The sequence below is a fragment of the Pagrus pagrus genome (genome assembly GCF_965226575.1).
Source record: "Pagrus pagrus genome assembly, chromosome: 18".
NCBI lineage: Eukaryota > Metazoa > Chordata > Actinopteri > Spariformes > Sparidae > Pagrus > Pagrus pagrus.
Genome location: NC_140202.1, coordinates 16,775,996 through 16,848,084, shown reverse-complemented (window position 1 = coordinate 16,848,084; position 72,089 = coordinate 16,775,996). Strand labels below are relative to the sequence as shown.

At 40.8% G+C, this 72,089-nt stretch overlaps 3 protein-coding genes across 6 annotated transcripts in view; all 3 read right to left on the bottom strand.

Moving 5' to 3' along the window:
• Nucleotides 1–26,207: 26,207 nt before the first annotated feature.
• ppp2r5ca (protein phosphatase 2, regulatory subunit B', gamma a) lies at nucleotides 26,208–43,949 on the bottom strand. Of its 3 annotated transcripts, none has more exons than XM_084380461.1 (14): nucleotides 43,750–43,949; nucleotides 36,903–37,102; nucleotides 34,492–34,602; nucleotides 34,169–34,261; nucleotides 33,930–34,060; nucleotides 33,259–33,318; nucleotides 33,010–33,118; nucleotides 32,652–32,705; nucleotides 32,279–32,449; nucleotides 32,056–32,183; nucleotides 31,198–31,299; nucleotides 30,936–31,008; nucleotides 29,592–29,708; nucleotides 26,208–28,650 (listed from the first exon to the last, which is right to left on the bottom strand). In XM_084380461.1, the coding sequence occupies exons 1-14, from the start codon at nucleotides 43,841–43,843 to the stop codon at nucleotides 28,516–28,518; spliced, it is 1,578 nt and encodes a 525-aa protein (XP_084236587.1). In that variant the 5' UTR covers nucleotides 43,844–43,949; the 3' UTR covers nucleotides 26,208–28,515. The 3 variants fall into 3 exon arrangements, with proteins under 3 accessions (XP_084236587.1, XP_084236588.1, XP_084236589.1); XM_084380463.1 differs by having other exon boundaries at nucleotides 28,511–28,650; nucleotides 29,592–29,673; XM_084380462.1 differs by lacking the exon at nucleotides 29,592–29,708.
• On the bottom strand, nucleotides 43,950–50,715 carry LOC311274054 (serine/threonine-protein phosphatase 2A 56 kDa regulatory subunit delta isoform-like; the record flags this gene model as incomplete). Its single annotated transcript, XM_084381471.1, has 4 exons — nucleotides 50,643–50,715; nucleotides 50,100–50,165; nucleotides 48,968–49,118; nucleotides 43,950–44,026 (listed from the first exon to the last, which is right to left on the bottom strand). Exons 1-4 carry the CDS (start codon nucleotides 50,667–50,669, stop codon nucleotides 43,950–43,952), a joined length of 321 nt encoding a protein of 106 aa, XP_084237597.1. The 5' UTR covers nucleotides 50,670–50,715.
• A 19,276-nt stretch (nucleotides 50,716–69,991) lies between these two features.
• Nucleotides 69,992–72,089, bottom strand: part of htr1d (5-hydroxytryptamine (serotonin) receptor 1D, G protein-coupled) — a 23,547-nt gene continuing 21,449 nt past the window's right edge. For both annotated transcript variants that reach the window (XM_084381136.1, XM_084381137.1), the window contains exon 2: nucleotides 69,992–72,089. This exon is cut by the window's right edge and continues 1,391 nt beyond it. In XM_084381136.1, the coding sequence (XP_084237262.1) occupies nucleotides 71,491–72,089 (599 nt within the window). In that variant the 3' untranslated portion in view covers nucleotides 69,992–71,490.

The following is a 72,089-nucleotide window of genomic DNA, read 5'->3' as shown; positions in this document are numbered from 1 at the left end:
TTTAATTGTCCATTTTGTTGAATTAATGCACAGTATACCTTAAAATATATTCTTTCATGCACTTACTTGTTACTTTGGCAGAACTGGATTCAACATGCATACCGGACTGTTATTGTGAATTTAGGACAGGGTCTATACGATCCTAACTTAGTGTATAACAGCTAAAATAGTATGTAATAGCTAAATTCTTATCATAAAGGTATGATTTTTTTTTCTAATTGCCGTTAGGAAACATGTTTTTATACGACCAGAGGTCCTAAATAGCGTCTTAAACTGAGTTAAGACAGGATTTCAGACTTGGGAAGTTTCCATAATGAGGCCCCCAGAGTCTAACCGGCCAACTATTTTAGTCAGCTATCATTTCAAATATTTCATACCCTGACTTTTGGTGATAATTGTAGCACCTCTTTGATCAGACTCTGCTTTATGGACAGATGGTGTATAAACACTCTCTTTTGCCATCACAGACAAAGAACATCTGGACCTCAATCAGTTTTGTTCCTCAAGATTTACACAGCGACGGCTACAAATCACTGATGAGAACCATCAACATCCTGCTCTGTAATGTGTGCCCGTCGCATTCAAGTGGGGTTGAACAGATTATTTTGATTTTGCTTGTGGCTTATGACGTCGTAGGCCAAATCACGTCTGCGGTTCGTCTTTAACGTCTTTCTCATTTTTGGACTCGATTCAAGAGTCTGTTTGAATCATGTAGCCACCGGGACTTGACAGGATATGATGCATTTACGGTGCGTCAGCTGCCACAGAAACTGCCACCCCTTTTTTTTTTTACACCCATGACATCAGTGCACAAATGACCAGATAGTTTTGCTTACTGTTTATACAATATTACCGTGCATCAGTGTGTGTGTGTGTGTGCATCTGTATGCATGTGTGTCTCTCGACTGACTGCGCTCCTCCGCTGTGAATTCCAAATGACATTCCTCTCACATATTTAGACCTGATATGAGTCCAACTTGACACAGTCGCATCTCAGATCTTACTTGTTGACATGCTGTGAGCAGGCGGGAGGCAATGGAGCAAAGCAAACCAACGCTGAGCAGAGAGAGACGGAGAGAGGGGGAGAGAGGCTACGCAGCGGCAGCGGACTCAGCTGTGTGTTTGCATCCACCCAAAGTTCAGACGAGGACAGACTCGTACACTCGCTGCCTTGAGATTAGCCACAGTTTTTTTGGAAGGCAGCAGACAGGAGAGAAGGAGTGAATTTTAACTGCGCAAAATGCATCTTTAACATGAATAAAATGTGCTATTTTTTATGGTTTGATCCACAAGAAGAAAAAAAAATGTGCTCCCAATCTTTTCTTCATGTATCATGTTTAAAAGATCTACAAGGAACAAGGTAGTTACCATAGGGGATGTTTAAGGCTCTCGAAGCATTAGGGAAGGATCACATATGGAGTTACACATCAGAGCAGAACAAAAGGCTAGAAAAGGACAAATTGTCCATCTGAGACGCAGAAGCTTCTCCGTGGTAATGCTGTTGGCACATAAATGGCCAAAAGGCTATAGGCCTGGGGGAAGGATGTACTGAACATAATGTGAAGCATGTAAGTAAGGATAATGAGAAGCAGAACGTATGTGGAGGGCTCCTACGTGCTCCGCATGTGTTAACTGGCTTATGTTAGACCGTTCTCTCCTCCTACAGATTAATGTCTCCGCTCGTACTTTATTAGAAGCGGTAAACATTTTAATCAACGTCCTCTCAAATGTTCAAGCATGATGGATACCGACAGAAAGAGATTACCTTTTTGAATTCCATCTCCTTTCTCTGTTATGTTACATTCACTGCGAGCTGTTCCCTGAGCTGTCAATAAACTATTCAGTGAGGCCCTTTTTCTATAGCCTACAGTATGGACCTCTCCAAGAATCTGGGGGGCTGCTAACCTAAAACAGCTTTCCCTTGCCAAAAAGAGATTTTGAATGTCAGCCCAACAGCTTGCCCTTGAAATAACCAGTAAAGACCCTCAGTGAAAGAGAGCCCACGGTTGATTTCCGCATTAGCCTTTTACCCAAAAATGTTCAGGTTTTCATTTGTGATGTGAGTTTAGAAAACAAAACACTGCCAAACGTTTGCTGCGGCAAATTACTTGTGTGAATGTGGTTTTAAACCTTTCTAGCAGGAGTTAGATGCTGTCAAATGGGAGGAAGAACAAATAAAGAAGTATGCAAATTAATTTGCAACAGCCAGCGCGAGCCAAGAATACACTGACCTACTTGATAGAAAAGTTTACAGAGACATTAGCAATCATTCGGTCCTGAAAAAGCTGAATGGGCATCTTCCTTTCATACTTAAAAGTTCACTGGTGGGACACAGGTTTCTTTCACCTACTTTGTGAATTACTTACAGTAAATTTCACATAAAGGGCAAAGTCATGACTAATCGTTTTTACTGTCTGGGCAAAATAGGAATTCTCAGAAGACAGAGAGGTTTTGTTTGAAAAGGAGCATGTTTTTGTGATTTGCTGTTCCATCAGTCATGTCTCAACTTACACCGTAGAAGAAGTGATGCATTTCCAGTAGAGGCTTGGGACTAGTCAAGCTACTTCTTACTGGAAGAATCAAAGAAGGGTGGACAACACTGTGACTCACTTAAGTTAGGCTGAAATAACAGTGGGTCCGCTATTATTCTGCCCGTTGTTCACAGCCAGGTCTGCTCTGTAACTGTGTTACAGTTCAACTTGAACTCTGAATTTACATATATTCTTCTAAATATCCATGTATGTGAACTGATTCAGCTCACGCTCTTGAAAGCTTTTGAAAATACAACCTTATTGGCTTCTTTTCTTGCCAAATACATTTTAGCTACACATTATCCGTGAAATTGACGTTCATTTTCTGCAAAGCAAATCACTCCTTTACATCAGTAATGTAACTGACAACTGAGGCCTGTTCATTTGATGTGGTTGCCATTCATTTGTTTCTAGGGTGCAGAATGGAGAGGGGGATGAAAATGGGGCAGAGGGGTGTTTTGTCATGCTTTTGTTCAAGTATTCCAGTGTTTTCTATCAATAATACATTGTTTCTCAACCTTGCAGTAGCCAGAAGACAGGTAGAAAAGCTCAAGAATGCAGTTCTGATGTGAAGCCAATCGGTAGTGTCTGTCTACTTTGAAAATGTCTGAAAAGCAGCTGCAGGTACTGAAAGTCTATCTTTGGGTTGGGATTAATGTTCTCAGATGGGTCATGTCTGGGTTGTGGTCGGGTTTAAGGTTACATAATCTGCAAAAAAAATGCACCAAATGAAAAAGTGACCACAGACCAAATATTTAGTTAATTTCAACTCCCAAAGTGATTTTTTTAAAGCATTCTGACTTAAATGGTGTTCACTGACTCCATTTAGTCAGTTTAGTTTGGTTAGGATCCTACCCACGCATTTCCCTCTTTTGTTGCCGCCACTTCCTTCCTCTCGTGCAGTTCTACATGTAAGTACAATTCAACTTACTGAAAACAATTAGAAATTGAAGCGGTGAGCTGCAGTGTGTACAATTAATTATTTACAAGGCTTTGTTAGTTGCCAGCTGTCCATGGTAGCCAGCTGACGTTAGTTACTAAAACTGTCTCCAGCTTGATCAATGGCGATTTAACAATTCACATGTAGACTCAAAGCGCTGAAAAACAAAGCGACAGTAACGTAACTGATAACTTCAGTTTTATCTAACTGTCTTTTCCAGTTGTAGTTGCAGATTTTGCCTGCTATCTGATGCAAAAGCTAGATACAAGGATGCAACAGAGACGTTGGTGCAGAATTATTCAGTAATCTCCTTGAACAAGGCAACGCGGTGACAGTTTCCTTAAATCATCATGAGATATAAAAGGTAGGCTCAATCAAGCACTATACGCCCTAGAGAAGACAAAAAACATTTCTGTTTCTTTAAAATGTTCTGATGATTCCTGTCTGACGCAAGCTTCAGCTCAAGTGTTTGTACAGTGATGAGGTCACTAGCAAGACACAAAGAACTGATGATAGATGTGACACAGTCTCTGCGTCTTCTCACTTGATTTATTACTTTATTAAACAGTTTCCTAATGTGCTTATGTTCTCAATTGCTAGTTTCAAGTCTTCTTCATTACAGCAGGACGTTCATTTTGTAAGTTATGGTCCTATTTTTAGTGATATAAGTGATAAAGCAGGGTGTGCTTTATGCTGGCTACTTTGTATTGACAAGTAGCTACCGCGTTGTGTATCAGTACTTTTCCCAGCTCCACCTTCTGTTTCATCAGCCATATTGCAGAACTCAAGTCCAAAAAGCAATGGGTAACAGCACGGTGGGTATATACTTGGTTGTGACATGAAGCTGCGTGATTGAGACTTGCATTTGAATTCGCTGAGATTTCTTATGAGCAGAATATGACAGTGCATTTCTTTATTTCATTACAGTAACACTTCTCTGACGCTGCAAGCAGCACAGGATGCATTTTTGGCATCTGAAAACAGTCCAAAGGAGGATTTGTCGACTGCTATCAAATGGCTCTACTGACTTTTTTCCAGGAGGCCAACAATTTCAAAGGAGTGTTAATGTTCAAAGGCAGCTTGATGGTGATGCTTGCTGACTTCCTGGTTTTCCAGAAGATAAAAGGAGATCTTTCAGCAGTGTCAGATGCTTGTTAAGGACTCAGACAAAAGATGTCCTATCGATCTACCCAAGGTTCCTGAATACAAAAGGATTGTTAGGTTTCAAATGCAACGCTTAGAATTGCTTGAACATTTATACTGTATAATTTTCTTTCTTAAAAAGGTGGATCAAGATGCCACACTTTTAAGTTGATGACGAGACATCATCTAGGCAGCTTTACAAAAGTCACACAGGAAGCGAAGCGACTCACTTCAACGCCAGCAGAAAGTCAGGAAGTGATGTCGACAAGGCAGCAAATTAACTGTCTTACTGCTATAACTGTAGTTACCAGTTGCTTCAAGATTTATTTATTCTGTGTATCTCGAAAGTCAATCTGAATTTCGTGATGAATATGAACAACAGGTGGTCATAACGCCTCCTTTTCCTCATTTAAACTTGAAAAGTATTCATCTCAAATAGTTTTCAATTAATTCATATGTATCTTGGTCCGTAGCTTACAACCATGAAACGACCTCCCGGATGTTGATGGCACATCTCCTTCCGACACCACTGGGGGGACCGAAGTCTCAAAAAAAATAGTGCAAGTGGTGCAGTTGATGCAGAACATGTAGTCTCTCATAAGGCAAATATATTATTAAGGTGGTTATAAGAAGTTATTACATGTCACCTTCTTAGCCACATGTATAATAAGGGTGGATGAAATTGAAACTAAGTCTTTGTAGGCATTCCCATCTTGCATTAGCCAGTCAGGAGATGATTGTATAATGTAGTTTTTCTCTGTGGCTGCACATTATTCTTTATCTTCGCTCTAGTCATGCTGCAGCTTGGAGGAGCATCTGTGCAACCAGCAGGGTTGGCAGCTGTAGCTCCTCGCTGTTGGGTGTCAAAAGAGAGAGTGTGACATCTTCTTCGTCACCATGGGTAAGATATCTCAGACCTGCGAGTGCGACTGCTTAAACAGCCAGTAGTGCTCTGACTCTAGCACAAGGTCATGGGAGTCGCTGTCTTCGTTGTTAAACAACAGCTGTCGTTTCTGTGGCCTTTGTTCGAGTGAGAAGATTGATTCTGAAACAGCACGCAACGAGGATGATCCTAAGGTGATACTCCGCAGAAAATATATGTTTGAAATGCATTTCCAGTACTGAAGTCACTTTATGACTTAAAAAAAACTACAGCTAAGTCACTAAAGTATTTCCATGTTTGTAATTACTATTTATTTGATATAATGCATGATCTTCTTGAGGGTATGGCAACAACACTGTCAGAACAAGACTTGCTTTCCAGGTTTTGATTAGGCATGTCAATGGTTAACCACCAAGAATATTTTTTACTGGTTACACATGTTGGTCTGTGGGTTAATATGCATACAGAAATACTGTGGGCTAACGGCTAGAGCAGTCAGAGGTAAAAAGTGAAGTTCATTAAAGGGATCTCAGCGTGGAGCATTTCCTCCTGTAAAGGCAACACAATCAAACGTAAGTTAAAATATGCAATGCTGCTCTTTAGTTTAGTAGTACTACAGAACTATGCTGTACCACATTAAGAACAAACGCCCTGCTGTCATGTCCCAGGATGGTTTGCAGCCAAAGTTAACGTCACTGATAGCCTGGGGGAGAAAGTGTGCATGCCGGTTGAAAGGTACTGTATGTGCTGCTAATCAGTGTGATAAGAGGAAGAGGGATTCTAAGAACTAGCTCTGTAACGTTACCTCAAGAATGCTAAATGCTTGGAGCTAAAAGCCAAGATAGTATGGGTGTCGGCTTATTGAAAGCAAACTTTACTGAAACTGAAATCAAGTCCCTTGACTATGGGTTTTGAGGGCAGAAAAATGCAATTAGTTTGTAAAATGTAAACTCTGACCTAAAATGAACACAAATATTAAACATTTTGCCTTCAGTAGAAGAATTTGACGACAGCCCTTCAGTATCAAACTCTGAACATATGTTTGAGGTCATCCCAGGATCCATGAGGTATGCAAATGTGAAAACAAGTGAGTGTTGTTCCAACACTGGCCTGCTGGTGTCTCACCTTTCCCAATTTTGCACATCAGCTGTATTTTGACTTACCTATGTATTTCTTTTTAAATATATATTAAATGAAAATCATACTGTGTGAAATTTGGTGGAGTCGTTTTTTTAACAGCACCTGTGGATTAGTCTAGTCAAATGACACTACAGTCGTCCCCATTTGCCACCGGTCAAACACCTGTCATCTGCAGCATCAAGCAATGATATACGTGTCTCACATGGACCTCAATACTAATTTTAACCATGCAAGTCCCCCTCGCTCTGAAATCTGTAATACATGAGATAGATTACAAAGAGACATGTTGTATATGAGTAAATTTAAATGTGTGTCGAAGGAAAAAAAAGGAAACTACTACATGTGTCATGAAGTAGTTTGGAGTTCAGGTATCAAATAAAAAATCATTTTACATTTATTTGCTCTCACTGTTGATTTGGTGGTGAGAGATAATTGAAACCTGTTTATCAAATGAGCTCCAGATCATTTCTGAGGCAGCGAATGAAAATTAAACACAAATTACACAAAACTAAACACTTCCAGGAGCTGCAGCAACTCTCCACTTTGTTTCTGTCCCAACTGAATGAGGTGAGACCAGGATGTTTATGGGATGACCTCATGAAATCATTAGAGAGAGAAACGCTGAGACAGGAAGACGGACAAAGAGTCAACTAAACACTGCTGTACACAAATTATTCTTTGGCATCTCTAATAAATAATTTGGCATTTCAGTGATTGGTTACAGGTAGTATGATGACCTGAAAACTTCCAAACATCTACCGTAAATGCTCCGGTCCATGTGCTCACTAGTGCCTGGGTTCAAAGCGAGGGCTTAATGTAATTCTCTAGCACAACAGGATTTGTATTAGTCCAAAAAGGGTCAGTGAGGTTAAGAGCCGTTAAGTAGTAGTGTTTAAATCCTTCCTAAGCTTAGCCATCACAATGCAGGGCCCGCAACACTCCCCTGGACTCATTTCACCTTTGGGTGTGGTTTAGACAAGTGGAAAGGCAAAGGGGAAGATGACAGCAAATGCACGTGCAAGCCAGGATTTCCATGAGGATATCCGGGTATGCTGAATTACACATGTCCCATACACAATCAGTGTGGTTGTTTTGGTGTTGCTGGCTTGGTTTTGACTTAATTGCTGAGCCAAGCTTGTTTACTACAAGGGTCATCCTGAGTTACACAGACTCCTGGGGCTTAACTGCTGTATCATTGGCTAATGTGACTTTTCTATCCACATCTCCCTCTGTCGCCATTCGTCTTGTGGCCATGTTTGCTTTAATAAGGGTGAAATTTTAATACACACATATCCTCTCATCAGAGAATAACAATGAGTGACAGCCGTGCACAAAATGGAAATAATCAGGGAACGTTTCTTAAGGCCAGTATTTGCTGTGCAGATCACAATAAGAACCTTGTGCCACATTGCACAGGTGATGTTTGTCGTAATTAAGGGCAGATTTACTTGACAGGCACGTTACGTCAGACGTTGGCATCAGCCGTGACAAGCACGATCAGTGAGGTAACTAGGGTGGTAACCTGGTTACTGATCAGCACCTTCAGGTCAGAGGGTGGAACATGACATGGTGCCCTTTTAATAAGGATAGACCGATATCGTTTTTTTCAGTGCTGATACTGATACAATTATAAGTATGGTTACACAATCAAATCAAACTACAAGTACAATATCCAAAATGCAGGAAGCTGCAATATTTTAATTAAGGTAAACTGTGTGACAAAACAATATTATAATAAAGTACTGTGGGGCTGCAGAGATGCCCTGGCCTACAAATCATGTTCTCCTTAAGTCAGAAAACATATTTTTTTTGGAACAGACCTACTAATGGTGAATCATACCACAATCGAAATATCTGTATTAATAATCGCAATGTAACTAAAATTTACTCAAGTACTGTCCTTTGGTACAATTTTAATACACTTGTTCTTGTACATTTACACCATCACAACTGCAGGAGATGAATTGACGTGAGTCATGAGGTAAAAATCTATTGAGCAGACTGTGTACAAAGATGGAAGTCTTAACTTGATTATATAGACTAATGTTCAGACAAGGAGGGAATATTCCTCTCTGCCTCTATGACATTCAGTCTCTTGACATTTTGATACTAGATGGATTGAGATCACGTAGTTTTGATGTACATATAGTCAGCTGTAATATTACCTCAGTGATTGCATTTATTAAATGTTAGATAATCGTTTGATAAAGCGTTCGCTAGACTGGGGAACACTTGTTCGTTCCAAAGAACTTTTCAGACTGCTGGTCTAAAATGAATCCCCTACGGTGGCGGTGCAGATTTACCTTAGATGAACCAAAGTATTTGGCTGCGGGTAGACGTGGGCGAGAGAGGAGAGAGAGAGGGAAGGGAGGGAGGGAGACAAAGAGAGAGAGACAGACAGGAACAGAGAGAGAGAGAGAGAGAGAGAGAGAGACCAGTGTGAGCAATCTGAGCAGGCTAAGCAGCAAGAGGTTGATTTATAATTAGAGTGAATGTCTGTTCAATACCCCTGCTGTTCGGGTGATGGCTCCATTGCATAGAGAGGCAGCTCTGCTGCTGTGAACTTAATTTGAATTCTGAAGCACCACACATCTTCGAGCATTTACGGACAACCTTGCACGTCTCAGATAACGAAGACTTTCATTTTAGGACGTGCTATACCATGTCGTGGTTGTGACAGGCAATTGAAGCCTCATGAAATACCAGTACTGGTGTGTCTGTAAGGATTTAAATAAGTTATCAAACATAGATGTAGAACCAGAGATTAAAGTGCAAAAAGTTCATATAGGTCCGGATTGCATAGGAAGTGATATCACATTTTCACTGTTTATCAAAAAAATCAAATCAAACCATCAAACAGCCTTGTTTCTGTGTTTTGGCACAGTGAAATTGGAATAATTCAGATCCAAAGTATACATGCATACATTGTAGTGCTGGAAAATTTCAGATTTTCATTAAAAGATAAAGATAATTAAGTCTTGTGTACTCGGTGTATTGATACTGCAGAAAATTAGAATAGAAACCATTGCAAATATTAAGATTAATTAATATATATAGATACTTTTGGATATTATTTTGACAGCACTAATACACTGACACACTGCAGTGATTGCTGCCAAGATGAGAATGTTATTTGGCAGCCCTACTAATTAGATGTCAAAACAAAGTTTGGTCAGATAATTGTGTTATCTGTCAGCAATGTTTAAACTGAAAACCTCCACCTACATTTACAATTAAATCTGTAAATATGACTGCAAAAAATTGACTGAACACCAATACCATCACGGAACAGTAAACAACGAGATATAAAAAACTAACTTCAGAACAAAATGCTTGACAATAATCACATCGGTAGGTATAATAGGCATATCTTAAGTTTACGGTGGCGAGAAGCCAGAGTACCGAGAGGAAGCTCACACAGAGGGAGACGAGCACTGAAAGGCATCCGGCAGCCAGTGGATTCAAACCCAGAGTCTTCCTGCTGTGACGGAGCTTAAGCATTGAAACGCCTCGAACAAATACCATGATGTTATCCAAGCAGAATATTACACAGCTTACATTACACATACCATCATAAATATCAAACAGAAGACACGTCAGATGTTTAGTATCAACAGGCCAACACACACACACACACAAACACATCTGGGATGTATGGTTGATGATGATGTCCACACCATCATCTGGTGTTGACATTAAATGAGCGCACCTGGAGACGCAGTGAGTATATAGGTATTTGCTCGCAGCATCATATTTAACAATTTCTAAGAACATGCTGAACTTTACGAGGCGTTTACTGCCAGTTGTGCTCATTATTTTGACATCAACATACAAAACACCAATGACTACACGTTCTGCAGCAGAGGGAATGCTGTGCTGAATTCCTCCCGTCTCTATACCACCCAAGCGGCTTGTTTGTCAGTTTCTTGCAATCTTCTCCGGGACAAATTCCAAATGAAGACCGCCACGCAAACTTGGTAGTCGTCGAATTACCTCCTCGATGTTCTTGCTGGCGTTGGGACAAGACTTCAACACGCAAGACGCTGGAGATATACGTTCTCTGTTATTATGGATGTGAGAGTTTACTGCCAAAGTTCAATTACAGTAAAGAATGTGTGCATCTGTGCTGTTTGAAAAGTCTTCAAAGAGGTATATAAACATTTAATAACTACACACAACCCTTAAAAAAAGACAGTTGGTGATGAATGAACTTTACATCCTTCCCATCATTAGCTGCCTCAAATCTAATTCAAATCTCCAGGATATTTGGCTCATAAAAGAAAATGGTACCCTTTTGCACCTAATAAAAACACACAAATTAACCCACATCCTCATATTTTGGGAGACACTGCAGGTTATGGAAGGGCATCGAAATAGTTCAACCACTCCGGCTTTCAGTCTAACCTTCACGCCCAAACTTAAATTGTAAGTATGTCACGCCATGTAGGATGTGGATGTATATAATTCTGCATACATGATCATTACTGTGGTGTCAGTATGAACATCGTGCCTTCTCATTAAGCGCAAGCCATTAACCTCCCAGATTCAAGCGATATTCATATAAAATCAGTATGCATCAGCCTTTCACATCTTCAGACGTCGGTCACATAGATGGCTTGTAAAGTTTGCAAGCTTCCATATGATTACAGGCCTGTTTTTGTTGAGTGGCCGTCAGTGCCTTGTGCTCTCCTCGACATTTTCTTTCATCCCAGATTGGAAAGTGATGGAGGCGACGTGCGAGATATGTGAGGGACTGAGTACAGAACATGTGCGGTAATTCAAATGAACCATATGGAGAGATCAGCAGGAGACATGAATGCTATAAAAGAGGAAATGTCAGAAAAAAAAAAAAACAGCTTGCATGTGGGAGGAGTGCATGCTAGATAATCACCAGTCAGTATGTCGAACATTTTCTCCATCGCTGCGACATTCGTCTGTGGAAAACGGCAACAGATAGGTTTATAATGTCTGTTTGACAAAATGGACTTTGAGTTGCTGTCGTCCGGTAATTACATGAATGCAGAAAGCTTCTACAGCAATATAATGATGTATTCCCATGACACGAATCAGAAGGGGTGGAAGGGGACACGACTTGAGCCGCTGACGCAAATAAATAATTTTCTCAGAAAAAAAAAAATCCACATTCTCTCTTTTAAAAAATTAAGTAATCATCTTGTGTGCCAGTTATCTCAAAACTACCATCCAACTTCTTCTCTCCAGATACCTCAAGTCATCCGCTCATACAGTACTTACTTCAAATCCAAAAAGAGTGCTTTCTCTTTCTAAATTTAAAATGTGTATACCTTACTGCATTAATGAAAGTGCTTTTATGTAAGGCATCATGAGGACAGGGATTGCAGCGGTACTTAAAAACTCAGCAAGTTGGCTGCCCACCCACTGAATATATAGTAGTTAGCACTTTATTAGTACCTTTATTACAAGCTGCAATAGCGTGGCTGGTATTGTTTTCACCTGTGAGCGTGTGTGTGTGTGTGTGTGTGTGTGTGTGTGTGTGTGTGTGTGTGTGTGTGTGTGTGTGTGTGTCATTATGGCAAAATATGGTCCTGGAGACACCTATTTATAACATCTTATACATCTTGTACATCTTCATCCTACTTGGCATCTCATGATGTGTCTGGGGGAGCAGCATGGATCTATTTTCTATGGATCTGACACTCTCTACCTCTCTTCTCTTTTACATAAAGCAGTTAACTTTATGGATATGACTTGGATCGTGATATCAAAGATAATGATAAACAAAATATGAGGCTGTGATATTGTTGCACCATGCACAGACGCACAGACTTTTACATAGCCTGCAGACAGAATGTGTTATATCCTCTCATTTTAATCAGTGCAGCTGTCGGCACCGGCTCTGTGCAGCCTCACGTCTCAGCTGTGTCTGTGTGACCGTTGACCTCAAGCATTTATTTACACTTCCAGGCCTTCTTTTTTGACAATGTGTGCATAAACGCAAGGTTGAAGGACACCATGTGTGGATTTAATAGGTAACATTTCTTCATTACAATGTCAAAAAACTACTTTACTCTTGTTGTATATTTTGGTGAGATGTGTACTTAAATCATCAAACCTTCAAAAAAGCTTATTTACCTGTTCCTTCTGTATAAAGACAGATCCAAGTAGATAACAATTTGTTCAGTCCAAATCTCTGCAGGACAGAGCTACTTTGACAACCAGCCTAGCCCTGCAGCAATAACTTATTCCAGCAGGCCTGGAGCCTTGGGTAGGTCTGAAAATCTCTTTTGAGCCATGCTCATGAAGGGTAACTACATCATCAAATTCTGCAAGAACAATGTGAAGTTCCTCTTTAATGGCGACTATCAAAATATACAGTCTTCTGGATACTGTGGTCTCCTTTTGAGGACGCGTGAACTCACGAACCTGAAGCTGATTAGCAGGATTGCCCCGATTGCTCTGTGCTATTGAGTTACACCCAACGCCACCCCTGAACAGCTACACACCCCATTTTTCTAATTTAACTTACAACTCACCCAGCGTGCACAAAATGACAGAAATTAAAAATTACATTTTGCTTGTAAACACCACACAAAGACATCTGGAAATGTGTTTCTAATTTAACCAATTTATTCTGCTCCAACTTGAGCACTCGATGTCCTGGTTGTTTCGAGTTCATGAACCCACCGAGCAGAATGCAAAACAAAAGCTCGTTGAGGATGTAGCTATGCTAAGCCTCGTTTATTTCACGTCTGAAGAGGTCATCACACAGTAATTTTCACGCAGCTTTGCTTTGGATAAGTTCATTAAACCGCTATAATAAAACTGAACAAATCCGTTACACAGATGATTAGAAACACATCTCGATGTCTTTAAACTTAACAATGTTTCTATTTTATACGACTTAATTATCTGCGGGGTCACACCTAGGGTCACCAACAACGGTAGCAGAACCTTGAATTTGGTTCCGGCACCCTACGGTACAGGTTGGTTGGTACTTAACTCTCTCTGCGATAGCAAAAATGTCATTTCAATCCATCAAACATGATCGGCATTGATTCAAAGGAGGAGCTCTCTGAAGGCCTTCGAGCAGCTGGAGGAAATGATTTTACTATGCACACTTTCTTAATGCGAAAAATGAAGAAACTGATTGAGTATCAGCACAGTACTGGACTTAATAAAAATAAAACTAATAGTCAAACATTAATAACAAACAACGTAGTATTTCCCCATAAATAGTATGCAATTCATGTAATACTGGTTTTCTTACTAAGATTTCAGACATACTCAAAAAATCTTAAGTTACTGTTTTAGCGATCTAAAGAGCAGGTTGGTAAGGTATTTCAGACACAGCCAGTGGTTGAGTATTTAAGATAACATCAACTAAGGCAGTGAAAGCATCCCAGCTATGTCCAACAGCAACTTGTCCAACAAGCTAATTAATTACATAAAGATGTCACTGAAGATGTTGACGTAGGAGGATTCAACTCTCCGTGAACGAGCGCTGCACTGGCTGAAGATGTGCTAATGTCAGCTGAGGCCGCTGCGGGGGACATGGCTCTCATGCTGTCAAACATGATACTCTCTTTGGCTTTTGGATATTGGCCTACAGCACTAAGGTCAAACGCTACATAACCAGGAAAGGCTTTCGATGTAATGCAGGGTTTGCCCAGTGGACACAGACACATCTCACCACGTGATCAGCTCAGGGAGATGACAGCTTGAACAACAGCCACACACATTGGGATAAAAGTAACGATAATGTAAATATAAACTATGTTGATGTTTCATATCCAGGCTCCGACTCCACCACTCCACAAGTACACGTCAGGCTCAACACAGCAAAGCGTGTAGAAGTGATGGTTGTAAGCTTTATGTTGGCAGTAATGCACGGAGTTCAACACTTTCTGATATGAACATGTTGAATGTAAATGTGTATAAAAAATGTAAACCTGATTGCTCGTCTTGTACAAAAATAGAAGACATGTGCCCAATACCAATTCAGGCCATAAGTAGGGGTACACTGATTATTGGTCTGGCCGATCATCAGGGCCGATATTCAGCCTTTTTTCCGATTATCGGTATTCCCGATAAAAACAAAAATACACTTAAAAATGCAGTATTTTGGCTATGATGCATTATCCTTTCTCTGTTAGTGGTCACCACTCTGTGTTCAGTGTCCACAACACTTTCCGCTGTCACGAGCAATAGCCGATCAGCACTGAATAATCTGAATTTGCAAAGTAATTAGTGGCTAAAGTTATGGAGTGGAGTGAGAGCATTAGCGGTGAAAGTAGCAGAAAGTGGAAACACTGAAGCAAAGCACCTCAACAGCCAAAGCTAAGCTTCTACAGAAGGGTAAATGATTCACAATTAACACCGAAGCAAACAATCAGCTGACAGATGTTAACAGCAGAGCACCTGAACACTGACCAGAGCCAAGCACATCAACTCGTAACACACATGAGCAGCAGATACTTTGTGCGAGTTAGCAAACAGTCTCCATGGTCTCAACTTTGAGGTTCACAGCTGATCTGAGGAAGTACTGATCAGCTGATGTGAGGTAGCAGCTGAGTCGCGAGTTGATCTCCCCGCCACGCAGTCACGTGGTTCACGGAGCGCCCAATAGCTTCAGACAGCGCTGTTAGCCCGAAAACATGGGGACAGATTTGAAATAGTATTTATTTGTAGAGTTTATGTTTAATGTTTGAATGTTTTTCACCGTCTGATGGGGATCAGTTCTGTACTTACAAGTCTGAGATACTTGCACTTTACTTCAGTATTTCCATTTTCTGCTCCTTTCCACTCCAGAAGTCCACTTCTTCTACTTTCTACCACACTGCTGCTACATTGTTGATAACTTACTTGCACACTCAGATTAAAACATAATCAAATAAATGATGTCATATTTTTTAATATCATGGACAAGATGATCATGAGGCCTGAGAGATGATTCACAAGAGAGCCAGCAGTATGTATAATATAGTAGATTGCTCCACCTTTGCCAGCTGCACCATTAATGTACACATTAAAACGTCAATGTTTATAGCTGAACAACATACATTATGGAATAAGTCTTGTACTGTTCGTATATTTTGATGCTCAGGACTAACAGTATCTGTACACTGTAGTATTGTTACTCTCGCTAAAAGAAAAGATCTGAGTACTTCTTCCACCACTGATTGACAGCATGCATACATTCATGGTTTTCTTGTGCTCTTGTGGACAGAACGATAGCAACCGCATAAAATAAAAATAAAAACATTTTATTATATAATGTATCCAGTGAGAGTGCAGATAAGTTCTTCCACGAATGGGCAGTCTTCTGAGAAACTCATTCGACATCCTACAGGGAGAGACATATGTCAGAGAGCAGGCCAGGAAAGACAGACAAGGATTGAAAATGGCCATTCAATGCTTCCACCATGCAATCTGGGGCCTGTTAAACAAATTCTGAGCTTAAATCTATTGACCGAAGATAAACTTTGCATGCCAACAGTACGCCGATAACTGCAATAATTGAAGGTTTATGCAGTCCAACTAACATCTGATTATAGTTAATCCAGCTGATGAAATCTTGTTGATGTTAACTAACTAGCTAATTGCGATTATTATCTAATTAGCTATTATCTTACGACCACTTAACTAAAGCTGGCTGTGTAAAATACCACTATTGCGCAGACTGATGACAGGTCATTTCATCATCTTACCAGCCAGCATGCTTGGGAGACAGTAGCCCCGTTCACACTGGCTTTTCAAGGCGCTGATATTCCTCCTCGCCATCTGTGAGAAAGTTACAGAGGCGGGATGGGGGGGACAGTTTTGTTCCGGAGGTGGTAACAGAGCCGCAACAGAGGCGAGACGACGTTTGTGTGTAAGGGTAAGCTGGCAGCGTGGGACAGGGGTGTGACGGTCTGATGGCGTTCACAGTCTGACAACTAAACAGATCCTTCGCTCATCAAATAAAAGAGAAATATCTGACGCTTCAACCCACAAAGCAACATTACAAGATCAAACAGCAGTAATGTGGGAGCAGGTACCACATTTGTATCTACTTTTGCGTATTAGAGGCAGTAGTATAGGTCAGTAGAAAATCTTGACTCAATGTACATTTTGTTTCCTTTCAACTCTGGCTGGACAGACAATTGTGTTTTTGTTAATACCAATATCAACATCAATATTTTTCTCAACTTAAAAATGTAAAATATGTAGACATTTTTTAAGGATCTCATGCATTTGTCAAAAGTTGTGACCAAAATGTGTGCTGAGTGGTACTTTACAGTGCTCTCTGGTGGATAAACTGTGTCACTGGGTCACTGTTTCTGAATGACCTCAATGACCTGTCCTGGAAATGTGTGTCCTGCATGTACGCTAAAGCCGATATATGTCTGGTCTTCCTCATCAGATGGAGATAGAGTAGTTGACATCATGTAAACTAAGGTAAAGCGTGCTGGTGGGAGGCATCCCTCCAGCTCCGTCCACTCAGTCCAGATCTATGACCTTTGACTCCTTCCCAGCCCATGCAGTCTCTTGGTCAGGGTCTTGACATATTACTGATGCACTTGTCCTCCGGCGTCATGTCTTCAGGGTATGCAAAGCAGAGATCCGAATGTGTTGTCTCTTTGTGACTTGAAGACTGACAGATGTAGCAGCGTCCACTCTGGTCTTCACTCAGTAGAGTAGAGTGAAAGGTAAAGTTTGAATTAATTCCTGGATCAATCCTTTTATCCGGATCCGCACCAAAAGTTAACAGGGTCTTTTCTGCTATGAGACCCATCATCCATCCAAGTTTCGTGGAAATCCGTTCAATAGTTTTTGTTTAACCCTGCCAACAAACCAACAACCAACAAACGGACACATAATTTCCTCGGTGGAGATAAAAACTGGACCCTCAACCTGTAATCAAAACCCACCAGTGTGTAGATAATTAAACTGATTGTGTGTTGTTTGTCCAACACAAACACCATCTGATCCAGTCTAATCAAGGGATTTCCACTCTCATTTAGGGATATGTTTGATTTCAGCTGATTTATACTGTTGGAAATATTGCCATTTTTCAAGATCATAACCCAGACAACAGACGTTTTGATGCCGTGCATCTCAATCAGCAAACATGCCTCTGAAATCAACTGTGTTATTAGTAGATATATGTGTTGAATGCTTGAGGATAAGATTTGCCTTTTGTTGCTGGCAAAGCGAAGGTGCATAAGAAATTATTTTAATCAGCTCTTCAGCTTAATTCTTTGATTAGATCGCTGTTTCATAGTAGATGTCCTGCGGATGTACTATGTTTTTGCCTTATTTGAGTTTTTGAAACTCATTCTTCTTTTTAAAAGGACACTGCTATGACAATAGTGTTGTCAAAAGTACTAGCTAGCTGTGCAGCTGACATTAAACATACATATACTGTAGTTTTAAGCTTCTTGCTGTGCATTTTGATTGAAAGACTGACCTAACTCTGCCAGTTATCACCTATACTGCCTGAAAATCACGAGGAAGCTCTTACCTTCTTTTACATCGCCATTAAAGCTTTGTATAGACGTGGGTCTCAGCGCAATCATGACTGGAGGTTCATATTAAATTGCACCAGAAAGAACCGCAACTTTAAATTAAATACAGTATGCTGATTTCTTTGCAGTAAAGAGGTTTTTGAGCAATGGAAACAGCGGTATAATAACATCATCTGAAGCAGGAGGAATTCCTCATATGAAGGACAATTTTACCCACAAGACAAGTAAAGATTAAAACCACCCACAAGCAAGAATACACTCAACCCAATCTTCCTGCAGGGAAAAACTGGCTGTGTTTATCAGTTATTTTCAAACCTCTACATACCAGATTGAAGATAATGAGATGAGGCACATCACTTGAAAACGAGGAATGAGCTCTTCTCATACTCAGGAAGTGAGAGAGAGATGCACAGGGCCAAGAGAGTCTCTGAAACAGCTGATTAGATTACCCTGCTGGGGCTGTGGTGAGGCTTTAGGCTGCGGCTGCCACCCTGCCGCTCACCTCAGCTGCCCTCTCCTCCATCTCACATCTTCCCTTCATCGCAGGCTCGTGGCCCAGTCCCTGCAGAGTAACACCTCCCCCTGTAGGATCAAGGCAGGACTTCAAGCTGGAAACCTCAAACGGCTGGCTGCACCTCATGAGGGCTCCTGAGGTGAGCGGAGCACCATGGCACATGTTATGACTGGATTATTTTTTTATTTTCTTTCATTTCACGAGGAAAGAAATCATCACGATCTCTGCTGACAGAGTCTGCATTTTTTATACTCTAATGTCAGCTCTGCCTCATCAAAGTTTATTTGCGGCATTAAATTTCCACCATGAATCCTATGGACGTCACTGATCCCTGATAAGTGTGAAAGACAGTTTGTAGCAACTTGGTACCTTCGGGGCCTTGATGCAGTTAAAAATACCCCATTTTTTATGAGAAGTCAGCAGAGGATATCACATTATGATGAATTAAAGTGTCCTGCACCACAATGCTCAGTGATCCCAAACAATGATCAGAAGGCAATGTGTGTCTGTAAGTTGCAGGAGGTAAACAAAGGTCAGGTGCACAAAAACTTGTCAGGTTTGATCTTGTCATGAGTCAAGATCTCATAAGTTCTTCCAGACTGACTCATGTCCTACTCAAATATGACACTCATGTGCAATAAATAACAGTGGAGCCGAGTCCAAAAGATTAACTTTATACTAGTGTTATTCATTACTTAACAAACGAAACATTGATCGTATTAATAAATCTCTATGACATCAGTTTTTATTTCGGTTCCACTTCGTGTGTTATTCAGCCTCGAGGAATATGAGGTGTGAGCTTATTAGCTCTCCCAATAAAAATAGTGAGGCAATAGCTGAGGCAGATTGCATTGTGACATGAGAAGCTGCAATTTGTTTGAACTTCAATTGTTCGAGATACCTGTCAACCGAAAAACCACCTTTTGTTAGAACACGTAATTGTCCTGAAGCATTTTTAACGGCGTCGCTTCCCATGTCATGCATTTTGTTGATGTTGTACAGACGTGTGAATAAAAGAGCACAAAGAATGACAATGAAGACGATAGCAATTTGTAGGCTAATCTTATAATGGGATTATAAGTATATGTAATAACAATTAGAGCCAGTGTTGGTGATCTATCATACCTTTTCCTTTCCTTTTGCTGTCACCCTTGAAAAGAAGGAATGCCAGAAAAATAATCCGTAACTGAAACTAATGGTAATATGCAGTTTGATGCATCGGGAAGTGCCTTCCCCTGTCAGGAGAGGATGAACCAACTAAAATGCTGCTTATGCATCACTCATTTAAACTTTTAATAGTGGCCAACTAATTAACAATTAGTACAATTAGTACACATTAAAGACACACACAATGTACAAAGAGCACCACCATAACTGCAAATCCTCGTCCCGTGTGCTTTCGGCCATACCCTCGTGTACCTTTCTTTTCTGCACCACCACACTTCTCTTTTGTCACACACCTGTGTTCTGCAGGCGTAGATCAATACTCCTCCTGTTATTAACACAATCCTCTATATTCCCTCTCTATAGATAGATAGATAGATAGATAGATAGATAGATGGATAGATGGATGGCGAGGCGATGTAACATTGCGTCTATGAGCTGGCAGTGGCTGTTACTGGCAGCCTGTGATGTTCCAGATGGTGGCAGGTTTCCCTTCCAGCAGTCTGTCAGTCTTGGCGCGGAGCCACCTGTGAGTCAGGTAGGGCAAGTGAGGACAGCTTGGCAACAATACAGCTCGATACACAAGCCCAGGAGATGCTGTGGGATTTGAGAGACCAGGCCGGTCTCTGACCTGGATCAGTTAGAATTAATTTGGGCATCGCCATTGCACAAACAAAAAATTCAGCTGATGTTATGTTACATTCCTTAAAGATGATATGAAAGTAGTATCAGCTTTTTTTTGTCTGTGTGATGTTTTGTTTCTTTTTTTGGCCTTGCACCTTTCTAGCCTATTCATATGTGGAAAATAGCAACATTTTAGCTCCCATTACCTCGAGCAGGTAGATGTCGTAATAGCAGTGGTGGAATGTAACAGTACATTTACTCAATTACTGTATTTAAGCACATTTCAGGTACTTGCACTCTACTCAAGTATTTCCATTTTATGCAGCCTTATTCTTATACTCAAATATTTGTTTTCTTTACTCCACAGATTACAGTTTTACTTGTCCTTTATGTCCAGTGAAAACCACGTAAAATTTTGATGAATTTGAATCTGAGTTGTTCTGATAAACTGAAGTAGAGACCGACCGACACTCAATTTTGAGGGCAGACGCCACTACTGATATTAATGTGATAATATCAGCTAACTGATATATCAATCATACTCTAAACTGAAGGATGAAGTGTTACTTTATTGGCTAAATAACTATTTAAAATCTCCTTGGGTTAGCTGGAAAATGCATCGTCACAAAGCTGAAAACAGGCTGTTTCGGCTTTTAAGACAGACGTGGTTCTCACAGAACAGGGACACTACAAACACATGATGATCTTATAGAAAATGATCCACTGCTGTCCATTAAACTACCCAGCGGTTTATAAAATAGAAAAAAAAAGTAATATTAACCCAAAAACATTAGATTTAATAGTAAAACACTGACAATTTTATGTGGAACGACTTATTTTACTTTCTGATTGTTTCTGAGTAAGAGTTAGATTACAAGGCTTTTTCTTGTAGTGTATTTTCACAGTGTGATATTAGTACTTTTGTGTCTTAAGTTCATGTCTTCATTGCTCCTCCAATGTTGGAGATGTTTATTCATCTGAAAAGTGAACACAAGAACCCCAACAGTCACACTGGCAGATATCCATGTACAGCGCATGTCTGATAACGGGCCCGCCCATGTTAGCAATACAACTGTCTCTTTAAACAATCTCAATAGTGATGCTTTAAAAAGTCCCAAACAGAGATAAGATAAGTTGAGCATAATGACCCTGGCTGCAGGGTCACTTTGGGTCATGGTTAATATGTGGAAAGATAGAGAGTGAGAAATTGCTTTGATTATCTTTCATTATCACCGAGGTCACGGCACATTAAAGCGTTCTGCTCAGGGCAGATTGGCAGCTGCACTAACACGTCTCATTCCCCACCAGGCTGCAGAAGACACCGTTGTAAAACACATCCGGCGTCCAACAGCTGTTATAACTTTGGAATGATGTTGGCATATATCACATCAAGTTAAATACACACGTCGAGGCTTCCTTCTTCTTACTGTATGGATTTGTAATATAAGTGCATAATACTTCAGTGACTTTTAACAGGTATTTCCATACATACCCACTGTACATAAATTCTTAGATCTCATGTAGTTTGCCTACTTTCAGCCTTATATTAGGAGTATCGTCTGGTTTTAGTGTTGTTTGACTGGTTTCTAAATTTGGATTGTTTTGTTTCAGCTGGGCTCCAGGGTGTGACTGTTTTGTGTACCCAAAAATCTGTCGAGTGCGACTCAATGTTTTCATTGGTCGCACCAGTGCTCATCATTTGAATATATTCATTTCTCAGGAATATTCATGTGATTACAGACTGACAATGCACAGTAGATCAGTTGTTCGCAGTGAGCACATGGAGTTCTCCTCAGGCCAGGCTTAGCTCAAAACAAGAACTTTCTAGTGTGGAGATACATGTGATCGTATTAACTCTTCAGACATCAGGACGCATTAATAATAAAATAGTTTGTTTTTCTCACAAGTAGCATGAACAGGCTTCAACTAAAATGTCTTTCTACAACCCTGGTGTTGTAAAATGACTATTAAATGCACTTTTATTTCAGAATGATGGTAAACATCAGTAACTGTTTGACTGCATGCATTTTCACTTCCACTGTAAGAAATGACCATAAAGTTGCCTTTACCAGAGTCAGCAGGAAAGTCAATACATATGGTTTTCATAGGTGAACTTTGAAATGCGGATTTGTTCAATGTGTTGTTTGACTGAACGATGCAGAACTTGGTTTAGTTATATAAAAAACAGGCATTGTTTTGGTAAATATGAATGCTGCACAAAGATTAAGTTGGCTATGACACGAAACATTTAGACTAGTAACCTGGAGAAAGTGGGAGAGAAGGAAAAAAAAGCTTTGCATCAAGGAAAAGTTGTAAAAGTTCTCTTCACTGAACACTTTCAATTTGTAATTATTGACAAAATGCTTGTTAATTTAATGGTGCTCTGTATTACCGGATGATGATGTTGCCTTGTAATCCCATGAGGGATGGGCCAGATATTTTGCATGACACAGAAATAAAAATCCTATTAGAAATGCGTTATATTAAACTGTTTCTGCTTAAATGATATATTACTGTAGCAGTGTTTACTGACATATTTTACGTCTTAGAACCAAACCTGAAAATCTCTCCCAGACCTTATTTCAGGCTTCTAACCAAGGACCCATTCAGCAACCCTCTGACTTAGAGACGAGGGAACTGGAAGCGCAAAAATGTGAAGAGAGTGGTTTTAAAGTTGTGTCTTCTTTACATATATGTATTAATTATACAAGGAAAAAGTTGATGCTGAGTGAAGCTAACATTTGCTGTTCTGACCAGCTAACAGGGCTATAAATGTTTAGTCTGGTTATTCATCCGTCTTCCTCACTTACCTTCCTTTAACTGAGTAAAAGAGAAGTGAGTTTACAACATTTGTACTTCAGGCTAACCGTGAATTCCAGTTTTGTTTTTTTTCATCAGCAGTGTCAACTCAGGACAAGGCAACAGATCTTTCAGAAATCTCGCAGGGCAAACAACAAGTGTCTGGTTTCCCTGAAATCATCCCCTTGTTTACAATTGGCCTTCCGCTCACCAATCCTTTGTGACTCATAGCTTCACCTTCACCTTGTGTAACATCAAGATTTAATTCTCTCTCTCTCTCCGCACCGGGAGATAAGCTACTACAGCCAACTGTTACAGGAATACAGGGCCAGCAAAATCAAAACAAAAACACTTTCATTACAGAAACAGAAAGTAATCCATAAAGCGCGTGTTGTTATAAAACACAGGTTGAGCCTTTTTTGTCTCCTCTTCTGAGAAAAACCTGATCCTTCATCTCTTCCTGTGAAGGAGCTTTGCACACCCACATGTGTTGTTCCTCAAATGTAATCTGCTCTGATTGTATCTGTAAGAATGATAGACCGTACAGATGTCTGTATTCATTACGTGGAACTTCGTTAATATGATTGATACGATTGAACAGCTCTGCACTTACTCTGTACGTCTGCAAATGTACAGTGTGTATGCAGGAGATGAATTTCACCTTTTCTTAAAGGTGCTATCTGCAGGAAAAGTTGATTTTTGAGTCTCACTCCCAACTTGTCATATACTGACGTTTAACAAATAACACCTTTAACTGTTGGGAAACAGCATTCTACTTTTTACAGCATGAAATTTTGCCATACATAATGTGTTGTCTTGTATGTGTATGTGATGTCCTTTCATGCACAGTATGTATTTTATATGAGCTGTGCACCAGCAAAAGACAATTTTCCATTTTAGCCTGCATTAATGGACAGGAAAGCTTTCGAAACTTGATCGATTGATGAGTCTTCTGATCGAGTGATACATTTTTTGAATATTAAAGGGTGGAAAATCCTCAAATTTCTTGTTTGGTTTGACCAACAGTCCGAAAACTCAAAGATATTCTGTTCACAATGACAAGTAAGGGCAGCAAATCATCTTATTTATGTAGCTGAAATCAGAAAATGTTCAACACCTTAGTTTAAAAAATGACACACAATCAAACCATCAATTATCAAGATTTTTTTGCCATTGAATTTCTGCTCTAATTCAACATAAAGTTTTAGTTTTCTTTAGTTCTGTTTCTGTCTCTATCACCTGTTACAAAACCGATCTGTTTCCCAATTCAAAATAAGCATTAATTTACAAAAACTAATGATGAGGTCAGACATTAAATACTGTGTATGGTCTGCGCTGTTTTAAATGGATTAATGTCAAAGTATGAGTATATGTTGTTCTGTTTTATTTATGATTTACACAGGAAACTTTTAAGGGACTGGGGTGAAAACAACTGATATAGATGGAGAAAGTTGTTTTGAGGAACACATGATAACAATGAACCTTATTGAACTGGGTATTGCTATCACAGAGGCATGTTGTTGGTTATGAAACTCTGATTACCAGTGAACACTGATGGCAAAAATCTGCCCTACACCGCAGATAATTCACAGCATACTGGACCTTTTCAAAATGATTTCACAGTAGGATTTGTCATATTGAGTTGTGCTGTATTCTAGAGAGACTGATACTCTCGTCGCCGTGTGTGTGAGGGGCGGATTATTGTATAAATGTCACCTTCGGCTGAGATGTGGATGAATTCCAGAGCAGATTCAAATGCAGTCATAGATCAGATAACTGAGACCTGCAGGATGCGGCGCTGCAGATGTTCTCTGCATTTTCACAACACCCTGCTGTAAGTCAATGTCCTTTTTCAGATATCTGGCTTCCCCTTGTGGTCAAAGCATTCCACTGCCACACTGGCTTCTGGCTAGAGGCATTACTGATGCATCAAACCAAATTAAAAAGATAATCCAAATGTTCCATGATTTTGATGATTCTGTACTTTTCATGCTCATATATCAAATAAAAATTCATTTGTGCAAAACTCTAAACACAAATCACATCATTCAGCACACTTTGTTCCAAGGAAACATTGACAAATCCGTCAGAGCATAAGAGAGGCCTCAGGTGGCCTGCAGTATTAACTTTATGTTTACAGGTTTTGAGTTCAGCCCAATTTGAGCTCGTTGGATAGATAAATGTGCATCGTATCTATTCTGATACAATTAGTGTCAATGCAATATTTAAATGAACAATTCAACAAACTGTGTGTTGAAACGTATCTTGAGGGTAGTGTTTTAAAGTCAAGTTGGAATTAATGCTCTGTCAGAGATATTCATATGATAGCTGTGTGTATCGTTTTAGTAGAAAAAAATCAGTTTTTGCCAAAAGAGAACATGGTCCTGAGTGCAGTGTGATGTGATTATTGTATCCAAACATTTCTATATATATATATATAGAAATATACACATATATTTGGCAATAAAACGGTGAATGAAGAGGTATTTTCATTCATCTTCTCTGGGTGTTTTTAAGCGAATGGGGCTCTTTGAGATCAATTTTTGAAGTGTCTGCAGTTTGCGCATGTTATTGTAAGTGTGTCATGCTGTGTGGGACTCGCACTCTCGTCTCGGTCTCGTTTATGACTCGGTCTGGTTTAGGTGTTCCTGACTACAAGACTGTGGTTGTTTTCAGTTTTGAGAAAAGTCAATATAGTTTCAGTAAACGTGTTTAAACAATTGGGAAAAACTGCCAGTAAAGTAAAGCCAAAATGGATGCATGGTTGAAAATATATATTCAAATAATCTCTTTATTCATTCTATATAGTTGTACACCACTAAAGACAGTGATAGGAGCACACAACGGGCATGAACATTTGTCAGTTATATAGAGGAGGGAGGAAACTTTGCAGATTTTAATCATAAAAATAAGAACATTTTCTAAATCCTCGTGTTGCTGAAAGTACATCCAGAACAGAAGAAATAAGACGGTATGTGCCAGATTGACTTCTTTCACTTGCTATTGATGTTTTATTCTGTACAGAGGGACAATTTGTACAAAATTAATCTAGATATAACACTACATGAAACAAGGTAACTCATATATACAATATTAAATGAATCATATAGTACAGGTCACATACAAAAGGACACTTTAAGTTATCATGTTTTGGAAATAATATGTTAAAATTAAAAGATCTGCAAAGATCCTGCAGAAACAGAACAAGCCACCAAATCATTTTTAAATCATCTCTTTTTATCACAGGTGACTTGTTTATCAGCACTAAAATAAACCTCAAACATCTCTTGACTCATAAACTCATAAAATCCATAAAACATCTCTCCCAGCAAGCGGGACTGTTTCATAAACGCAATGACCTCGACAACAGAAATCAATCAGTTTGGTGAATGGCATTCCTCCAGGGTAAAAGGTACATGTTTAACATGGTAGTTTTAATTTACATCTTTTTGCATTCAAGCAAATACAGTATTAATACAGTTAACAAGCCAAGTCACAATGTCAGTTTTATTTTCAGCATCTGGCATTTTTGTGGCCATCTGATACCAGTGTGTTTCAGCGTTGGGCATCCTGAACGGCCAGAACGAAATAATCCAAAAACCTGACATCCACGCTACCAACCTCCAGAGACAAGACAAAGAAATACAACACATCAAATATGAAGAACTCTAGCAGACCTCCTTAGTTTAAACAATGGTACTGACTGGAAGAGGTTTCCAACCTTTAAAACACAGTAAACAAAACCCACGAACCAAACACCTGAAGTTAGGGATGGCCACAACACAAACACACCTTTGAATTTTAAAAAAGGGAGTATTGGTAGCGCTCATCAAGTCATTTGCGTGTTAATCTTTTGACGTCAATATGTTAATAGCTACCGAGGTTACCTGCTCCTATGTTTGATAATAAATTAATTTCTATTTTTGTAAAATCTTTAAAGCATACAGTACCAACACCTCCATGCTCTTAAGCATGAAAGGTCCTAACGTAGTAACGGCTGCTAAAAATCGTCAGTGAGCGGAGTTTTTACGTCTGTGCCTCCTCTGCCACTCAGCAAAAATGTATATTTCTGATTATATTTTTTTTACAAAGATAATAATCCCTATTCATTTAACAGTCAAATAAATAGGGATTCTATAAAATAAATAGGGGTATATATATTTATATATAAAACCCACCAATCAACCTTTAACACCACGAAGCCGACCTCCTCTTTTTTATTCAGTATGCCGTCCTTATAAGCAACTGAGAGCCCCTCTTGCTACACCCAGGCCCCGGATATTACTACAGCAACCTAGGTAGCAAACAGCTTTCATTCATGTTCATCCTCAACTCAACAGCAGTAAGTACCATTGTTTGAACTGTCTAGGCATCACTATGGTCTGGTTTTCAAATATTGCCAATGAACATAAGGAAGCAAGCATATAAAAGAGCGGTGTATGGCACAAAAGAACAAAATGGAAAGTGTCAGATGTCCACAGGACAACTTCTCCTTTCCTCGCCATCTTTTCCTGGACATTGCAAGGCTAAGGACAGGCCTCAGTTTGGTCTGGTGTGCTAAACTAAAACAAAATAAAATCTTTCAAACACCAGTGAAAAAACAAAGGCAGGCGTCCCTGTTAAAGTCACAGATACAAACATGAAATAAACATAAAGAACACAACGGTGTTGGCACTGACAAGATGTCCGTTAAGATTGAGCAAAAAAAAAGACAATAAAAATAAAGCAGACACACAACAGATGAGGGGAAAGTCTTGTCTTTCATCTGACCAACGGGTTCTGCTTTTGTTCCCTTTGACAGAAAAGAAAACCAAGCAGAGACCAAGAGACGAGTGACAGTGAGTCAGTCAGTTCCTATGTTCAATCCATTGTGAACACGTTTGCAAGAAGGAATGAAGGAACCAGCGTTGTGGTGTCCGTACTCCGTGGTTCCACATTTACAGTGAGCGCACAGGGGTGTGGAGGGAGAAAGGAAGGTAAGAGGAACCGAAGGGGGGAACAAACCGAATGTGGCGAGGGGCCTAAAGACACACAAACACACTCCCGCTCCTCTCCAAATAAAGAATAAAACCTGAGAAAGCAGAAATCTGAGGGAGGCGGATACAGGGTTCTGCACTGGGGCAGCAGGAATGAAGGAGAACTGAGGATTCTGGGTAAACTCATAGTAGGAGGAGGGATGGAGAGCCCAACATGGGTCGCCGGTGTAACTCCGGCACCTGGGCAAAGAAGATGTCCATGGCTGTCGAGGGTAGAAGGGGCAGTTGAACCAAAGAGCCGGCAGGTGGCGGGACCTAGAGTCCATCGTGGGTGGTCAACATGTCTTCAGCTCTGCGGTGGGACTCCAAGGCTTTTGTGGTGTAGATATCCTGAGGCAACTCAGATTTGCGTCGCACCATAGGCCGCTCTTTCCGCTGGTCATGCTGCAACTGTGAGGAGACGAGACACGTTTAATTATGACATATCGTGTCGTCGTCTCCTGTCAACATGCCAAATGTTCTGTGTCAAACTGTTCCTGTTCTGATCATATCGTTGAGATAAAGCACAACAGCTCGAGCAACAACTCAGTTAGAGACATCAAAATTCAATTTATGGAAGAAAAACAAGACTGAGTGAAAACATGATGTGCTGAGCCAGTCAATACTGGACAAATACAAAACTATTACAACAAATTTAAATTAAATACGCATCAGCGGACATCCTGCACTAAACTTATGGAGCCCGAAAGTGTGTGATGGTAAATAACTAGGACATCATGAAATCATTTTAGGAATAAATTGCTTGAAATACCTATAAACCAAGAAGTTCAAATTCAGACTCAACTATAAAATAATAATTAAAAACACAGTTTTTTTTATTTCCAAATTGTATTTTTCCCAAATATACTAATTTGTGTGTTATGTTTCTTGACAATTTTTATTTTCTGAGACTTTTCTTGACAGTGATGCCGTCACCAGTTGCCATAAACTTCTAATAATGAGCTGAGTTTTAATCATTTATCATACTATTTGTGCTAAATGCATTATTTAATCATTACTATATAGACTGTATATATAATATTGGACACTTTGGGGCTCCATACTTGGACAACATGCATGGTTAGGCAGGCACACAAAAAAGGAAACTCTTGATTCCAGTGTTAAGTCCATGGTCAGATTTGTTCCTGTGTGTTTTTTTTCTGTTTTTATTCGTTCTTTCAAAACAAAACCAAGACTATAAATTACACACAAAGTATACAATGATAAGAACTGTAGTGCGAGCAGCCTCAATTAAAAGACTTTGCAAGCTTAGCTAAGACACAAATCTATGAATATATAGAGTGATCATTAAGAGGAAAGATGAATAGAGGCAGAGAGAAAGTCAGGTTTACCTGAGTCGCGCCCTCCTCAACTGTCTTTTTTAACCTCTGAACATCTTCTATCAAAGGGATATCCGTCTCCATTGCTACAGGACTATTGAGGTCAGAGGAATCAACATACATAGAGAACTATGTTGAAAACAAAGGGAAACAAAAAAAACAAAAAACACAAAAAAGGATGGAGAAAAGACTTTCAGTCGCATGCAAAGAAGAATGAATCAAGAGGCTCTGAACTGATTCAAAGAAGCGACTCCGATCTATTGCACTTATCAGTTTAATGTGCTTTAGTTGAGGTGCAGGAAACAAATGGATTTAATTACTGATTTGGTGCCGATTTTGAAAAAGCAGCTGTGTCACATGAGATCATCAGTCGCAGTTGACACTAGAATATACATTTTGTTGCACTGATCTTGTTGGGTGGAAATGTTTTAATTTTGTTGCACATTTACTTTGCCTTCTTGCTCAGTGTTCGAAGAAAAGATCGATACCACTCGTGTCTATACTGTAATTACTGCATGCAGCCGTTAGCTTGGCACAAAGACTGCAAACACAGGGAAACGGCTAGCGCGGTGCTTTCTAACAAAAAACAAAATACATCTACACGCACCTCTAAATCTCACTAATTGTAACATCACATCTTGTTTAATCCAAAAGTGTGAAAACAACAATTACTGATTAACAGAGGGTTTATGTGCCAGGTGCAGTGACTTCCTGGAGTCTCCACTGGTTGCTGGACAAACCTCGTGGTGACAGTAAGACTTGAGGAAGTTACTGCCCTGAGTTGGGATAGGATTTTGTGACCTTTGGAGCTTTCAGTTAACCAGCTGTTGGCTGTTGCTTCAAGTTTACCATAAAGACACGAGAGTGGTATCATTTTAAGCATCCGATTCTCTGCAAGAAAGTGAATAAATGTATTTTCTAAAATGTTGAACTAGTCCTTAAATGCCACATGTAATTAATATTGCACCACAGTGGAATACAGTTTTGGAGACGGGGCGGGATTGAAGTTCAAACTGTAATGCGGTTACTCTAATGCTTCTTCAGAGAGACTTTCAGAGATGTCTGATTCAACCATTCACCACAACTAAGCACATCATTGGAGCACTCATCAAGATCTTTCCATCTTTACCAGCATGTGAAAATTGAAAAAAAAAAAAAAAGACTACCAGTCAGACTACCAAATGAGACTCTTAAGCAAATGAAAACGGGATAAAATGGAAACTACAATTCAACAAAAAACTGGCTTACAGAAAACACAAGACACTTGTTCATATATATTAGTTCTACAAACACACACTCAACAGACATTAGTAGAAAAGGAAAATGAGGGGTGGTTAAATGATTGCATGCGCTCACCTGTGGATTCGACTTGGCGAGGTTCTCGATCTTGATCCAAGCCTCCTCGCGTTCTTTTGACTTTGCCTTCTCTCTGTTAGGCGAAAAAAAAACAAAAAAACAAACCTTGCGTCATCAAATCTGCTCTCTGCCTCCGATAAATGTGAAACCCAACACTACTTCGACAGCAGCGTTGAGGCTAATTGCAATTAAGTGTCACTCAGACATCTTTTTTTTTTTCCACAAAGATGAATTGAGTGGGAGAAGAGTCTGCGGTGCCTACTTGTTTTTCTCAGCCCTGAACTGCTGTGTGCAATCGTCAAAGAGCTTCTGATTCATCTCCATGAAAAGCTTCAGAGCGTTGTAGATGAGGCCGTGGATGGTCCTGCAAACACACGCACACACACACACACACACACACACACACACAGACAAGTCAGATCTTTACAAATGCGAGAACTATTATTGTAAAGGCCACTTTTTTCCTCCAGCAACAAACCTAAAGTAATTTAAAGTGAAACAATTAACTTTTCGGCACAAAAAAGAAAAAGTTATGAATTGATGTTTTTGACACCTTTATTTTTTTAATGTAAAGCAGCTTGAGTTCAAGGCTGAATCTTCAAATGCCTCGTCGTGACCAAAGCCTTCAATGATATAATGGGAGATAGTTGTCGATGACTTCTCTGTTCATCAGCTTTCTATTCGTCGTGTTAAGATGCTGAGATATTAAAGTGACTGAATGGTAAAGCACTCTTTTATTGTGCATTAAAAACAGCAAACTTAAAAAGGTAAATTGTTTAAGATTTGAACATTAATACAGCTGAAAAAACACTCAGCAATCAACCATCGTTCTCCAGAATCACTTTCTGCACCTTTAAGTCATGTGTAACAAGCTCATCTGCAGCAAAATGTACCATAAAAAGTCATTAAAGATCACGATAAACAACCTGCTAGAGATTCTGCAGGATAAATAAATCTGTTGAACTGATGTGCAGCACAGTACATTCTGTGACCACGCTCTAGTATCTGCACACACTTGAGAGATGTCACTGTAGTGTCACACTGCTGTTACATGCAGTGTGAAGTACAGAGCCTGTACGGACATTAGTACGACACGTGCGGAGACGGTTGAGCGGCTTACTTGTTCCAGTGGGTCTTAGAGTTGCGGTACAGAGCCGGGAACATGATCGGCAGGATCTTCGCTGCGTTGTCGCTGATCAGACTCATGATGTACTCGTTGTTCCAGTAGTACAGAGCTCTCTCTGCCACCTACAGAAAACAAAACACCTCGGTCAGGAATACACAGACACCCACCCCCGCTGCACCTGAAATACCTTGGTTATGAGGGTACGGTTGTCAGTTACCTGGAAGTGAGGGCTGGACACACACTTGGCCAGCTGTCTGAAGAGAGGCTCCTGCACTTTTACGAACTCGGAGGGCTCGATGACATCCAGGATCTCCTCCAGCTCATTGAGAAACATCACCTCCTTGGGACTGTGAGTCTTTGGCCAGTACTTTAGTAGAGCCATTACCACCTGATGTGATGATGGGGAAAGATAGCCAATCAGAGAGGATAAAGGGAGAGCAGCTTTCAGTGTCAAAAGAAGTGAATGAAATGGCCCAAATAAATATTTAGCAGTTTATAAAAAAAAAAAACACCAACTGCAAATTTTTAAAATCGACTTTCAACAAGCAAAGAGATGAAAATGATTAAAGATGAAATGTTATTTGACATACCGGCTCAGTTAGAGTGCTGTCCTTTTCTAAAAACTGCACCACGCAGTAGGCCAGCTGCAAACCACATAAACAAATCCAACCATTTAACTGTCAAAGCATTTGAATTTACGCACAAGTTAACTAAAAGGTAACGCAGCTGGGGACATGTGATGCCTGAGGGATTGAACTGGAACTTGTAACACCAGTTTTGTTTTTCACTGAACATGCAGAATGACCTGCTGCTCTCAGGGGGGGGAAAAAAAGAGGAGGAGGGAACTCAAAGCAGGTTTGGACAAGAATACTTAAACACATTTTAAAAAATTGACATATGTACATGACATATGTAAACCTATTTCGATTCAGCGCTTGTTAAACGTACCTGTGGATGGTAGACACTGAGTGATTTGACTTTGTGCAGAGGCAATAAAACCTTCAACAGGAAAATCTTGTGCTCTTCTTTTAGTGGTAAGGCAAATCCATTGATTATGCTGGGAAACAAACACAAATAAAGTACAAAAATCAGAACACCTGGTGTGATTGGATACCTATTGTGGAATGAAACAGCTAATGATTAGAAAGCTTTTACATTTAGGACAAACAAGCTTGTGACTTCAGCTACGGGCCTTACCTTCCAAGTATTTCCAGTAGTTCAGCTATACCATTATGGTGCTCTGTCTCATAGATAAACCTGAAGGGACAAACAAGGACTTCTTTCAGTGGCAATATTAAGACTCTGTATTAAAGGGAAACTGTGAATCTTTCCAAGCTGGGCCCTTTGTTTACATGTTTTTGTGTGTAATTCAGCTGGTAGCCTGGACACGGCTGCAACGTAACTCCTTTAGGGCAACTCTGGCCATCAAAGTTATGTCCATTGAAAGTGAATTTGTAGCCAGAAACACCAGTCTCCTTCAAGGAGAAGACATTGTTACAGGTTCTGTCTCTAAATTGTCAAGATCAGTTAAATAGCCAGTCTTGACTTTGGAAATAAAATCTTTCTGGCAGTTCCTCTGAGTATACTTCCAATTCCTCTAACTTTGTGACTCATGTCGCAAGGACAAAAAGGATCTCAATATTTAACAAACATTTAACAACCATAGGTATCGCTTCCACCTCGGCCTGTGTGTGGCAAAAACAAGCACCATTAGTGGACGGTCAGAGTTTCCCCAAAGGATTTTGCTGAAGCCATTGCAGCCCTGTCAGCTGAGGAGATTGACTGTTTTACACACCAAAACATGTAGATATAGGGCCAACATGGTAATGGTATACATGTTCAAAAATGCGTGCGAGAACTGCACTGACCTATAGAAAATGTTATTGATCTGTTTTCTGATGTATGCTCTCAGCCCCAGGAACTTTCCATAGATCCTGTGGAGGGTCGTTTTTAGGAAGTCCCTCTCTCTGGGATCCTCACTGTCAAATAGTTCTAGGAGCTACAATGCAAGAGACATGAAATGTTAGCGCAATGACATTGAAAGTGCAAATTGTGCCGTTTTATATCATACAGGCTTGAGAATTTGCCGAAATAGTTGTCTTCTTACCTGCATAACAAATTTCTGGTCGATGTATTTCTTCGCTATGTTAGGCTGAAAGTCGGGCGATTCTAAAAACCTAAGGAAAAATTCATAGACGAGCTGCAACAGAGACGAGAAAACACAAAAACAATTAAAACTGAGGGAATTTAAGAATAAACAAGGGGTAAAATGTGCTCAATGTTGAGGTAGTTCACAATAGATCCAAACATTCTGTTTATTTATCTTCAGCTCTGCTTTTTTTCTTTCTTCATGGGCATTAATATGCTGTTTGTCACTACAGAATTGCACTCTCAGTGTTCTGCGGATGATTAAATGGTTTAAATGTCAACCTGGAGGTGCGGCCATGCAGCCTCAAGTGTTGGCTCATCTTCCTCTGGATCGAACTCGGCTCCAGTGGGGTTGGACGATGGAGGCAATGTTCTGAACATGTTCACCGCAAACTGGAAGAAGAGAAGAATGAAAACGATACCGTGAATGTTTACTCCACTGGACAGTACGCCATTTAAGTTGACTTCCTTTTAGGTGTTTAAATAACCCGAAGTCATAGTTCACTTTGCGATCATACCTATGGCAATAACTGACCAGATTAGATTTTATTGAGCTTCAAAAAACACGGCTCGACCTCAACATCCTGTTAAAAGTTCCCCACTCTTGAGTAAATGTTTACAGTCATGACCTGTGGTTAGATCAACAGTGATACCACATCAATAGACTGCACTTTAAATCTTAAGACAACAGATTTTTACATTATTTTCATAAACTCTTTGGATTTCACTCTGCTCTGCTCGAACAACACTGTGCTTTTAAAAACAGTCCGTGCAATTAAAGTACCATCTCTGTTACCGAGGCCTCCTTTTGGGACACATGTCTCCACAAAGTCTGAAGCACATTAACTTTCCTCAAAGGTTGATTATAAAAGCTGCCATTATATGAAGAGCACAGCTCCTTTATTCAGTTCTCAGCCCTCGTGTTAAATGGTTCGGAAGTTTCTGTGGATTCTTGATCGAATCGGTGAAGGAAACAAGAGAAACTAAGCACAACTGTCTTGATACCGCAGTACATTTAACTACATTTTGGCAATGTTTGGGAATTTCTATTAAATGCCCGATCTTGGGTACTTTTTTTGGGTTAATGTTAACTTTGTCCTTGCAAACTGGCCTCCAAGGGTTTGGGCCTACAATAATCCAAGTGTGTTGTGTTTCTGGTCTCTCACAGTGTCAACTGACTCCCCTGTGGGCTGCTGTTCCCTGCCAGGCAGATCATGGGACAGTGCAGGTGGCCTACTAAAACACAGGGAGCCTTGTTTGAAAAGACAGGCTACAAGGTAGATAGACCGCCTGTGCTGTGCTGCACTTCAACCCAGAACAGGCTGTGAAGATGACTGTGCATTAACTCCACAATGGAGACTGTAAATGGAAATGTCATTACAGCAATTATAGCGATGCTGCTGTTGGCTTTGATGATGTGGGGAGAACAGTCTGATATTAGCGACGAGGGAAGATTATCTTACTAGCCTACAGTGTTTTCATCATGTTTATGGCTGTATTTCTGCACCGCTGCACAGTAAAGATTGGGATGAGATGGTAAGCGGAACATCTATGATCATGGTGATTTAGTTTGCTTGATTTCTCCACTGGTGAAGTCTAGTTGAAAATCAAAGATAATGTATGATATGATGAAATAAAAGATGCTTTTTGGGAGCTGCAACAATTAGACAATTAGTCCAGTGAAAGAAAATTAATCACCATGCAAGCTCTTGATAATCAATTTCTGGTTTCAGTAATCTTTCAGGCAAAAACATCAAACATTTACAGCTTCTTAAATCTGAGGATTTGTTGTTCTTGTTCTTTGTCATTTATGACAGTAAATGAAGAGTCTTTGGGTTTTCGACTGTTTGTTGGACAAGAGAAGCAATCTGAAGACCTCACTTTGAGCTCTGGGAAACTGATGAACACATTTTTATAGATGATTAATGGATTAATGGTGAAAATGATCATTAGCTGCAGCCTTTTAACTTTAATGTACAGAGTATTGCTTATAATTCAGTCTATAAACAAGACAAATTGTATTAACATCACTTGTTAAAGATGCCTTTGATTTTAGCGTTCATAATTTGCTTTCCAGCATGTCATTATGGATAGCACTGCTGTTCTTGCCAAGACCCGTCCTATTCTGCCTTCTGATTGGCTTACCTTGATATTGTTACACTAACTGATCTCACTCCTCATGCTTGAATCCAACCAACGAAGGCTACCAATCAGAGGCAGAGGACGGCAATCCATAGTGGATCCATAATAACACCTAAACGACATAAAGCTGAGGCTGATGGGAATGTTATAGTTTTGCAGATGCGGTCACAAACCAAAGTATTGATCTAGTGATGGAGAAGTCTTATAGATTATTACAGTTTTTGCCACAGTCCTATGACTCCCCCCTCTCCTCTTTAGCTTGAACCCACTTTACTCTTGAAAAATAACTTGAAAGGCACCAGCAAGCAAATACTTTGAAAAAAGTTCACTAGGTAGATTCTCTGAACACCTCAAGAAAAACAGATTTTCTGCCCTGAGCGTCATCAAAACCTGATAACAATCATCAGTTGGGACACAACCCCACTGCTCGATTATATAATCTGTTCTCAGCTCCTCCCTGCTCTGTCCCACAGCCACAACCTGCCCCTATTCTCAGTTTCACCCTCATCTTCAGCTCTAACCACAAACTTAAACCCTCCAGCTCCACTGACCATGTGCACCACCTCCGGGTAGATGGGCTCTGTGATGACATTCCTGTTGTGGGTGATGTACTCCACCATTTCGCTCAGCGCCGCCCGCTTCACTTCCTTCCATTTCAGGTCGCTCAGTGGGTCGGACAGGAAGTCGAAAAGAACGCAGCACTGCCGTAGCTTCTGGATGAAGAGCTTCTCCTGCTCTGCGGGGGCCACATCTGAGGAGACAAAAAGGGAGGAAAAGTGAGGTGGGTGAAGGGAAGAAAAAGAGTCCAGGGAAGAGCGAAAAGGGAGTTGAATGCGCAACGAGGCTACGCAGCGGTGATGAAACAAGGTGGCTGAGTATATAGGAGAATGGAGCATTGTTCAAAGAGTGAGGGGTCACGAGAGAAAGGAGGGGGCGGCGTAATTGACAGTTAAAACAGCACTGAGGCAGCGAGAGAGTGATGAAGACTGGCAAATGAGTCATGAAGGCAAAAAGTGCATTGAGAGAAAGGCTGAGATGGTTAGAGCCCAGGGGGAGGATAACAGAGCAGAGAGACGGAGAAAAGACAGGATGGAGAGGGAGAGGAGGACGAAGGATTTGGGAAGTAGGTGAACGGTCACAGTCCGGCCATTTGACACACAAGCTGAGGGATAAAAAAATAAAAAAAGTCATAAACATTTCTATTTCAGTCTGTCATTATATTTTTTCCACGGTGGTTTGAGGACTTCCTGATTTCCACCAGAGCACTCAGGAGCACGGCCTGTGTACCAACAATCTCGGCCAGCTCCAGTCAACACTTCACACTTGACAACACAAAGAGGAAACCTCCATTTCAGTAACTCTAAATTCCTACCTGCTCGTGTGGCGCAGTAATAACACACACACTGACACCATAATTATGTAGTTATGTGTCACATCTGTGATGTAGCTTGTTTCTCTTGTACAATGTTTGGTTTTATCTTTTGATAGTCCGTTTGGAGGGAAAACCTACACGTGTTTCTCAGCCACCCAAATAACCGCTCTTACTGTGCCTGTATTTTAATTAATAATTAAATCAGGATGTGGCTGATTTTATTCGAGTTGATGGCACAAACCGTTTAAAAGGGAGGGTTGAACATTTTGGGAAATAAAAATAAAAGCATAAAGACTGGAAAAAGAGGAAACAGCTAGCATGGCCTGGTCCAAAGGTTACAATGAGCCTACTGACACCTCTACAAAGCAAACTGACATCAAAGGACTAGCGGCGACAAAGCAACACAACACAGATATACATTGTATAACCATTGTTCTGGTAAAGCAGCATTTGGGGTTTTTTGTGCCTTTATTCTGAAAGGACAGCTCAAGATTGTGACAGGAAAGGGGGGAGAGAGAGAGGAGAAAACATGCAGCAAAGGGCCAAGGCTTGGAATCGAACCCGGGCCACTGCTGAGGACTTATCCTCTTGCACATGGGGCACACGCTCCACCAGGTGACCTACCAGGGCGCCCCGAAGCAGGGGTTTTTTTTTTAGATGGAGTGATAAATAGGGAGAAATTGCACTAAATAGTTGATATCACGGAGACCACAACAACAGGCTCAAAGAGCTTTCTTTTTTTTCTCTTCTCGTGCACTTATTTGCTTAGCTGAAGAGTCAATCAGAGCGATTTGTCCCACAGACGACCTCTGCCACCAATTCAACATGCAAAAAGCCACCAACGAGGGCCGACAAGTGGCAGTAGTGTGGGGCACACTGCAAAACCTATAGGGCCACATGCACTCACCGGCAGCCCCGACACTGACCAAGGTCCAACCCTCTGCTGGTGCGTTCTCGCCTCACAGGACTGAGCCAATCCAGCTGGTTTCATTACCTCCAGCCTGGATATGCTACGCTAAGCTAAGCGGCTACTTTATGGGAGTGACTATACAAGACATAATGACCTCAACTGATTTACACCTGTAAAAACTAAATCAAGATCGTGGCGTTCTATAGTAAAATGCAAATAAGGCACTAAGATTCAGTTTAAATTACGTTTCACAATAGCATATGCTTCCCTTTTCAGATAAGATAGCGCCCAATAAAACAACAGACATGTTTTTAAAGGACTGTTATCTCAAGTTTCTTCCCTGACGGACCCGATTTAATTTTGATTCTGCACGAGACCCGCTGCAGCTGTAATAAAATAGGCAAATTCGGAACGTCAGCGTGCTCCTTCGCTACACTCAGGTGCGGGTTAATTTAACTGACAGAAGCAGCTGCATGCGACACAGATAAGAGGTCTGTCAGATCAAGATGCTCCCGTTCGGTTGGTGGTGATTTACCATGCAATGGAAAAAAAAAAAAAAAAACTCACTGACATAGATGTGGACTCATACTTAGGCTTTCATTAGTGTTTCTGCTGGTAACTAATGTTCTGCATCTGATAGAAGATGAGGTTAGGAAGATGTTCAAGCAGTCGCTGCCTACACTCATGCACACAGCACATGCCACCTACAGCAGCTTAACCTTAACATTATGCTGTTTTTCTGCACCCAAACAGGTATTCTCCGAGGATATCCACGGTAATGATGCGAGAATAGGGCGTGAAGTAGAGCAGTCGGCAAATTCAATTCAATCCTTAGCTTACCTGAAAAATACATAGAGGATTTATTGTCTCAACAAGTTACATCGAAGTGCAAAACTGCATTTCCTATACCCTGTAATTACTGATCAGTGAGGGTGTGGCGTTGACAATGGGCTGATTCGGTGGCTGTCTGTACATGATGAGGAGGTTAGATTAGATTAGATCAGGTATATACATGGCACATACGTCAAGGGTGGGGTGGGGGGGGTGGATGAATCCCATTCCTCTTTCATGACTGTACTGTAACCTGTAGGCAGAGCGCTCCCAATTACTGAGATAAGCAAATCAGGCTGCGAGACAAATCATGATTTATGAATTTGGCACAGGGTTCAAATAAGGAAAATTGATGAGTAATAACCAGCTGATGAAAGCAAACGAGAGCACTGCAAACATGCTGTGCGAGCGCAGAAATGTACATATAAAACCATATAACTCTGAGATGGATTAATTTGGTCTCTCTGTTCTGCTGCCACCTTCCATCTTGTTTTAATTAGGCTGAGAGTAATAACCAATCAAAAAAAAGACCGGAATAACATTTTTACTCCAATTCAGTCGTGCAGGTGCGAAACACTGCAGGAAAAACTTGACACAGACACTTTCAGGGAAATAATAAGGCAGCTAAACCTATTTGATCTACCCTCATTTCAATGAAGCTACACGGAGGGTCCACAGCACAGAATAGAGAAGGGCACACACACACATTCAGACACACATCAGTGCGAGACATTCTTGCAAATAGGCAGAATCTAGGTAAGAAGAGAGATATCCTATTCAGACATAATGGAGACTTGGCGCGCGCGCACACACACACACACACACACTTCTGCAGTGTCAGTTTCAAGTCGGCCAATTTATCTTGATGACAGCGAGAGGTTGGGAATTCCAGAGGAGAGAGGGTAAGTGTGCGAGCTGCCATTATCGGCCATTTCCATAAAGATTTGACGGCCAAAAGCGTTGTCACTGTCACAACAAGAATAACACTGAGAGCCAGTGCTCCTGATTAAAAACACATAAGACAGAGAGAGGCTGATCCAAGACATTTATCATTATTATGAGGTAGTCAAGATCCACTAAGAAATGTCTCCACAGTGTGGTTTCAGAATGAGGCCTGTTAGGTCAATTGAGGTGCACCAGACTACTGGTGTGACAGGAGGAGGATTAGATTACCACTTGTATATTAATGTTTAGTTCTATTTTCAACACTAAACTCTACTAGTGAACAATCTCCATCCCTTGGCATAATGCACGGGTTTCCCAAACAGAAGCACCAGCACCACACAGGTCTAATGAATGACAAATCGATGTGGAGGGCCTCAAAGAGTAACTATATTACTTTTCCCAAATCTAATGGTTGTAGATGGCCCCAAGTGGACTTGGTCCACAGGAATGACTCCTAAAACACTCTTTTTTTGCACTCCCGGTTCCTTCGTCTCGAAGTCAGAGTTTTATTGAGAGGATTTTCGCTTAAAAGCCTGCAATAATGTCTGTGGTTAACACAAGCTTACATAATTTCATTCTACAACATGATGCATGTCAGGTAATGCCCCCATGCTTTTTTAAAAAAAAGTGTTTTTCATGTTTCTTTTGGGTAAATGAGACTTAAGAGGCTCTTGGGGACATTAAACATCGTCGAGTCGAACACCGAGAGCAAATCTACTCACTTGTCCGTCCGTGCAGAAGTTTTGTGGGGGTGATGTTAAAGTCATGTGACTGTGTGTTCGTTTATGGCTAACCTTGGCTTTTTACTTTTGGTGATTGTGTTTATGCTTCAAAAACCATAAAAGTAGTGGTGTCAATCTTATTATCTGCAATAATCCAAGATCCAATTGAAAAATCCCAAGAGCGATGCCAACTTCGGGGTGAGCCTCCAAAAATCCTTCACCCCTGCACCACTCTATGGCCCAAAACCCTGTGACATTCAATATTTTTAATTTTAAAACGTTACATTTTCTTCAGAGAGGGCCACCAAACCCCCTTGCAAAGTACGTCCTCCACAGACCTCTGGAAAACACTAATAAGGTTTGTGTTCCAACAGATTTTGTAACGTGTGCTGGTTGCACTGGGACTTGAAGCCGGACTGGAATGTGTTGCCATGCCTCGCACCTCTGGCCGTGTCGGACGTGTGTTGCTCCCATTACATAAGTCCGTCTGCATGTGTTATAAAGTTTCTGTACACTCCTAAAATACCCCAGCAGGGTTGTTGTGTAACAGATAAAGGCCCAGTGTTGTGATCCCAAAATTGATGTTAACCACAATGTGACCTCTATTAATGTAACTAACAGAAGCCTTAGGAGGGGAACAAGCGCACACACACGACTATCGTGTCTTGTGGAGAACAGAGGATGATTTATCTTAATGCTCCCCCGATCAAAACAAAAGTAATAAATAACTGGAGTCACATTGGAACCACAGTCGCCACTTTTTCACTGTAAATGGGTCAAATGAACAGCTGCTGGTCTGGAGTTGGGACTGGTTTGGCAATATCCTTTGTCGGCATGATCAATGTAAACATTGACTGATCACTATTTTTAGCGTTGCGGAGGGACAGCGTCTTGCAGTTTGGAAGGCGTATAAGCAGCCTGGTTGGATCCATTCATTCATTCATTAAAGGCGCCTTAGGAAAGCAACACCTGAGAATGCATCCAGCATTTACAGTAAAGTTTATGGATGACTGCAAAGGTGTTGTTTGGTAAATAGTTAAAGATTGGCATCATTGCCACATTTGCAACTGCACTGCAACTTGGGAGGCAGCCTTGTGACTAATAATGCAGCCTTTGTTATTAAGATGATGTCTTGCATCTCAAAGAAACAGAGGAAAAGAGATCCAGAGAGCTGGTTCACACTCTTTGGTGAGTCATTAAGAGCGCAAAAATGTCTGATAACATGAACACGACTATAAATACAGTCTGGCATGAATGCACCCAAAACATAGAGAGGAAATGTTGGGATGTGGAGCCTGATGCTGTTTAGTGTGAAGGCCGAAGCATTCCCACCAACACTGAGGGGCCACTTCATCATTTGTGTGCGTGAGAAGCTCAGAAACACAGTCCAAGTCTGAGGTGAAACACCACAGTCCTCTACATATACACATTCTGGGTTTGGTAGTAGTTTCAGTTTCGTCATGTACAAAATCTGAAAAGGGAAGTGAAATCCACTCGTGAGTGGTCAACCAAACATTAAATTGCGACATTTTCAGATGGTGGGTACAAACTGCAATCAACTGAATCTAGACACGGTGTGACATGGATATGGACATTTGGTCCGAACGGGGTCAGAATGATAGAGACAAACAAAGAGGGGGACGAGAAAGAGGCAGAGAGAGTCTGATTGTTCCCCAACACTGAGTTGTCATTCAAGGCAGTCGCCTCTGTGGCTCAATAGAGTGTAATCAATAATTGCCCGAGGCTTCATCTAACGCTGGGCTGCACCCGAGTACAGTGGTAACAGGCTGGGCCTTTCAAACATGACTGAGTACATTGTACACACATTAAGAGGCCGAGCCCGACGCTGTAACCATAAAACATGACTGCTGCGCTCTGGCAAAAAAATGGCCGGGTCGCATTGTTGACAAAGATACACAATTAACAGCCACATTCACATTCGGTTTCTTCGCCTGAACATGTCGCTGACAGGAGGGTAACGGGGGGAAAAGGGTGGGTGGGGGGTGGATGGAGAAGGGGGCTGCTGCTGCTGCCTGCCTGCTGCAGAGCAGTGTCTGTCTACAGCCTACACACTATGACCAATTTGTGCCCAGATGAACTGGAGTGTGACAAAAATGCTGGGCTGGGTAGAGCAGCTAGGGAAGGAGGCGAAGCAGGGAAGACGAGATTTGCCTCCTCTGAAGCGTTTTCATCAAAGGCTGCGATGAATTATTGCGCACACGAAAACACAGAAACACACAATTGCAATCAAACACATGAAAAAACTAAGGAGAAGACCCTTCCCTAGGCTATGACCTCACTTCCTTTGACATCACTAGCTTGGCGGGGGGATGGGCAGAGAGAGCAGCTAGCTAGTAAAACCAGATTTTTATGTAGCACCCGTGCCTCACAGAAATGCACACAAGCAACACAAATAACAGTCCCTCAGTTCCCTTTTCAAACACAATAGGGCTGCTCTCCAAACCACACACACAATTATCTGATCTCAGACGGCTGAATGCTGACTAACCAGGCAGTAACCAGTGGAGGGGAACAGGAGCACAGCAACACACAGCTCTCTCTCTCTCTCTCCTTAATTCCCTAGGACAATACAGGAAGAATAATTCGTCCTTACGTACCTCTGAAGTGCATAAGAGCCACCGGCTGAAAAGGCCCATTGGAATTAGGTGCATCCACAACCATCCTGTCTCCAGATTTATTGCATGTCAACATCTAAACCTCAACCAGGAAGGCGATCCACTCAGGGCGAGAGGCCAGCCTCCATTTTAGCACAAAAGCAGATCAGAAAATGAAGCTCTCTGCTGCTGGAGGGAACTGGCTAGTTAGTGAGGTAAGCAGTGAAGGAGCCAGCTGATTGGCCGAGCGCAGGCTGCTCTGGAGCAATGAGGGCAAAGGCTGCCGGGAGAGAGGGAGGGTGGTTGGCTGAGAGGAGGCACTGGGGGCGGGACATGCATTGGAATTTTTTCGCTCCGGCTCCTCCTCCTCCCCACTCACTGGTGTCTGCAAGGCAGGCCCTGCTACAGATCTTAGATCAGATTGACTTAAGTCTTTTCCACAGTTTAACCATTAGCAGGGTTTTCAGCGTAATCTGACTGAGGATAAGCAGCTGGAAATAACTTACTCTGAGGCCCTGGCTGAATCTTCAAAGTGTCTCATTGTTTCCTCCTGTCATCTCTGCTTGCTTCTTTATCAAAGGGAGGTGGCAGAGGGTCAGAGGGGCCCTCAAATCTTTGGATTCAATAAGGAACAGAAGGAGACAAGAAGAAACCACATGAGGGGCTGAGGACAGGACTACTGGGGACTCAAACTGCAGAGCTCTCCAGTGAGAGAACACAAAAGAAATCCAGTAGCATGCTGCTGTGCGATTATTCGCTACACAAGATAAAAGGCAATCCAAACATATGGTGAAGTGCCGTCCTGAGTATACAATAGAAATATTAACTCGAATAAATGATTAGATCCACTCCTGTTTGAGTCTAAGAAGAGGTAAAATAGATGGATGAACACGTTGTGCTCTCCAATAACAACAAAATGAAGCTACAATCTTGAGTGGATTTTGTGAGAGGGTTTTATGACTCACACATTATTCGCAGCAATGGCAGAATTTGCTGCATTATGTTATTCTGAGTGTCTTACATGCGCTTAACAAAATTAGCTGTAAACAGGAAATGAAAGCGAGAGGACAGAAAAATTAAGTGCACAGACTTGCAGGAAACCGCTGCAGCTCCTTGCAGCCTTCTTCTGAAAGTTCATCCAGTGACTTAGTCATCAATATCAGATAAGATGAACATCACATTATCACACTTTGAATGATATATTTATGCTGACCCTTTAGTGAATAAGTATTTCAAGAGGCTGTGCACCAAAATAAGTTCGACTCCAAGGCGAGAGAAAACAATAATCTGCATTTCATCCTCACGAACGATGTGCCGTTCCCTCGTTTCATGTGATTTGTCAGAAGGCACATGAGGCAAAACCACATTCACACCACAGGGCCGACTGGAGTTTTCATAACAGCGGAGTTCAGTCACTTCACAGCCAGTTAATAACAAAAGGACTGTGCTGTTTTCCAACAAAGATCAATACCAGACGATTATCTAACAGCGAATTAATTAAAAGTCCACCACAGAGGAGGGCGGGAGTTACAGTAAGTCATGTTACAATTGTCCTACCACTGACTAAACTGCAAGTACTTTGCTGTCATATGCACAACAACGGGATATAAAATTCTTAAAGGATAAGTTCACCCAAAAAAATGAAAATGTAGTTATATTTACTCCTCTCCATGTCGATGGGGTGTCGGGTGATGTTTGGCGGTCAATGAAACATTTCTGGAGCTTCCAAAATCCTGGTAATATTTTGAGGTCTGAACACCTCGTTTAAATGCATATCCCATTATAAAGCTACATGGCAAAAAAATGTAAAGATACATCAGCAAGGAGGAGAGGAGAGGAGAGGAAGGCCAAGTGTATCACTAAGCACTTCTCTCTGTTGGTATTCTGTCACCGAGGGGCCAAAGCCTCTCCAAGAGGTGCCATTACATTCCACAGCCATGACAACGGGCAGCGGTATTTTCTGAAACCTGCCACTTACTTCCTACTGCTTGGACAGGCCTGGAGGGAGTGGGTTCAGAAGTACCCCAGGACTCCCTCTGGATTAGTATCAAACGAACATGATTCCGGTTCGTGATGTTCTATTTAAATATCTCTTTTTGTCTATAAAACCAAACAATTAAAAAGCACATCGCTAAGCAAAATTGTCATGCTGGGTGACGTGTCTCTCACACACTGGAGTTTATTTTGACTCAAGCCCACACACACCAACTCACCAAATGTGTATTAATCTGCTGTTGAAAATAGTCCCTGACAAATGCAATATTTACTTCCTGAGTACATTTTGCTAAAAGCTAAAGCTGATCAGCTCTTTTTAAAAATCATGTGTGCAACCTGTTTCTGGAGATTCATGTCCTCACAAGGAATATAAAGTGTTGCAGCTGAGCGCTACAGATAGGGCAGCAAAAGTTAAAAAAAAAATTGAGGCTTGAACTGACAAATTTTGTCTTTTCATTTGTTCACAATGACGAAAAACACAAAAAACTGCAGCCAAATTATAATTTCAAAACAGAGTGCCATATGGTTAACTCAAATAATAAAAGACCAGACATTGTATCAAACTAAAGTTTCCTATAAAAGCTGACTTTAACAACAAAACGATAGATTCCCGTTTCCACCCAGAAGATGGCAGCACAGGTGGGACCGCTTGTGCCAGAGTAACACAAGCCCATCACTAAATGTTTCACTAACGCTTGGAACAACATACTGTTTACCTCTCTTCATCAAACATGTATCGTTGCCCTACTGACAACATTTTGGCTACACCGGCAAGTAAGACTCCGTCGACTGCAGTCGCTCGGTAAAAAAGACCAAATAGTGAGATAAAATGTCCCAGAATTGATCTATAATCAACATATTTGATGCTGTCACACAGATGTTTACAGACCTATGTTTCCCCTCTCTCTCTCTCTCTCTCTCTCTCTCTCTCACACACACACACACACACACACACACACACACACATGCACAGACAGAGAGAACAGAGCCTGTGGCACTGAAAGGCCATCTCGTGATGTCTGTGTAAAAATGGATCGTACTTGTAGCCACAAAAAAAAACAAAAAAACAATCCATTTATAAATATTGCCCGGACCTCTCTGTGATTCTGTCTGTGCTCGCATCCTGGTCTCCAAACACTCGTAAGAGAGATGGCATAGTTTATATGTTTTTGTATTTTTATTCTGTAGTCTATATGTTGAGGAACTAAGGTAGTTGCATTAAATTGTAATTATTAAAGAGTTTTCTCTTCTCTCCCAAACTCTACAAATGAAAACCTACCCACACAGCTCCCTAAAGCCCAACAAGACTATTTTTCACAATACAACCATTTTTATTATAACATGCTGGTGCTCTGAACAGATTCCCTGGATAATTTGAACTTACCAGGGTCACAACGTCATGACTCCTAGTGGTGTAAACTTCTGTAAACTTAATTTACACAGACTGCAAGAATTATGTGAGCTATAGTTATATCCGTCTGTAAACATTTTGACTGCAGAACTGTTCTGCTTTCTTGCAGTAGAGCCAGGTTGTGGCTGTCTTTCACTGGAATGATGGCCCATGTGGACACGGACAAGTTGCAGTCAGTGTGTTTTAAAGAGGCATTAGGCTCAGACTCTGTGCACTTTTTTATACATTGCTTCATCTCAGTTCATGTGAAACTCTGTGAAACTGACACCACAATCTTTTCAGTGGTATTTCATATTCTTCAGTTAAACAGATATTGTGATGTATAGTTAGATAATTGTCTTGCAATTGGTCGATTATTGCAGAATGGCTGTATCTTGATAAGGGATCGGACAATTAAGGATGTTAAACACTTGAATTTCCGGGTGAATTTTCATTATCAGGATAGTCGTGCATCAAGATAATCGTGAACATCACCACTGCAGCTGAAAGCATGGCTCGCACATAGTATCCCGCACAAAAGTTAAATTGGATGTGTGTAAATACTACGGTATCCCAAACTAAAAAACATCAGGGAGATGAGGTTACCACCATTTATTCATCATTTACTTGTGCAGGAAGACATTATTATTTATGGTGGATTATAAGTTATGTGTGTCCAATATGTGATGCAATGAAAATATTTGTTCCTAAACAAAATGTCAGGTCAGAGTGATTGTGCAGTTTTAGTTTTTAAATTTCTCATAATATTTTGAAGATTATCAGGATGATATTGTGAATAGCAATTATGTCGAAGTCCCTAGTCTGATACTATCGTTGTTGTGGGCAATGTACCATGAATTATCTTGCCCAGCAGTACAATGACACTAAAGTTTCTTGTCATTCTGAAATAATACCCTTTCTTTCTTCTCAAAACTAAGCAATGAAGCGTGAATCGGCTAGGCTAATTTATTACTTTTTGATTGATCGTGACGCACTGTGGCCGTGTCTCCCTCAAACTCACAAATCCCTCCGGCGTGTACACCTCTATTGTTCCTGCGCAGTGTCACCCTGCTCATCCAGGTATGAGCACAAAGCATAGCTGGGTATAGCTTACAGGAAACCACTTAGGCCAGATCCTGCCTGTAATGCTGTGTGTAAACAAAGAAGCCATGAAAGATTGATGTAAATGTTCAAACCTCAACCTCACTGTCTGGTCTCCGAATCTGCATCAGTGTGAATCGTAGTTACAGAGACGATCGACGCCGGCTAGCTCGCTGTAGCTACGACGGTTGGTTTGCTGATTTGTGAGAATAACTTTGAAAGTCCAAATCCGCAGTAGTTCACACTGCTTAGCCGTGCTCATGCTAAAGTGCAGCATAGATTAAAGTATTTATAGGACTCTTAAGATGCCAGATGATCCAACATATGTCAGAGTTTACAGCTTCTTGTCCATTCAGTGTGAGTCAGAGTTGCCTTACATGAGCGAGCCCTCCAGGGGTAATATCTGTTTCTTCCAGGTACGCCTGGAGATGCAGCTGATTGCACATCATTTGCATTACAGATAAAGCTGATGGGCAGTCTGCTTCGCTATAAATTATGTAGCGAGCAAAGACCTCAAGGTTAAAAAGGCGGTTATGAGGATCCACCGAGGCTATGAATTGTTAATACGATTCCCTTCATCCATACAGGCCAAACATGCAGTCTTAGATTGAGGTCATTGAGGGTTTTTTCCAGAAGAAGTGTAAAAGCTTATGTGAGTTATTACACAGGAGGGAAACGTAGAGGAGCTGTCTTTTAAAGAGTGAGCGCTTCTTATGGAGATACAGGGAGGCGTACCTGCCAGTGCGAGGAGCTTCTGCAGCTCTCTGTTAGCGCTGAGGGGGAAAGAGGAAGTGCTGAACCTCTTCTCTCTCTTCACGGCCGAGTGTGACCCCGGCTGCTTCACCCTCATCAGCTGAGTTGCGGGAGGCACTTTCTTATTGGAGCCCTGCAGAAACAAGAGTCGCAAAGGAAGGGCTCCCGTTACTGCAGCAGGGCAGGGCGAGGTAGTTCCTGCCCCTGAAGGAAATAACACAGGAATCGCTTTACTCAAGTGTCAACGTGGAGACCACAGGAGGAGAGGAGAGGAGAGGGGAGGAGAGGAAGAAGAGGAAGAAGAGGAAGAAGAGGAGGAGAAGGGGTGAGGGTGCTGTGGTGTTGTGGTTAAGGGTCAAGTTCCTTTCCGAATCAGATCAGGTGATTCTCAGCGAAGCAACCTGATCACAGTGGCCGGTGTACTGCACTGCATCTGTTGACAGAGTTTGGGATGGACCTCAGCGGACAGAATAATTGAGCTCAGATGGGGCTGATAAAGCTGTCAATGGGAACAAACAGCAGGTCCAGCGATCAATCAATCAGGTCTCTTCCAATCTCGATGTGCTAACTATGCTCAACATCACTGATGTACGTCAGAAATGATTCGGACAAAAATAGCCGCCACAATGCCTTGTATCATCGTCCAAACAAGTCATGATAGGGAAGGATGGGGATTGAATGGTGTTATTTTAAGGAAGAATACAGTCATAAGATCACGCTGCGATGTCACGTGACCAACTTTGCCTTCATTTGACGAGGACAAAAGGTCGTTAATGTGGAAATAAACGGATGAGTATTGAATTTTTAGGGGACGAAGGGAGCGTGAGGTTAAAAGCTATTGTTAAACTTTCGCTTGTGTAATATCAGCATGTGATTTGGTGAATGTGTGTGTAATGTCACAGTGAAGCATTGTAGTAGTGTATAAACATGTAAATAAACAATAAAAACAACCTTTTTCAGATCTCTATGATTATGATAATAACTGCAGTGTCCTCGCTCTGTGCAGCTTAGAATATATACTTTTTCTACACACTAGTGATGCATTTCTTATATTTACTGTATGTTTTATGAAGTATTCAATGCAAAACACAGTGTAAAGTCCAAAAATACTTACATCTTTGTCGTCTGCAGGCCCATTTTTACCTCCAGACTTTTTAGATTTTCCAGATTTGGAGGATTCCTACAGAACGAGGAAACACAACATGAAATAAATGACTACAAAAACAAGCCATAGGTTTTATTAACGAGGCTGATTGCCATGCTCACACTCACATGATCAACTGCTTCTACATTCTCCACGTTATGAAATGTAATCACATGTCACTGTCAGAGTGTGTACAAAAGTTTTTCTCAGGACAGGAGACTGAATGTGATCTGAGAAGTTTACTGTACAGAAACCTTTTTTAAAAAAAAGCTTATAAAGCTAGTTTTGAAGTGTGAATGGCTTTTTTGATAAGAATATATGATAGACATATACAAGGAATCTACCTCCAGGCCTGTGCAGTCACACGTAGATTTTTGACTTTGTTTGTCCTGTCTATGCTGCTTATATTCATTATGTGTGATGACTGAATAAAAATACAACTACTACTACTCATATTACTTAATTATATCACACTAACATTCACTAGAAATGCTTTAAAAAAATCCACTTTACCTTGTCTTTCTTGCTCTTGTGAGGCATGCTGAGAAGGAGTCCCCAGTGTCTGCGGTCACACACTGACAGCAGCAGCCTGGTTAACACGTCTGCAGCTACACACTGATGTGGCTCTCACGGCTGACCATACACACACCATGTGACTCCAGTCCTGGCCGCAGCAAGGTGCCATCCTGTTTCCGCGGTGGCTGCGCACCGCAACTCACGCTCTGGTAAAAAAGAAAAAAGAAAAAAAAAAAAAAAAGATAGAGATCATTACTGAAGAAAATGCAGATTATGGTCTCGGTCAGCAGCCAACTTACTGCTGCCGTGGCTGCACTTTGTGGTACCCGCTGTATCCTCCAGCCTGAGGGAGGGATGTGTGTGTCCTCTGCCGGTTGTGATGTTTTGTGAGTGCCACAGGGGGGCAGTGTTGTATCTCAGGAGGAGGAGGAGGAGGAGGCCGGGCCCCTTATACAATGGCACTTGGGGTCATGGAGTGCTATGTTAAAGAAAAAAACCCTAACACATAGAAACAATCTCTCACCTTTTTTGTCTCATTCTTTGAGTCTACTCTCTTAACCTTAAAGATATTGTTTGTTACTATAATAATCCAGATGATAGCACTCTTGAATATGTGATCTGCTTCATCACACTCAATGCAAAATGTTTTATCCACAGACAGAAATTCTCTAGGTCTTTTTCTTTACTCACTACTTAAATCGAGTTTATAAATAACAAAAAAAATTAATAAATTATTTGTAATTTTGAAACCTTATACCCTGAAATATAATGATGTTTATATTGATCTATATCTGTCTGCCTACTTACTTTATATTTCTCTATTTTATTTTCATCTTATATTATGTTTTGTATCCTCCTTGTTTGGCATCCTTGTGTCGCTTTATTTTAATTACTTGTTTTGTATGTGCTACTGATTGGTTTACCTGAATTCTACAAAACTATTCCCTTTTTTTAAATAAAGAGTGATGTGTTAATGACTCATACATTTCTGGAATTCACTATTCATTTAAGTATTGCAATAACACATACTGTGTGCGTTGCGTTGCGTTTATGGCAAATGTTTGGTGTTTTTTTTTTAAAGGTCACCCACAGTTCAACACCACAGCCGCTTAAACACTTCGTAACAACATGTAGAGCGGGCCCAAGAACAACAAGGGCCTCTGCTGTAGTGGACTGCCATGATGCTTTCAAAATAAAAGCATCTGGTCAAAGCTGCTTCTCAGTAAAGGCAGGTGGGATGGGGAGCTCTTTACCACTCAGCATCAGTGAGTGCAGTACTAAGTGCGTCTGAAAACACGGCTAAAGGACAATCAGGTCTGTAGACATTCACTTTAAAGACAGCAAATAGAGCCAGGGGTAGTACTGGATGTCTGTGGGGAATATTTAATTTATTGCACTAATGATCTAGCAGTTTTATTGCTGTTGTAATTCCAGTTTACATTGAGTTATACACTGACCTTATATTTAGTCTATTTGCTTTCGTTTCACTTGTCCCACTTCCTCACTGCCTAAAACATGGATGTAATGCTTTTACCATATTACTGTAGTTAATGCCACACCTTATTTCAACTTCTTATGTTGCATCATCACTATATTTGAATCATTCCCTTAAATAAATAAATGTGTAGATAGGCTGCAGTATGTATTTATTGCTCGTATCTTTTATTTTTACAACTTTTTAAATGGACAGTTATCATACCGCTTACATTTGCATATCTACTGTATTGACTTATGCCATAATAGTGTTATTAAAACAATATATTTCAACTTAATATCAAGTTTCATGCCTGTAACACATTGTAACCGATAGCAGTAATTATAATAATTATTATTACAACAATAATAATAAAAGTGTAATACTGTAAACTGTGTTACCATGAAGATAGACATAACTTACTTAGACCTTCACTGGACATGAAGATGGATAGTGTCTTTATGATGTCACATACATTTCATGTATAACCTTCCTTTGGATTGTGGATCATAGTGGTGTCAAGGCTAACAACCCAATAACAACACTGAACACAGGTAGCTAAAAAAGCTTAAATAGGGCAAAATGTAATTGAGGTGTAGCTTTCAGGAAACAAATGAGTATTGCCTGTCTACCCTGGTGCAATTTTAAGTCTTTGTAAAAAATGTTATAGTTTCATGCTACATGACTTTGGCAAACTATTTGCTCTTGAAAGCAGATCCTCAAAGCATCTCAAAGTACACCATTTGCATTAGCATTTCAAAAATGAAACATTTGAGTTTAATCTCATTTTGTCTTCCTTAGCTGGTCTGTCTACAGTCATTACTTAATACAGCAGTGGGATTTAGGTGTTTTCGTTCTCCTCATCAACTGTATATTTGTTATGTTGTTGTAATGCATAACTCAGTCCATATGGTGGCAGTGTCGTATGCTTTTGAACCACATGTAAGTAACGTTTGTTCCTGGTGGTTTTCATTTACCCACAGGCAGGTGTTCACGAGGAAATCGATAAATATTACATTTGGGGCCGAGAAGTTTCTAGAAAAATCCGGTCACATGAGATCAGCCTGCAATGGTGATGTAACTCTGTCAACACAAAATGTTCTTTTCAGTATAACTGGGCAAAACTTACACTATAGGATCCTTGAGTGCTCGGTTGCATTAAACCCACCTAAATGAGATTATTCTTCTTGAACGTCTTCAGTTTTGCCTGTAGGTTGAAAAATTATGATTATGAATCTGATTAGAGAAGAACTTACAGATTAATATGAGCAATAACTGCATGTTCGGGCTACAGACAGCAGGGTTGCTTTCTATTCTTGCTGTCAATGCGGTGCTGGTGTGTTCTGATCAGGTTGTGAGAGTTCAGTGCTTGGGATCATTGTGTTTCCATCTCTCCCCTAGTCCATGTTCAGAGCTTCATCGTGAACATGCTTTTATTACTGGGTGATACGGCTCTCTTCATTTCCTGTCTCAGCAGCAGCAGCAGCAGCGAATGCAACAACATTTTTTGGGGGGGGGCGTGCATGTGTGTGTACATGGTTGGGTGGATGGGTGACGATGATGGGTGTGTGAGACAGCACAATATGTACTCTCTTCACAAAGAAATGCAATAAATGAGGATTTCAAAGGCAGCTGCTTTAATGAAGAATATCAGTGATGTGAGGGAAGGTTTTGTATTTCTACCATCCTTCAATAAATGAATCAAATATTCCTTTCACATAAATCAACCCAATGCTCTTTTCTCATTCATTGATGTCAGCCTGAGAGCAATTTTCTCTCTCAAATATTTCTTTATTCCTATCCTGACTTTTCATTATCCCCAGTTCTTTAGCTTTCTTTGAGAATTACCTGGTTTTATTTGTTGAACCTTTGCAACAACGATTGAACCCGGTGCAGCGCGGCGCAGTCGGTGAAGTGTGAGTTGCCATAACAGCAGCTATTTTTGTGAGAAAGCTGTCCAGCCAATGGGGCTAATGAGCGGGGCTGCTCAACAAGAGCTTGTTTACTTTTCCAGGGGAGAGAAAGAGAGAGGGGCATCAGGGAAGAGAGATGGACAGCTTGTTGTGATGGAAGAAGATTGCTTCAGAGAACAAAAGGGGGTAGTAGGGGAAAGATGGCTTGGCTTGAATGTAATCACTGTGTTGGAGAGCAGGTGCACGATCCCCAATGATAACACATAAATGTGTATCGATTGTGACACAACTTGTCACGCACAAGCTCACACTTGCATGCCTGTCAGTCTGCCTGCTTTCATTGTGAAATGGGAGCCGTGTGGCCCATTGATTTATGAGGATAATTCATGTTTTTCAGGGGAATTGATTTGTTAAACTTTGGTGATCATCTGATCTCATCAAGTGCATCCAACAGGCTGAAATTTCCACTTGTCCGACAAGTGAGTTGATGACAGCATACGTGTAAAACTAATGTAGAATTAAAGGATAAGTTCACTCAAAAATGAAAATACAGTCATTATCAACTCGTCAGGGAAGTTTCATAGTCCACAAAACATTTCTGGAGCTTCACAGCGAAACAGAGTTGCAGCATTCTCCTAATAAACTGAAGTAGATGGAAAAAAAATACATGCAAAAAAACCTGACTGACTTGAAAAGTAGCTACAGTGAAGATTTAGACTTAAAAAAGGTGGTAAAAAAAATACTTTTTCAAGTCTAAATCTTCACTGTAACTACTAAGCTAAAAGTGCAGCTCTCATTTTAGATGTTAAAATTTCCTTTTTTCTGAGCACTTTGAGGAAAGAGACAATGCCATTCCTGTTACCAGCGTGCTACTGATAGTTAACGTGCACAATAGCACCTATCGGATGTTGACATGCTTATGTTTGGCTGGATGGAGTGCTCTCACTCTGTGTACAGAGATAGCATCCTGGTGACCTCACCTTGCCCCGGCAGATGGCTTGTTTGATGGGCTCGGAAGAACATCATGTACCGCCTGCTTCAGGAACATCCTCCGCTGGGATTCAACTTTCCAGTTTCTCCAAGGTGACCTTAAAGTCTTTTAGCCTGCAGATACTTTCTACAGTCACCTTGTTGTTTCATGCCAAAGCTACTCCATCTCACCTCGTGTTCTGCAGCCTACAGCTTGTGCTGCACCAGCTTCAACCTCTTTTCCTTTCCCCGGGGTGTTGGAGTGCTCCCCAGATAGCTCTTCCCTGGGCTCTACCCTTTGCAATTGTGTTGCAGCCTGATTTCTGCTTTAAAGAGAGATTGTTTTTGACACCTTTTATCATTCAACCTGAAAAGATTTAGGTTGATTGTACATCCAAGCACATTTAGCTTTCAGAGAAAAAAACGTTTTCACTCTTAAATAATCTTACGATCCAACCAGCAAACGGACGTGGTTGAAAACATAAACTCAAGTCAGAGAAGTTTTGACCTATACCATAAAGAGAACTGGAGCAGCCAGACAATTTTCCAGCGCTGTGGAGATATACGAGCCTAATATAACTTACATTTATAAGGTCAGAAAATGACTGATTGGGCTTTGAAGCAATGGTGATATTGTTTGCTGTGTGGCAACAAAGTTAATATTGAGAATTAAACCAATATCATACTGAAGTTGCATTTTAAGTTTTTCATGCTTTGTCTCACAATGTGTTATTCTTAGTTTCTTATCTTTCTTTTTGTATTGCACTACAGAGGTTAACAGACAATATGAAGCTAAAGATCCTGGGAGTGGAAGTTTGTTTTTTATCTCCCTTCCGTTACGTGTCATTATGGGTGATGCCCGACAAGTCCCTTCTAATCCAGAACTATATTAAGAACAATTATGCCAACCATTCAGCTCTGAAACAGACGTAATGGCTATTGATTGGCTGACTTTTTACACTTTGTTTTAAAGGACTCATAGCACCATGCTCACCTCTTTCTCGCTGTTGCAATTAAAGGCCCTTTCAGAATCAGATCGTGCGCTCCCTTTGGCGCCGGTATCTGACCTCCTCATTTATTTCGGCACCAGAGTAACGTTGGAGACTCACAGTGTGGGCTGTTAGGTCTCAAATGTACTTTGAAGGTCCGGTTATGCTTGCAAAGTCTGTAGCACCAGAAATGGTACAAAACTTTGTTGATTTTACTTTTTGTATAAACCTCCAGATGTAAGTAGGGACTATAAAACACATTCAGCTTTCATTTTAAGTTCTCTCATCACCCTGAGAGCACAAACAGCCTCTCTCACAGAGCCTTTGTCTGGATTGTGGTAAGTCAGAAGGGGTTTTCACACTGCATGACATTAAAGGCCTGCATATTTGTTTAAGGTGCTTACTATTTCAAATCGAGGCCCATTCGCAGTCTGTGTTAAATGAAATATTGCAGTTTGGCTGAATCATCATTGCCCAGCTCAGTATTTGTGAGTGAACCTGAGATTTCAGCTTCTCTCCTGAGCACTGAGCTGGTGACTGAGGTGATAATTTGATTTAACCACTGATATTTGTTGCCTTTTGCCTGTAAGGGCCGTAGAGAAAAGCGTGTTGGAGATTTCAGGAATGAAGAAAAGCCTTCAAGAGCTCTGTTATCTGGTGTGAAACATTAACACATAGCTCAGAAAACAAACCTCAGCCTTTATTTTGATCTCAACCACACATGAAAATTGAAATTAAGTATGTTCAATTGATGAGTAGCAGTTTTATATTAAAGGTGCAATATGTAAGAATTGGTCACCTGTCGAATTCATACTCTAAACACATAGGGGGCGGCATATCACAATGCTGCCGATAGCTAGTTGGCTCAGTTAGCCGTGTAGTTAGCAATCCGGACTGGGAGCTTGAAGCACTGTTGAGGATTTAATTAAACTTTGGCTATCATTGGGTATATTATATTATGATAATATATTATGATGGACAGCCCTACACTATGAACTGAACTAAGAACTGTCTGCAAGAAAGCCAATAAACATTCTTCTCAAAACCTTTTTTTAACCTTGAATCCAAAAGCTTTATATCAACATGAAGTGAATATCAAAACAACTTTAATTTTGTGAAAAAAAATGCATGTCAACTTGAGCCAAGACTCGTTTTACTTTTTAGATTTTTTAGCATATTATTCAAATGTTAACCTCAGGTTATCTGGACGTGGATATTATACAAACAAGAGGGAAAAAAGTATTTTGCTTTCATAATAGCATCTGCACACACCCACACATGCCTGCACGGACAGACACAGAGCAGCACATGCACCCACAGACATCCTCTTAAACATAACATAATCCTTTTGTCAAGCCCCGATCACTGTGCAGTGCACAATGCACAGGGTCAGAGTGAACTTGCTGCTCTGTAAAGCTGTACACTTCTGGTATTTTACCCTTTAATCTCATATCTACATGTACCTTAACCCTAGATTTGTTTCCACTACAACATCACTCTTAAATGGAGGCTCAGTTTTTACTAGATGGTAATAGCTTCAACCACTTCTCAGTACGTGCCTGTTTGTTTTTTTTTCAACAGAGAAACAAGCTTTGTGTGTTAGGGTTGAATGTTGGGATTGTGCATCGATTTCTTCAGTGCTTGGTAAATGTGCCAGGTACCTCAATGAATAATACGAGGAAATTGAGTGGTTCTAGTGGTGCCATCCAAAACTTTTGCCAATGGAAGCGCAAAAATAATTGTGTGACAAGCTGAACTAGACTGCTTGGTAGAAATATGTCTTAAGTCACCTCTTACAGTACCTGGTGTCATCTGTGACTGGCTCCGCTGGGAGGCATTGACAGTCTGCTGCTACAGCTGTCATGTCACTGCAACGTTTGTTCTAACACCATTTTGCCAGTCTTGAGTTACTGAGATGAGGTTCCTCTCATTCAACAGTTTTGCTTCCTGTAACGCTTTTGCCCCCTGCTGCTGCAGCAGCAAAAGCAGATATGTGAAATCTGCAGAACACCGTGGGGGACATGTCAACATTGTACCTGAATGCCCTCTGTGCAGGTGTCAGACATTTTCTTTTCTTTCTTTTTTTTCACAAAAAAAGAAGAAAGGGCAATGAAAAGGCCAGTCAGCTGCAGCTGTGAGTACATTGAAAGCAGTAGTAAAGGGAGGGAGAGCAAGAGAGGAAAGACTGAGAGAGGGACTGGCTCAGAATTAGTATTAACTATTAGTTCATGTCCTCAAAAGTATCCTCTAGTTGACCATAATCTCACAATTGAGTGAGGGACTAGTGGCCTTCACACACCATATTTCATGTGAAGTCCTCATATGAACACTCTGTCCCTCTGTCAGATAGTGATCACTCTGACCTCTCTCTTCTGCACCTACCTCAGACGTCTTTTCTCTCTCTCTCTGTCCTACTCACATTTCTTCATCCCATCTCCTCCTCGCTCTACCCTCTGCATTCTCTCTCTGAGCCTCAGCTCAGTTCCTCTCTGCTGTTGAGCTCCTCAGGTCAGAAAATCAGCCAGCTGCCTGGGCTAATCTTGGGAATACAGGCGGCTGGAGATGGAGACAGAGGTTGACAGAAAGGCCAGCTTTTCCACATTGATAAAAGGCTGTGCTCGTGTCTCAAATCAGATACCATCCAACTTGACCTATAAATGTACTCGACCGCCACAGGAGAAGAAGTACAGCTTCATGTCTCTGCAGCAGCTCCATCGTCAGAATGAAGTTTAAAATCAGCCCCGCAGACGTATTTAAATTTGACATTAGGATCTGGGATGGTGAGATGAAGCTGTGTGTTGGCAGAAGCGTTTTCATGTTCAATCATCTGTCTGTAAATAACCAGATTTATGAATGGGTATTTGATTAATTTTTGTTACTGTGTGTGTGGGGGAGCTAATGAGGGTCTTGTTAATTCATGCTTCAACCCTTTTATCACTGAAATGAATTATTTTTTGTGCTGTGCGATGCAGCTCAAGGCACAGAGTCAGAACATGTAAAAGGTTATTCTTGCCAGGTATGGATTCACATAATTGGACTTCATGGGGTATTTCAAAATTTGCAGAAAAAAACAGACTTTTCGTTTTGCCATCCCGCACTAATTAGTCCCACTGTTACTCTGCGGGCACTGTAGCCAGTATGGAAATTGCTTAACCATTTTATCTCATCCCCGTGGTTGTGTGGCAGCACTTTACAAAAATAGGAAATTGGGGTGAAATTATTTTTCTGGCAAAGTTAGACAGAGCGGAAATCTTTGGAGGGTTTCTGGTGCCCTTTAGGAAGGGGGAAATGTTCTGATGGATGCCTGTGTGCTTTTTTTTTTTTTTTTGTGAGTGTGTGTGTTGATGTGTGCATAACTTGGCTGGAAGGGAACACCAGATTTTCAGGACAGTTCAGAGTATTTTCTCCTAAAAGTTAACCGTGGGAGGTTTGTGTGAAGACAAAAAACTTTCCTCAGTTAAAACACATGTATTCTTAGATTTGCTGCAGCCGATATGTAAGAATTATAGTTGAAAACAATAAATGAAATTACATAAATTGTCAATAGAATGTAAACAAAATAACATTTTGACTTCATGATCGGTGTATTGTGTTGCAAAGATATCTACCGAAGTCAGCATGCTAACCAGTCCTGGTCCAAAGCTCCCCCAGTGCTCTGAGCTCCCTGTCCGTCTGCAAGCTGCGCAGCTAATTGAGCAAACTTGCTAGCCACAGTTGAGTATGTGGTAGTTAGTGGTTACTCTGGTGACATGCTGCCCCCTATTTGTTTTGATGAATTCAATAGGTGGTCCATTTTTTTACATACTGCACCTTTAAGAAGTTGGTTAAAGGTGTTGCTGGGAGACTTCAAAAGAAACACTTGACAAGTGGAAAAGCATTAACCATCTTAGCATGTGTCAGTGATTGTCAGAGTGAGCATGTTGGCACAATATTAGCACATTAGCACCACTGTGCTTTTAACTATGTTCCAAACTAGAATAAAGCTGTGCTGTGATGTGATTTTAGCGTAGCGGCCCAAGGTGATCGCTTAATATTCATCCAAAAAATATTTTCCCCATACACAGATATCGAAAAAAAGAAGCTACTGTAAGATTTCTTTTCTTTTTTTCTGAATTTCACAAGCCCTCCAAAGAATGAGTCTTTGTGTCATCACATTTTGACCCCTGTGGTCCAATGACATTTGGAAAGTTTACAAGATCCATATGATTAATTGATTATTGAATCCCATCTGTGTGTGCTGGTAGTCACCAGGAAGTGAGTCAGCTTTACCAGCTGAAGACTTGGACGCTCATGTTCTTAACTGACTCGACTGGAGGACTCTAGTGAGCATGCTCACCTGAGTCTTTTTCAATGTGTGTGCCCGGTGAGCAACTTCTATAGGAATGAATGGGGGAGCATTCTTATATGTTATGCAATGCTCTATAATACATCCATGCTACACAGCCTCTAGCATGGATATAGACTCTCAGTTGTGTTTAATACAAACGTAAAGTGTAATAATTCATGCTGGAAAGTCTATTTTCCCCCCAGCTTTGAGCATTCAGTACCATACTATGTTCTCTGACAGATAGCAAACTTGTTAAAATATATATAGGAAAAGAAACAGGAACCTCTATAGGAGCTGTTGTGAATTTCGATTGACAAAACTGCTGAAGTGTAGGTCTGACAGACATTTTTCTAGCCGTGGAGGAGCTTCCTGAAGGAGCAGGAGCTATGAAGTATTTATTGGAGCTGTCGCTGCACAGCGTAGGAGGATCACTGTGGTTGGTTTGTCCACTCAGTGCAGATGCAGCCCACCACTGATGGCATACTTTGTCTATTGTAACTGCATTTGAGCTGCAATACCAGTGTCCATAAAAACTACTCCCTAGTAAAGACCAACATCAAGAGAGGACATTAATTCTGCTATCTCTCAATAAGGTTATTTCACGGTTGGGTAAACAACCTGGTAAGAAAACAAGGTTAAACCAAAGCTAACCTTTATTGATGTTAAAGGGGATTCTAATACATTCACCTTTGTGAAGATATTGTCAGGTTTTAGTGTGAATTTTATATATCTTATATCAAGGTATCAGGATAGATGGTCATCGTACAGAGATCTTTTGATGTCTTCTGTCTTTCTGTCTTTATCGCAGAATCTTCTCCTTTTCAAGATAAGGAACATAGTCAGATGTTTCCTTTTCACAGTTTCTCTTAATCAACTACAGGAAAACATTAAGCCAGTCATGTATTTGCTTTGTTGTAGTCCCAGGTGTTCTGTTGGTTGTCTGTGAGATATACATTTTGTGTCTTACTGTGACCAAGGACACCAAAAATGTTGGTAATGTTAGATGACATCATATCATGAGGAGACTCTTTGCATGCTCCAACTGAGTTTGTGCGCCTGCATGGAAAGGGCAAAGCAAAATAAAGTCACCAGTACCGTAGCTCTGAGCCGTAGTATTCACTTCAGCCTGGCTCATAGCTGGTAACTAGCTTTTTACATTCTCGACCGATGCTGCTTTGAAGAATGCAGGAAGACACATTGCAGGAACATAAACTTTTTATTTCTCTTCTGTGGCAGCAACACAATACACAGCCTTTCAGTAACTGTTATGCTGGAAACTGAGGTTATCCAGACACTTTATGGTTGACTAAAATAACCTTATATTCATACATTCTTTTATTCTGCACCTTTCTACAAGCTCTGTAGATGTGTTATTAAAAAAAAAAAAAGATTTGTCTCCATAAAAATGCAATCATTATGACCTTTAATTACCTTTATTAGCACTTTTCTGTGGCTGCAGCAACTTGCTGGTACAAAACATGGAAGTCATGGCAAAGGTGGTGCTTCAAATTTGGCTACATTTTTGTTTTTTACCGCCTCGAGTGGGGTTTTGTTCATGCCCATGTCCGTTTGTTAGTTGGTTCGTTGGATTGTCAGCAGGATTAAACAAAAACTACTGAACAGATTTCCACAGACTTGGATGGAGGATGAGTCTCTGCCCAGAATAGACCCCATTAACTTTTGGTGTGAATCCCGATAAAGGGATGGATCCAGGACATTTTTCTTGCTTTCTTTATCATGTGAAATAGGTTGGGTTTTTTGACATGTGAATGTATTTCTCAGGCATATTCAGGTGGCTGGTATCTATAAGTGAGTATAATTTCAAATGGATCGAGATAAATATCGGAATATCAAATTGGAAATCATAACTGTTGTGCATCTTTACAGAGATCCTGGATCAAGCCGTTGCACTCGACGGGCGGACTGTCTTCTGAGGCAACTAAGCCGAGATTACAACGTCACAAGGAGAGTTGATGTCCCCTATGAGTGTGAGTGTTTATAAGAGGCACTGGTTCTAACTTTCTGCAACATGTGACTCAAATTACCTGGAGGTCATAATTAAAATTATAGGTCTACCAGCTAACTCTCTCCAGTCAGACAAGAATATATTAAAAATAACGTTAATAATAATTGGATGATTATTTAATTTGTTCCACTGCCAAACGCTGGATCAAAATCAGCTTTAGGAAATTTGAAGAGTGAATCCTTCATTAAATAAAAGATGATTACCTGGCCTTGTTGCATTTGGGTTCAACTGTGGTTCATCTGCTCTAAACTAGACGGATCACTGACTGGACAGACAACCTCTGTGCTCTGTGTGTGTGCGTTTCTTCTGTCTGTGTGTGTCCTCCCTCCGCCCTCCTCCCCTCTCTTACTCACCTCACTTTAAAAGCTTGCATTTTCTCTGCCAGGAGCTCCTCAGCATGATTAACATTGTTGTGAGCACAACACACTGTCACTGCGGAGTTGTTATGGCACCCGTTGTCGTCTTCGCTTTTGTTTGCGCATCTGTATCTGTGACCATGTGAGATCAGCTCGTCTTGCTGGGTCAGTGCATGTGAACGTGTGCATTTGTGTAGAAAAGGTCTATTCAGTTTCAGTATCTTTCTCTGTTGTTGCTTGAGGCAGCTGACATTATTCTAAAGGATCTTTTCCTCGAACCAATCCCGCTCCCGCCCTTCCTGTGTAAACAGGCGTGCATATTTACAAAAAGGGGTCTGTAAGGTTAATCTGCTCTTCCATAGTGACTGCCCACTTCCTTTATGAAAGGCTTTACCTGCCATCTGTGGCTAATTGCTGAAGGCTCAGTGACCAAAATGTTACAGGGACCTTTAGTCACCTTTAATATCCTGACCTTTTCCTGTCCAGCACCTCACCCACCGCCCAAAGAGGAGAATATCAAAGGCTAATTGTTGCATGGCAACGTAAAACTGCAAACTGACATTATACAGTACAACTTGAATGCAGCTTTAAGCAGCTGGAGCTCTGAAATCCACTGCATTTGCAACTTACTTGATGATAAAACCTTCAGTTATAATCTGTTTAACCTAATCTAACGTTCATGTTTAACTGCAACCCAATTGCCAGAATAAACATGGGCAATATACGTCCCTGCAAACTACAGATTATGTTGAAACTTTACATTTCTTTATGTCGTCTCCGCTAACACAGGAGTTTTGGACCAACATGGCCAGAGGCTAGCTTGATAGCTTTCTAACTTCAGTAGACGTCTCCTCAACACAATACATAGACGTCATAACATCGAAATTGTTATTTATTCACAGTCTGTTGATAATTTGGGTTAATTTGTGAACATTTTTAACCGAATTTCTTACATATAGCCCTTTGAAAATATCTTGTGGTGTCACACTTACAAATGTTGAAACGCAGTCTCAAACTGCGGTCACTGGCTTGCCAGCCTTCCTGCCTGTAACTCCACCACCATCCCCTCCGACTCCCAGTATAAAGGTCAGGTCATAAACATGTAATGTGAACATTATATAACATTTAATGTATAAATGTTAATGGTACGCAGTCTATGACACGTACAAATGTGAAGAAACGATAACTGGAAATGTTTTATCCTGGTGACTGGGCTGAGATTTTGACCTGAGGATTTTTCATGTTTTAAATTCTTCAATAAGAATCCTTTGAACCCATGCGCTTGTTTGCGCATTATCTATTTCTCACTCCCGTGGTCCTTCTACTCTCCTCTTGCTTTAAAAATGTATAAACATCATCCTGGGATTTCCCCCTCACTGTTGAAAGTACACGAGACAAGACTAAACTGCTGTATCACGGATCCTTTTGAAGGAGGAGAAAGAGGCACAAGACGTACAAAGAGCTCTCTGAGGGAGCACTTGCTGAATATTTACTTGAAGATTTGCTTTTATGGAACACCTTTTAAAGGTTAAGAGGTCCAAAGTGAGTGCAAATGGGCCTAGAAAGTTTTGGTCTTTAAGGGTTTAAAGTATAAAAGATGGAAAATGGATAGAGGAGGAAGTTTCAGTGCCCTACAAATAGTAATTCACAAAAAAACTTTGTTTATGTGCAGGGGTAAGCTGCACTTTATTGCAGTTAATATAGAGGACAGTCACGCAAGCATCTTTCGTCAAACAGATTTGTTCTAAAAGGAAAAGTTCACCCCAAAATTGAAACTGTCATGCCCACGGAAAGCTGGGAAAAGTTTCGTAGTCCACAAAACATTCCTGGGGCATCACAGCATCTCGATCGATCCTCAATTGCTTGATGCTTTTAGCTTAGCGGCTACGGCAAAGATTTTTACTTAAAAAATTGTGTAAATAATGTCTTTTCATATTAATTTGGGATCACTTCTAGGGACTTGGATTACGCCGGATGAGCTACTTGGAGCCATTTTATATTTTTTGGGGGGTTTTACATTTTAAAACAAGTCCCCATCTGCTTCAGTTTTTTAGCCTGTTTTGCTGTGAAGGCTCCAGAAAGAAACTAACAAATTTCACTCAAGTTGCTTTGGTTTGGGGCGTCTTTGGCAGGTCTAGACTAAAATCTTTTGCTTAAAACTTGAAGGCAACCTCTAATTATTCAGGACTTTAAACCAAATAAATCAAAGTGTTTGGCTGCTGGGTTTCATAAATATATAAACAACACAGTACTTCAGCTTTCAGCTTCTGGCTTTATTTGATTCATGGTGGGTGTTTTTACAACTAATATCTTGTACTAAAAACTGATCTGGTAAAGAGCAAGTTCTTCATTGCTCGAAGGTACTTGATGGTTCGACCCGTTCTCATTTCATACACTGATTTACCCACTTTTAAATTCTGCCCCTGCAGCTATTTATCATGTTTTTAGTCCCTCAGCTGCCAACCAAGCATCTTCTGCTGCACAAAACAGTTGCCTCTGAGTCCATTTTCTTGCTTGGTTAACCTTCAGTCCAATCTGCAGCTTCTTGTGGATTCAGCAAATACCGAGCGCTCTCCCTGCTGCCTGATTCGAACTCTTTCTCGCAAGATCATACTCCTCTATCCAGCATAGTTGGCATTAAGGTTGCTGGTCTACAGCGATGTGTCCGAAGCTCATACATGTTTTAAACCAATGTTTTTAGGGACTCCTGCTGCTCCGGCTTCATACATAAAACATGACGTCTGTGTTTGTGTGGAGAAACTGTTGGCTGTGTATGTACACACAGTGAAGAGGGAAAAGAACAAAGTAATCTTGGAAACAATCTATCAGCATTACTTATTCATTTGTATTATGCATACTATAAAAAAAATAGAGTATACACAGGTGACACTGATCTCTGCATCAGCTTAGCTGATTAATTGTGAATCTCAGCTATGATCCGAGCTCTCCTGTGTGTTTAGGAGATGGATTTAATTACCAAGCAGTTGATTGTGTCAGTTTATGTTGCGAGGGCGGTTTTATGTATTCTTTGGTAAGTTTCATTCATCGTCTCCCTGGAGTAAAATATTTGACTGTTTCTGTATGAAAGATGGATTGTTTTATCACTCTGATTAATTTAATTTCCAAAGCAGCCAGCCTGTTTTTCCATTTCACTACGACTCCATGATTTTTGTGCTTTTACAATACGTATGAGTTTTTTACTTGACTGTCTTACACAAGACATGAAACGTAAAATATTCATGAGCCCTCTTCAAACATTTATCTTCCATGTTTGCAATCATCTATGTAGAGTTAGCAAAGGTGTTTTTATGTGTGCGTGGATGTGTATACGTCCGTGGCCTATAGATAGATAGATCACACTGAATATATGCATGTGTTTTAGATACATGGAGTGCACGTTTAAGTGACTGTGCATGTGTGTAGGTGGAGAGGAGCTTGTCGGGCTGCATGCGCTTGTTAATCAAAATGTAAGCCAGCTGTGGACAGCACTCTGTCTCTTGTTAAAAAACGGGTGCATAATTCATAGAGCGTATCGTCTCTTTCTAATCCATTGCAACTGTTTTTTGTATGAATAGAGAAAGTGTAAAAGGAGCGCTCGATGGTGCGTCTCTCTCAGGATGTTCACACTTTCAGATAGGGTTTGCATTTTTGGGTATTTAGTAATATAGTGCATTCCCTTCGTCAAAGCAAGATCGAGAAAAACGTGTGAAGAGACGCCCATGACATCTGAGAGTTAATGTTAGGAGGCAGAAAATCATAGACGAAGGGAAGATATTGGAAACCACAAGCAACAGCTGTTTGTCAGTCAAGTGAGTCAGCAGAGGCACCGTGAGCTAACAAAGCATGCTACTTTACACATAGTTTAGGATTACACCGCTTTGGTTGCAATCAGTTATTCGTCAATCTCAACTAAAGATACCTTTCATTCATGAAAAGCAGCACAGAAACAAATCTGTTATTCTAAAACAGTAGCTGATACGGAGCTGATACGTCCGTTGGATATTTTTAGCTGGCTAAATGACGTGATGTATATGTCGAAGTGGCACCTTATTACTCTTTGGCCTGACTTGGTTGGTTGCTGGGGATAATTCTGTTTGTTTGCAGGGCTGTTGCTTTTTTTCCATTCACTCCCCCTCCTCCTCCTCCCCCTCCTCCTCCTTTCAGCTTTACTCCGCACACGAGTCAAGAAGTGACAGCCCCCATCCCATGAGGTTAAGTGCATCCTGACCTTTTGGTTTCACTGCTCAAGGCAGCCTAACATTATCTGAAGACATCTCTTATCCACGCTGATCCAGAGTGACAGAACTACTTTTGGCTCCCGTTCTTTTTTAAGTGTACATTTTTTTGGCATCTTAGCCTTTATTTAATAGTTCACAGCGGAGAGAGACACACACGCAGTCTGATTTAAGCGCAGGACATAGCAGATAGCAGGACATTTGCTTGCACCAACTCAGCTGTGAGGATGCTTCTTTTGTGTGTTATCGGGGTTCTTCACAGATACGTATTCCTTCATTGTAATTTGTTTCAATATCCTCTCTACATGCTAATTAATTAAGACAAGTTTGTACGCCTCGGTGATTCCCGAAGGCATAAATCAATAGCTGGTGGGCTAATTATGGTTTCTTTAATGCTGTGCTCTGCATAATTAGGTTTTTTCTAACACTGTTAAATGTGAACCATCTATACATTTGGAGAGAACATTCATTTTGTGTCACTGTGACGGCCTCACAGAGCTTGATATATTCACTGTGTAATTAAGTGGACATTTTGAGGGATTCATTATCCATTAGCTTCCATGACAATTGATTATTTGTTCAAAGCTGGTGCTGTTACGCTTGAATGAGATCCTATTCTTAGACAATATAACCTAAAAATCATACATCAAACATACATGACCGTAAATGATGAAAATAGGACTCAAGCTGTGGCCCTTACGGCATACTAATTCATATGGTTGGTATTTCAGATTGTTTTAGCAGTTAGCACACAAAAATAGCAATACCTTTTAGCATTTTGTTCGAGGAAATGATACAAAGATTTTATCCTTTAGTTGAATTTTTTCCAAGCCGGTCATTTGATCCCGACTGATCCCCTTTGCGGACTTTTCCAGACATTTGAAATTAGTCATACTCTTCAATACAGAGGGCCAGTGGTTCAACTGCAGCTCTCTTTCCAAATGTAAACAAGTAGATTGCACATCAATAATAAATGTAATTCAAGTGGCTAAGCTGGTCTTCGGTTCTGTTTCCTGTCGGCTGAATTTGGTCTGATCCATCATGATTGATCTCAAAGGCTCCCGTCCGCTCCACTGCTTCATCCAGCCAGCCATTTCCAGACCAGTGGCAGGAGAGTGAGAGCACCGTAGGTTATTGTATCAGGGTGATGCATGCACTGTATGTACAGCAGGCACTCTGAGAGACAGACATGAAGAATTGATGTCAGAAGCAGGCGGCGGTCCATTAGGTTGCTCTGTGTTCTTGCTCCAGATGTGGTGCTGGTTGACTCTTGTCTGCTGTGCATGTATAGACTGAATCACTTGCACCAAATGTATACAGAATCTTTTACCACATGTTTAAACAAACTAAAGCTATTTTATGTCACGTTTTTAACGACTTCATCAGTTCTGTATCCTACTAAACAAAGAGCAAAGACAAAGTCATTGACTGATGCGTTTTCCCGTCACCCACCAGCCTCTTGGACTGATGCCTGCAGCATCGTAGGCAGCTGGCACTCCCTGAACTGTGACCAAGCCAGCGTTTCTTCCAGAAAACAATCCATCGGACAAACATGTGAAGGTTATCCAACTTCTACTCTTTGACAGCTGTTTTGTTGGTTTGACAATATAAAGTCTCGACTTTTCGATCTCATGTTATTGAGAGATGAGGTCTCTCATTGTCACTTTCTTCGTATTTTGCCTCAAACTTAATCATCTCTTAAAATCCATTCACCCGTCACTTCATTTTCATCACTATCTTGTTTGTGTTAGATAATTTGATGGAATTTTCCTCTCACACATAAAAACTTATGAAACAAAAACTGCAGGGCTCCAATACCCTTTAATGCGCTGCAACAAATTTGTGACATTTCGAGCAACAGTGATTGTTCTCAAAACGTCGCCAAATTGGTGCATTAAATAATTGGATATTGGAGCCCTGCAGTGTGCGAGCTGTCTTTTTGTTTCAACTCAGCACCTTCCCCTTTTTGGCTTGGATGTGCATGCAACCACGGCTTTCGTGTTATCATATCTTCATTCAAATATGATGCCTATGACCAGCCATAAACCCACATACATATGGTTCTGACCTCCTCTAACAGGGTACAGTTCTCATTTTGTCTGACATTGATTGAGCGATTAAAGAAATAGCCATCAGGAGAGGCAACTCAAGCACCTGTTTGGGGCCCCCCAAAGAAATTTGGGAAAAGGGCCCCCCAATGGCCATTCATAATGGTACACGTTTGCAATGACAACTAAAAAACCCCTTATACTTTGTATAAAGGCACTATACTGTGCACAGCTGCTGCCTTAAAATCAATGCTTTACGTGTTAATGATCACTGGCCCCTAGGAATTTCTTGCCCAGGGCCCCAACAGACTGTAGAATCGCCACTGGAAATAACTTTGGATTTCAATCAGAAAAAGGTAGCACTGTCACTGAAAGTTGCTGTTTATATCAGATGTAGAATTCAAGGAGAGACTCACATTAGGGATTTAAATTATTCAGGCTGTTACTGCTGCATACAAAAATGGATCAAAAGCAGCACCTAAGAAAATAAACATGATTTCTAGGGTTTTCAATGTGTCGCTGATGAGTGGAATTAACATTTTAAAAAGGCAATACTGTTGATTTAAACTACACAATAACCGTTTTGGTAAATTTCATGTTCGCATTTGTTTGTTTATCACTAAACATTAAGCAGAAGAGCTGTTGTAAATTGGTTAATAGTAGAACCAAAAGTGTAGCAAAAGTTTCCCTGAGATTACGTTGCCTATTGCTCACAAATCAAGACAGATATGTTTATACATTAAGAACCAGACCAACACATAATTACAATGGGCAAAAGATGTGTCTGATTCAAATAGCGACTACTTCAATGTAGTTTCAAGACCTGAGTGGTCAGAGATGTGAGCTAATGGACGTTAGTCTCGCCATCTTAATCGATAACTGCCCATCAAAATGAATCTTTATTGTTTAATGGCAGACACATTGTAATGAATATCAAACAAAACCATTTTCTTATCAAATATTTATAGTCTTTACCCAGCCCAGTCACTGTTATATCACGTTCACATTATATGTTTATGACCTAACTTTCATATCCGGAGGTGGGGGGCATGGTGGTGAAGCCGCTACGCCAGTGACTGCAGTTCGAGACTGCGTTTCAACATCAGTGTCAAACCACTGGATATTTTTAAGGAGACCTCAGGACAATTTCTCTTTCACGAGACCTTGAGACATTTGTGGATGGTTTGTGTCGACCAAAGCAGGAATTTTAAGCCAAAACATGATCTTTTCCTAATCTTAAGCAAGTTGTCTTTGTGCCTAAACCTAACTAGACCATAAACTCAGTGCAGTCAGAACATAAAATAGAAAACTAAAACAAAAGAAACATAAACCTGCAACATAAAGAAATGTAAAGTCTCAACATATCAGTGGTTTGCAGAAACAGGAAAAAAAAAAAGTCCACCTCTCATGCACATTGGTGCCTTTTTGCGCATTGTTTTCAGGAACAGAACAAACAGGAACAAACAAACAGACAGCAGTCTCATGAAAGAAAATTAGCCATGTAACATTCGTCATGGTAATTTGCAACATCAGTGAATCAGCTTCCTTGCAAGATTGTTGCAGCATCTGCCAGTGACACGCTTTCACATAACCACAAAACAAGCCATTACAGTTAGAAAACAAACACATTAAATCGCTAAAAAATGACTCATTCGCAATCTGCACCGTGACTCTGAACGTTCGCCCTTACCTCGTCCAATTCGCTCGCGTTTCATAAGACCTCCGAAAGGGTTTATTTGTTGCCATGACGTTGGGTGTTGCTTAAAATTCAGAGTGAAAATATTCTCTTTCCATTTCGGTCCGTGTAATGATGAGACAGGCCTCGCTGGAGAATAGCATGTATAAATGTCGAACACTTGACGGTCCTTCCTTCCTCAAACACGCATATATTACAGTAAAGTAACTACTTTACACACACTCACACACACACACACACACACACACACACACACACAGCACTTACAAATATAATTGCACATAGGGAACACTCACGGATTCTCTAGGGTTCGTAGTCTTTTCTAAGTCTTTTACTGTACCACAGAAACATTATATGTGAGCAGCAGATACAGTATGACACGGAGATTAAGACAACATATATTTCATGGCTTTTCATTTCCGTTGGATCAAATCCAGTCACTCTGAGTTTGCTCCTTCCGTACAGTTATTATAATCCATTTTTCCTTTCTTTGCTTTTGTACAAGAAAATAACGTCAGTGTCCGTGCCACATGGAATAGACTTCATGTCCTCTTTTCTTTACATTTTCAAAGATGAGCTCCACGATTCTTGTCAGAAGATTTTCTCCTTTTCTTTTTTTAGCATGCATGCATAAGTCTATATGAAGGATATGCTGTAGGAATCTAAATGGCACAGAGCTGTTTGATGTAAAAAACAGAAACATATCACAAATAGCATGTGTTTACAAGATGGAACATTTACTCTACAGCACTCTCATTATTATCATTATAATCTTGTTTTTCTTTGTCTTTGTCAGGTTTAATCCACTTTTTTCAGGTGAATCGTCTGAATTTCATCAGTTTTTGGAACGCCTGTTTGAACTCGTCGTTGAACGCAGTGTAGATGACGGGATTGATGAGGGAGTTCAGGTATCCCAGCCAGGTAAATATATCAAAAAGCACTGGATCAAACCAGCACTCCTTACATATGGCCATGACGAGTGTGCCGACAAAGAACGGGAGCCAACAGACGATGAATGCGCCCAGGATGATGCCCAGTGTCTTGGTTGCTTTCCTCTCCCGGGCAGCACACAGACGTTTCCTCTCCAGCACGCTGTCTGCCAGTTTCACTTTCACACTGTTCATGAACAGAGGCGATCCTCCCCCTCCTCCTCCACCTCCCGCAGTGCCAGAGTGTAGGTGTGCTTCCTGGATGGAGGCGGAATTGAGAGAACAGAGTGAAGAGCCTGCCGAGGTCTGGATGAGCTGCGCCGTGGTGAAGCGCTTCCCCGAGGACGATGGTGTCTTAAAGATTCTGGAGCGGGCGGCAACATAGATCCGTCCGTAGAGGATGATGAGAAGCACTGTGGGGACGTAGAAGGCGCCGAAGGTGGAGTATAGGGTGTAAGAGATTTGATCTGTATTCACCATGC

Excerpts from the sequence above, each read along its gene's own strand:
- ppp2r5ca (XM_084380461.1), bottom strand. The coding sequence starts at position 43,843 with ATGTTGACATGCAATAAATCTGGAGACAGGATGGTTGTGGATGCACCT. Across the intron at positions 32,450-32,651 it reads ACAGCACTCTAACTGAGCCG|GTGGTAATGGCTCTACTAAA; the intron begins GTATGTCAAATA and ends TCATCACATCAG. Across the intron at positions 31,009-31,197 it reads TTCAGGGCTGAGAAAAACAA|AGAGAAGGCAAAGTCAAAAG; the intron begins GTAGGCACCGCA and ends TTCGCCTAACAG.